This window comes from Xenia sp. Carnegie-2017, unplaced genomic scaffold, assembly GCF_021976095.1.
Source record: "Xenia sp. Carnegie-2017 unplaced genomic scaffold, XeniaSp_v1 HiC_scaffold_4, whole genome shotgun sequence".
In the NCBI taxonomy this organism is placed as follows: Eukaryota; Metazoa; Cnidaria; class Anthozoa; order Malacalcyonacea; family Xeniidae; genus Xenia; species Xenia sp. Carnegie-2017.
Genome location: NW_025813504.1, coordinates 6,017,119 through 6,088,757, shown reverse-complemented (window position 1 = coordinate 6,088,757; position 71,639 = coordinate 6,017,119). Strand labels below are relative to the sequence as shown.

The 71,639-nt window shown below is 35.0% G+C and overlaps 9 protein-coding genes across 10 annotated transcripts; 1 reads left to right on the top strand and 8 right to left on the bottom strand.

Moving 5' to 3' along the window:
- Positions 1-246: 246 nt before the first annotated feature.
- LOC124455461 (nephrocystin-3-like) lies at positions 247-4,309 on the bottom strand. Its single transcript, XM_047006094.1, has 2 exons — positions 4,048-4,309; positions 247-3,755 (listed from the first exon to the last, which is right to left on the bottom strand). The coding sequence occupies exon 2, from the start codon at positions 3,751-3,753 to the stop codon at positions 247-249; it is 3,507 nt and encodes a 1,168-aa protein (XP_046862050.1). The 5' UTR covers positions 3,754-3,755; positions 4,048-4,309.
- A 14,144-nt stretch (positions 4,310-18,453) lies between these two features.
- LOC124455460 (acetylserotonin O-methyltransferase-like) lies at positions 18,454-22,341 on the bottom strand. The gene is made up of 4 exons (XM_047006093.1): positions 21,930-22,341; positions 21,769-21,864; positions 21,435-21,560; positions 18,454-18,677 (listed from the first exon to the last, which is right to left on the bottom strand). The coding sequence occupies exons 1-4, from the start codon at positions 22,339-22,341 to the stop codon at positions 18,454-18,456; spliced, it is 858 nt and encodes a 285-aa protein (XP_046862049.1).
- Positions 22,316-23,636, bottom strand: LOC124455641. Its single transcript, XM_047006290.1, is given in 2 exon segments — positions 22,316-22,845; positions 22,848-23,636. Coding segments are annotated over 2 exon segments (660 nt in total). The 5' UTR covers positions 23,380-23,636; the 3' UTR covers positions 22,316-22,717.
- On the bottom strand, positions 23,631-24,921 carry LOC124455639. The gene is given in 2 exon segments (XM_047006287.1): positions 23,631-24,693; positions 24,696-24,921. Coding segments are annotated over 2 exon segments (1,152 nt in total). The 5' UTR covers positions 24,913-24,921; the 3' UTR covers positions 23,631-23,758.
- An 11,511-nt stretch (positions 24,922-36,432) lies between these two features.
- On the bottom strand, positions 36,433-38,936 carry LOC124455638 (acetylserotonin O-methyltransferase-like). Its single transcript, XM_047006286.1, has 3 exons — positions 38,233-38,936; positions 37,894-38,169; positions 36,433-36,879 (listed from the first exon to the last, which is right to left on the bottom strand). Exons 1-3 carry the CDS (start codon positions 38,891-38,893, stop codon positions 36,656-36,658), a joined length of 1,161 nt encoding a protein of 386 aa, XP_046862242.1. The 5' UTR covers positions 38,894-38,936; the 3' UTR covers positions 36,433-36,655.
- LOC124455640 (acetylserotonin O-methyltransferase-like) lies at positions 36,433-62,368 on the bottom strand. Of its 2 annotated transcripts, XM_047006289.1 has the most exons (4): positions 61,657-62,368; positions 61,317-61,592; positions 60,035-60,293; positions 36,433-36,620 (listed from the first exon to the last, which is right to left on the bottom strand). In XM_047006289.1, the coding sequence occupies exons 1-3, from the start codon at positions 62,228-62,230 to the stop codon at positions 60,070-60,072; spliced, it is 1,074 nt and encodes a 357-aa protein (XP_046862245.1). In that variant the 5' UTR covers positions 62,231-62,368; the 3' UTR covers positions 36,433-36,620; positions 60,035-60,069. The 2 variants fall into 2 exon arrangements, with proteins under 2 accessions (XP_046862245.1, XP_046862244.1); XM_047006288.1 differs by lacking the exon at positions 36,433-36,620 and having other exon boundaries at positions 59,796-60,293.
- LOC124455637 (acetylserotonin O-methyltransferase-like) lies at positions 51,431-53,888 on the bottom strand. The gene is made up of 3 exons (XM_047006285.1): positions 53,225-53,888; positions 52,885-53,160; positions 51,431-51,877 (listed from the first exon to the last, which is right to left on the bottom strand). The coding sequence occupies exons 1-3, from the start codon at positions 53,883-53,885 to the stop codon at positions 51,654-51,656; spliced, it is 1,161 nt and encodes a 386-aa protein (XP_046862241.1). The 5' UTR covers positions 53,886-53,888; the 3' UTR covers positions 51,431-51,653.
- Positions 62,369-67,572: 5,204 nt separating the features above from the next.
- Positions 67,573-69,993, bottom strand: LOC124455459 (acetylserotonin O-methyltransferase-like). The gene is made up of 3 exons (XM_047006092.1): positions 69,381-69,993; positions 69,043-69,318; positions 67,573-68,019 (listed from the first exon to the last, which is right to left on the bottom strand). The coding sequence occupies exons 1-3, from the start codon at positions 69,952-69,954 to the stop codon at positions 67,796-67,798; spliced, it is 1,074 nt and encodes a 357-aa protein (XP_046862048.1). The 5' UTR covers positions 69,955-69,993; the 3' UTR covers positions 67,573-67,795.
- Positions 69,994-70,045: 52 nt separating this feature from the next.
- Positions 70,046-70,780, top strand: LOC124455458 (the record flags this gene model as incomplete). Its single annotated transcript, XM_047006091.1, has 3 exons — positions 70,046-70,324; positions 70,369-70,457; positions 70,539-70,780. Coding segments are annotated over exons 1-3 (519 nt in total), but the record flags the coding sequence as incomplete, so codon positions are not given.
- Positions 70,781-71,639: the final 859 nt, after the last annotated feature.

Below are 71,639 nucleotides of genomic sequence, written 5' to 3'. Positions count from 1 at the left end.
TAGTTCTACTTTAAAAATCTATTTAAAATGTCAAAGTAGCAAATAAAGTTTCAGTATACCAAACTGTCCATTATGCACAATAACTACAATCAAAACATAAAAAAACTTATATTATATGTTGAAATATCTAAGCTTTGTTCAGCATTTAAAAGGTACGTCTGTTTTGCCATATTTATCAATTGATTTGAGGGACGTTTCAACTATTAAACCTTTCCCAAAACAATTATGAGCGCTTTGCCAAAACAATTATAATGGAGTGAATTGGCATAGCTTATCCATAATTTCCATAGCTTTTTTGTGTTCACCAATAGTACCAAATTGAATCATCAGATAGCTGTACGTCTGGCAAACGTCAGGATGACTTTCACCCAAAGACTTTATCTGAATATCTAAAGCTTTTTGATAATGAATTACAGCTTTGCTGTGTTCACCCATAGCATCAAAAACAGAAGCCATATTGCTGTAAATTGTGCCAACATCAATATGGTCTGGACCAAATGATTTCATTTGAATTTCCAAAGCTTTTTTATAACATTTTAATGCTTTGTCACATCTCCCAATCTTATAAAAAACAAAGGCGATACTGCTGTAAATCTCTCCAACTTCAACGTCGTCAAAACCAAGTGAATTCATTTTAATTCTTAGAGCCTCTTTATAACAGCCTAGAGCTTTGTGAAGTTCATCATCCGCTTGGTAAACAAGAGCAAGATTTATGTACGTTGAGCTAACTTGAAATTGGTCTGTAACAGATAAATTCTTTTGAATTTCCAATATTTGTTGAAAACAATCCGCAGCTTTTCCATATTCGCCCATTTCCTTGTACACTAAACCTAAATTATTGCAGGTTGTGCTAACTGCAGCATGGCGAGGACCAAGGCATTTCTTTTGAATCGTTAAAGCCTGCTCATACCAATGTTTCGCTTCATCATATTGGCACAATGCTTTGTACACATTTCCTAAATTTTTGTAAGTATCTCCAAAATCGACATGGCCAGGAACAAGTGATTTCTTTTGAATTTGCAAAGCTTGTTCTAAAAGATCTTTAGCTATTTTGTAGTCATCAATTTTATAATACAGTGCTGCCAAATTGTTGTACATTTTTGCAACAGTAACGTGTTCAGGACCTAAAGACTTCATCATGATTTCTAAAGCTTTTTCACAATTACTCTTAGTTTCGTCAAAGTTTCCGAGATCATGGTACACTGACGCGAGATTATTATAAATCCTTCCAATATCGTCGTGCTCCGGACCGAGTGAACTAGTTTGAATTTCTAGAGATGTATTATAAAGATCGATTGCTTTCTCATATTCTCCGAGTGCGTGGAGAACGTCTGCAAGGTTAATACACGTCTTGCCAACATCTGGATGGTCGGGCCCAAGTAACTTCTTGTCAATTTCTAACGCACGTTCATAGAAGTATTTGGCTTGTTCATATTTACTGAAAATGAGATGAATGGAGCCAACGCTACAGTAGCTCTCGACCATAGAAACATGATCAACACCAAATAATTTTTCTCGAAGTTCCATAGCTTTTCTATAAAAGTCGTTTGCTGTTTGATAATCACCAATGCCATGATAATATGCGCCAAATTTGCTATAAGTCATGCAAAGTTCAGAATCATCAGAGACAAGAGGTCCTTCCACAATTTTTAAAGCTTGGTCAAAACAATCTTTAGCCTTCTCATAATTACCTTTTGCAATGTAAACTGTGCCTAGATTGTTATAGCGTCTGCAAGCATTGTAACTATCAAGTTTGTGAGAGTTATTTCTATATTCCAAAGCCAGGAGAAGAGATTCTTCGGCATTGTCATAATCTCCCGTGTTATAATAAATCGTTCCAAGTATACCATAACAGCTGCCCAGTATATCAACTGGTGAATAACCATTTATCATTTTTCTTATTTCTTCTGCCAGTTGGAGCGCAAGCTTGTACTTTCCAAAAAAGTTTAGCGTCCCAACAAAAAAAAAGAATATTTCAAATATTCTAACGTCTATCTCGTTCTTCGTATTGACCTCTTTCTCGATAATGCTCACATTTAAAGACTTCAGTAAAACTTCGAGATGAGGGATTACTTTGATGACATCATTTCTTCCCTTGAATAAATAAAGAGTTTCTGCAACAAGCCAAACTTTTTCATCGGTGGATGACTTTTTCGCGCCGTTTGTCTCTTCCAGCTGAGTTTGAGAGTAAAATGTAACTATGACTTCGTGAACTATGCGATGTAAATGGACATCATTGTCGTTCGACATAAGAAACAACGAGCAGTGCTTTAAATCAAGGCAGATTTCTTCAATATCAGTCTGTGGATCAATCTTCTGGATATATTTTATGACAAAATCATGCGGTAATGGATGAAAAGATAAAATGGAAAAAAGCATAAACGCTTTTGCCAATATTGCTGAATTTGCAGCATTTTGCTCCACTGCTAATAGAACAGCTTCAAACATTGTATTAGGATAGGCTGAACTCGATTTTCGGAGATGAGAGTCGACAAAATTTCGTTTCCCCTTTTTAAGTTTCTCTAGATATTCCTGCCACGTAAAGACGCTGCCAGTTTCTCTCAATTTTTTGAAATAAACAGCAGCAGCTGCTAACGAAAGTGGTTGATAGTCTACAGCTTTGAACACATCATTAATTAATGAATCTGCGTCATCAGCATGGGTTAAAGAAAGCAGTTGACGGCATTCTTCTTCATTCATACCCTCACTAATTGAAATATGTTTAGTCGCTTCTCCATTTGTCGGTACTGAGTCAGTATTCTGGAGAGTTACGATAACTTGACCATTCTCGAAACAAGGGTCATGAACCTGAGGCAGCAGCAGTGAAATTTCATGAAGTTGCACCACATTATCCACAATCAGCCACCATTTTTGCCAAAATTGTAACTTATCTTTTATAAATGATTGCAGTATCTTTATTTTGTCTTGACTTGATCGGTTGCTTTTCAAAATACTGCCAAGGACGTTTTCATCATGGTTGAAATGACGATAAATCGCGACAAAGCACCCCAAAATGGATTCAACATTTCTTCCATCAAAAGTCATCACAAATGTCGTTTCTTTTTCTCTGTCTACAGACTCGAACAGTTTTTCGCATACTTGTCTTGCTAATTGCGACTTTCCACTTCCAGGATTACCAGAAATATAAAAGTAAGTTAGTTTGTTAGTATTATCTCTCTTCAACTTCTCAAGGTCTGCTATGATTTCATCTCGAAGTTTACTACGTTCAACAACATCGTGATTGGGTTTTGGAGGCAATATTTTAAATGAATTTAATTTTTGGCACAGAGCTTTAATTTGAAGAATTTCATGTATTGAAAACTTTAAAACTGCAAACGAATTTTCGATTTTATTGACCATTTTGCGAAATTCATCATTTGTTAATCTTCCTTTTTTATCATGTATAAGTTCGTTCCTGACAACACGAAGCTCATTTATAGGCGATTTTATCGACAATGGAAGACGCTTTCCAATAGAAAAGGAATTAAGTATGGCAGCAAAAAGTGTAGTACAATCCCATTTTCTTGTGTCTCCGTGTTTGAAATTGGATTGAATAGTTATGTTATGTCGTCTAGATTTCTTTTCGATGTTCAGTAACCGCTGGCCACTAGTGGTGGTGTTATCCCAAACTCCCAACTTCCGTCCATGATGTGAGTTCCATTCTTGAACAAAAAACTCAGCAAGTTTCTTTTCAACAACATCAGTGAGTATTTTTAGCAGGTGAAAAAAGTTCCTTTCTTCTATACAATGCATATCTAAATAAAATAAAAAAACTACTTTCAAATTACTAAAATTTGGTGTTGCTCTGCATATTTCTCATCATTAGCATATTCATTTCTTTAGAAATCTATTGTTTTTACAGTGAGTAAATATCAAAAAATTGAACATTGGCAAACTTGCAGGCTGGCTACTCCATTACTATGGTACAGTCGAATGACGTTTTTTATTGGCAGTGTTTCAACCTAATCCCAACTCCGTGCATGCTACGTCACATAAACTTGTGACGTCATAAATGTAACATAACAGTATTTTCCAAATCCTCCTCACTAGAGAGTTCTTACGGCAAGCTCACAAAAATATGTCCCTAAATCGCCGCATATTGTTTCCTTCTATTAGCTGCTGTTTGGATTATTGTCCTCGCTTTCTTTGTGTAAAGGTTTCTCTTCTTCACAGGTATTTGTTTCAGCAATCTTGAAATTGATGAGTTTTTGAAGTGGTCTGTGGATGATGTTTTCCGTCCTTTGAAAAAACCATGACAAATTTTGCACCTCTGATTAATGCATGGACAAGATTGAAGACTTTTCCCATCCTCCACCGTGCTCGTGGAACTGGTTCATCTTCTTTTATTATTATAACATCTAAAACGTTGAGACCATAACTTTGGGTTTACGGTACTTGTTCATTTGCTGTAATTCATTCAAATATTTTTACTGAAATTGAGTCAAACAATCCTTTAACACCTTTCGCAGATGAAGAAGACAACGCTTACAATCTTTTAACAAGAATTCTGGTACTGCATCTTCCGTGTGCTTCGTGGAGGCCCGTTTGGTATACGCACGACGCTGCATTAAGTGGAAAGGACTCAAAAGGATGATCTAGATCATTTTGGCTTGTGTAGGCTAACGGCCGATTGTTGATGGCAATATTAGCATCACACAAATCGTTTTGTAGTTCTTCGAACGATGTAAATGCTCTTTCCCAGGTTTTCTTTAAACACGTTTTTACTGTTCTTACTAGCCGCTCATAGAGACCACCTCACCAAAGAGAAGCTGGTCGTATAAATTGTTGTCTTATACCATGAGGCACCATGAAACGCTTTACTTCTTTGGACGTCTTGAAGTTGTCAGTAATTAAAACCCTGGGGACTTAACGTCGAGCGATAAGCCGCTTAAATCGTTGTACAAATCCATCAACTGACATTTCCGTAGTAACCTCCAAGTGAATGGTGCGACTTGAAGCGCAGGTCAATAATAATATATTTGTCAGATCCTTCGTTGGTCATCACGTATAGTGGTCCCGCATACTCTAGTCCTGTTGCTTCAAAAGCAAACCCAAATGATTTGCTTTATATTCTGGTAAATCAGGAGTCTCTGAATTACGTAACGGTTTTTCTTCGTATCTCTCGCACACAACGCACTTTGGTATAATCTCTTTTAAGGCGGTTTTCCACAAGGCGAAAATTTTCGATCAAACAGAAAATTTTCGGGAAATGACTAGATTTGCGCATGCTCATTGCTCAAAATATTTTCGAAAGTTTTTCGTTTGGGGAAATGAGGAACTCCAAGTGTAGTTGAAGAGTTCGCTTATCTCAAAAATGTACATTGTATGAAAAAAACATAGCGAAATGCAGAGACGGAAATATACCATGACGATCATTTGCCCATCCAAAATACTGTACTCGCTGAAGAATTAACTCAAATTGTGAAAGTTTTGACATTGAAGTCATTATTGAAGAGCTGAAGAAGTATAAATGTCTTTGGAATACCTGTCTGACTTCATAGAAAAAAACTGTAAATAAATGCTTGGCATAATCTTGGCAAGATTTTTAACAAAGATGGTATCAATGCTAACAGACTTTGCTGATCAGATTTTAATTTTTATTTGTCCAGTTTTTACTTCCTTGGCTGTTTGTTTATTTATAAAGCGTTGCATTAAAAAAGAGCTAAAATTTTGTGAAAGTACATTATCTGCCTTAGAATTGTAAATGTGGTAAAAGTATGACATACATTTATTCATTTTACTACAAGATATTTTTACATAGTAGAATTTTTGAAACAAGAATTCAAGAAGCTGAAGGAAAACTTACGAAAAAGCTTTGACAGACAGAAGAAAGCGACAAGGTCAAGTGCACTGCCACATATAACTGCCTTTTTTTGACTGACAAAACTTTAAACAAACCAACAAAAGTAATGTCCCTATTGCCTGCAATTGGGATTCAAATTTTGAAGAAAGTTCGCGTGTTGAGGAGTCTAACTTCGCTACTCCTACAAGAAAAACTCAGTCGTGCATTCATCAGAAAGGTTGTTTCTCGCCGGCTGTAAGAAACATTGAAATTAAATCTTTCAAAACATAGAAAAAGTGAAAGCATCACAGTAAGGCAATCATAAAATTAGCAGATTTAAAAGAAATCAATCAGTGCTAGCTAATGCTGCTGACACAATGTTGTTCCCAACCCTTAACGAAGTGCAAAGAAAGAGGGGATAAAGGTTTACAAAAGATGCTGATGAAGACTGTTTTCCTTTGTAGAAGCTTCATAACAATATTGCAAAAGAAGAAAAGACTAGCTAAGTCAAAAACCATGACCAGCCGACAATTTAAAGAAGTTTAATATAAAACAAATTCCGAAGAAGCAAGACATCTTGAGATTGCAAAATATGAATCAAAACAAGACGAGAAGTAAACTGTAAATTTTCGACTTTATTTCAAAGTCATCCTCAGACAGAAAGGATGACTTTCTCAGACAGAAAGGATGACATCTTATTCTGTCTGAGGATGACTTTGAAATAAAGTCGAAAATTTACAGTTTACTTCTCGTCTTGTTTTGATTCATATTTTGCAATCTCAAGTTGTCTTGCTTCTTCGGAATTTGTTTTATATTATAGCTAAGTCAAGAATTGATGAAATACTTTATAGAAATTTTCTCTAACAGTTTTTGCATCTAGTGAGTAATTTTTTGATGAGATACTTCCAATACCAACCATTTAAGCGCATATCTCTAGTCTCAATTCTCTTTGAACAAACCCATTCAAACTTTCACGATCAACTAAGTTAGGTGGGCAATAGCTGCAAAGATCTGTGGGGGATTTATTTGAAATTAGAAAGTTGTGCAGAGCAACAGCCGCTTTTGTTATTTTTATGAACTGTGCAATTTGACAATTTATTGGCCGTCTGAAAACACGAAAACGTGAGGCCAAAATGCCAAAAGTGTTTTCAATTGTCCGCCGTGCTCTTGACAATCAATAGTTGAAGACCCTCTGAGCAATATCATGTGTTGAACCAGGGTATCGCTTCACCATGAATGCTTCTAATCCGAATGCATCATCTCCCACGAATACATACGGCAAACTAGGAGAGTACTTGTGACTTTTTCAGTGCTAGGTAATTTCGATACGTCATTTTCAATAGCATAGCCAAGACAGCTATTCCTTATACACTACCATTGGATTGTTGTCCACAATCACCAACATCCACCAACGTAAACCGGTAAAGTGCACCACAAACATCCATTAAAACGATGCTGTGTGTCTTTTATAATTAAAAAATTCCGAGCCTGATCTTGGTGGGACTTGAATAACAATGTGTTTCCCTTGAATTGCTTCAAAGGCGTGTGGGAAATTCCAACAACTGTTAAAATCTTCTGATACCTTCTTTCACTCCTGTTCAGTTGATAGGAAATTTAGATAACTCCTGGTTTTCAGAGCATTCCATATTACTTCAAAAGCTTCACGAATGATTCTTCTTGTAGCAGTTGGACTTATGCAGTAGCTTGATCCAATAGTAACTTGAGCATCCTCAGTAGTTAGATATGTCAATGATAATGCTAAGCGTTCATCAGGAGGTATAGCAGTGCGCATTGGAGTGTTTGTTTTGCAAGATTTGGTGCCATCCATGCCAGGATCCTCTTAAACGTGGAAGGAGTCATTCTGAAACGCTTGATGAAATACTCATGGTCTTAAAGCATCATTTTCCGAGCTAATAGGTGGTGTAGCAAATTTCTCCTTTGCACGTTAGCACAAAGCAGTTATGCGTCCGCCGGGACTGTATACTATCTAAAGCTAGCGAGCAGTCAAACACAATTCTCAAATGTCATCTATTTAATTTTCTGGTCAAAGTTATACATCCATTCCAATTCACGCTCCTTATTCGTTCACAGGCATCAACAGAAGACAATGCCGTCTTAATTTCACCCTTCTAAAATACTCAATAATCATAAGTTCCTTTTTCCGCCTTAACGATAAGTTCCTAGTCTCAAATAACAATCATAATTTATTTACATAATTTCCGACAGGTGGAATTCTCCCCTTCTCATTTCTTTCTTGGTAGATTTTCCTAACGCAGAATCTCTTTTCGCATTTATTGTTATGTAATCGTAAGCATAATCTCATAAGCATTAATAGTTTTAGTGTCAAAAAGTGTCGCTTGTTTACAGCGGCCATATTAATTTTCGCGCTCTTGAATCTCATGTGGAAATTATAAGTTTAGTATGCACAAGAAATTTTGCGAGAAAATTTTCCGTTCGATCAAAATTTTCGATACGTGAAAACCACCTTTACACTTCTCCTCCCTTTTACTAACCGGTATCTTGCGCGCAACATTCCCAATGTAGACCCAACACCGTGATGCATTACCGCCTAATGTGCGTACCAAACTATAAATTTAGTAAAATAACTGTCCGTACGTCGGAGGATAATGGGAGGCATCTCTTCCTGTTTAAGAGTAGGGTTTGCAAACCGTCCCTTTAATCTCCACATGTCGTCCTTGCCTTCGAACAGCTTTAACGAGGCGTGGAAATTGTTGAATTTTCACCTTTTCCGTAATAGAATTTGCTCATGCTTTACCCATACTGTCAATGCAGACTTGTATTCGTCGACTGTCAAAATCTCATTCAAAATTACGTCATTTCTTCTTCTTGATCGTTTTTCCTCATCCTTTTTTTGTCATCTCCATGGACATTGAGACTACCCTCGCCAAAATGCAGCTAAGGTGGGCTGGTCATGTTGCTCGCATGGCAAACAATCGATTACCCAAACAGCTACTCTTTGGAGAGCTCGCTGAAGGAAAGAGACGTACTGGTCGTCCGCTCCTGCGTTGTAAAGACTCTCACAAATACACTTTGAAAACATGTCAAATTTCAATAGATAATTGGCAGCTCGAAGCGGCGGATCGATGCGACTGGAGAGACAAGTCACGCAATGGTCTCAACAAGATGGATGATTTGAGGCGGCGGAGCAACGCTGTTAAACGATCAAGACGTCACGCTACCAGGAACGCCTCCACTGTCGCAGACTCGGGAGAATTTCGTTGCCAACATTGCACCAGGACCTGCGCAAGCCGCATTGGCATGTTAAGTCACGAGCGCGCTTGTGGAAGTCAGTGAATTAGTTGGACAGTTGCAGACAGCCATCGTCGATTCGACGGGCAGCATCTCTTCTTCTTTTTCTTCTATTTCAAAATGGACACGTACAAGCATTTGATGCGTAACTTCCTTACCACGCATGTGACCGATGTCACGTGGATCTATGAAGGATATTATTTCTTCATGCCAGGCGTCGTATTGTTCAAGAATTTTTAAAGAGGTACTTTTTAACCCCATAAGCTTTGACTGCTTGCAATCTCTAGCCGTAACATATTCATGTAAAACGCTTGTTAAATTTTTCAAATAGGTTTGAAGACCGATTATCTTACCCTTGGCTCTAGCTAGTTTTTAAGATATTCCGAGACAGCACACGTGTCTACAATATCTTAAATATCGTATGTATTCCTTTACCAAAACCTCAATACAACTTTAAATTAAGCACAGAATGATCGATAAGCTATCAGAAGAAGCTAAAATAAAACTACACGAATAGTAAGCTTCTACATCTAACCAAAAGAAATGTCACAATATGCTCACCAACATTGTTCACCAACATATGCTCCGAATACCCATACCCTACGACTATCATTTACTATTTTTGTTCACCATTTACAATTATGACTCCTTGCAGACGACCAAAGATTTTTTCGTCGTAAATATAAGAACTTCTATTTGGCTCAATTTAAAAGTCGTGACCGTATGCTTTTTATATAGATATTTAAAAAATTAAAGATGTTTACTGTGTTAGCACGGGCTTATGCAAACCGAGGAGACCTTTGGAAGAAATCGAGAGCAGATCAGTGCAAACCCGAGACCGAAGGTCGAGAGTTGCACATGCTCGAGAGTTCTCACAAACGTGTCCATTCCCACGAAAAACATCTTTTATTTCTTTTATAAAGTAAAATAATGCGAAAAAGACAAACATTTTAATTTTTCCTCTGAAATGTAATCATGATCTATTTGCAAAGTCTTTGACTGACTGACTGTTTGATTGATTTGATTGGTTGAGCTCAGATGTGTTTTGCACAGGCTAATGCAAACACAGCTCTAGACTATTAAGCACAGGCGTTTCATTGTGTTTATTTTATAAATATTTATAACATCCTTACATGTTGCCCATGAAACAACCTAATCCCAGCTCCGTCCTATACCCCATGATGGCTACGTCACGTAAACTTGTAACGTCACTCAATGTAACATAACATTATTTTCCCCAGTTGTGTTTCAAGACATTTTTGTGTGCAAAGATGCTATAATGCACAAATTGACTTTGATCATTGTGCTTGATATGATTGCTTAATTTGTTTGGTTGAATGAAAACCATAAGAAACATGGATATGTGACATAGTTTGAATCAATAGGGTTACGAGTTACACTTGGAATTGACAGTACATATATTGACAGAAACTGAATTAGTAATTATACGTCATAAAGTTGCTTAAAGTAACTTAGTAAATGCCATAAGACATATGGTGTCTTGAGTTTGCCGGCAAACACAGCTTGAAAAATTTATGACGAAAAACCAAAAAAAAATCAACAAGGTCCAAGAAATCAAACACATACTCGGACTTTGATTAGTGGGTACTACGACAAATTTCAACTCCTGGCTTTCTCAAAAAAAAGGTAGTTACTTAGATGAATAAATACAGTTACATTTCCAACTGTTGCAACATATGTACAATTGCAGTTCCTTTGCTTCCATTACATGTTTAGGACATTATTCTCTCAGTTACGCACAATAATGCTTGTCAAAAGGTTAAAGTGAATTGTCAATTTTTATTACTTTTGCATTTACACAATGCAGTTACCAGTTGTGTAAATTGCAAATTAATAAGTTTAAATAATATTCTCATAAGACTGGAGACTGGATGACATAGTAGAAATGTAATATATACCAAATAAGAAAAATATATATGTGTATTCATCTGGTGTAGCCAGATAGCCAGAACTTAGTGTGATCTTTGTTTGTCAATTCTCATATTGTGAACTGTAGTTTCTTCCATTCTCTATACTGCCATCCATGATTAAACTACCCAAACACCCTAACATCAAGACCCTTAGTTTTCTAAACTTAATTTTTAGCACTAGCACAGTAAAAAAACATGAAAATCCATCAAAGATTTTAGGTAAAATTTATTTGAGTTCCTACATTTCTCAAACAAAACCTGTGACATATATAACAGAAAAATGCAGACCATTAAGTGGTAATTCAAGCAAGCGTGTACAATTCTTGTTCTACTTTATAAATCAGTTGCCTTTACGATTTACAAACATTGAAGATAAATTTCCTAATATTAAGCAAAGGTGATAAAACAGATTGTAATCCAAAACATCATCTATTTTCAAAACACATTTTAATGATATAATTTAGTTCAATTTGTACTAAATTTAAGTTTAATTTGAAGGTTAACATATGGCCGAAAGAACTTAATAAAACATTTTTGGTATAAATGACAGAAAGAACTTATTTTGATTCATCTTATTTCACTGTACCTCATGATTCTTTGGCCTGAATATGAATAAATTGTAAACAAACATTTCATATCTAGCAGGCCCTGGCTGGATTCTTAATTTTGAAGGTGATATTTTCCAGTCACACAACATAATTCTTACACCAGTGCTATGCTAACTTTTCTATATTCATTCGATCACATAGAGAACAATAGACTTCCAAAGAAATAATGTGTCTGAAATTTTTATAGCCAGGAATTTAACTAAGGTGCAACATTAAGAAATGTTCATCATTAATCCAACTAACCTTTTGCTTTCGTGTTCACCACTAAAAAATGTCGGATTGCGCTAAGAAATTTATTAATTTTCAAAACGTGAATGACAGTATTCTTGCTTCTGACTTTAACGTCTTTGAATTTTATTGAAGTTTCTGCGCATGTGCAAAGCAAATTGTTGAAAATTTGTAATTTTGAATGATATATTTATTTTATGGAATGTCGACTTTGTAAGAAAAGGCTGAAACATCCAAGAAGTCTGCCATGTTTTCGTAATTTTTGAAGCATTGCTTGAAGATATCGGTCGTAGATCTTCTTGAAGAAATGTTCCCATGTCCTTTCCAATAAATATGTCGAGGTAATTTTTCTCTTGAAGTAAACGAGACTGTTGAAGCATGCCTGGTAGTTTTTTCTTCAAAAGTATGATGGAGCCTAGAGATTGCAAAATTGCGGAGCTGTATCAAAGCTAGTTGAAGATTAGACAAAGAGGTACATCAAGCAATGTACATTACATACTTTTTTTGTGATGTGGGAAGGGGGCAGAAATATCTTTAACAATACCGGTTTCATATCTCATATTGCTCTAAACATAGACAGAATTGACCACTAGACAAAACTCATTTTCAGTGATTACTCTTAGTTGTTATGATTCTGTAACAAACTAAACATTTTAATTATGATTTTTCTAAAAAATGCTAAACAGGAGCATGCTGGCCTAGCAATGAAAAGGCAACCAGAGTTTGTTGTTGGCTCCAGGCATGATGGGCCTCTTGAAAAATAATTAAAAGTCAAAAAATGTTTAGATACAGAACAATTTATTGTAGCATCTGCAGAAGAATTGTATCCTAGCTACATATGTCAATATGTCATAGGCCTCCTATGTATATTATTAGTATAAACTGTTTTTGCAATTAAAGCACACCTTGGCACATGAAATGCTGCTCATTTTTTCTTTTTAAAACTCTAGAACACTCATAATGCTTCGTTGAAATTGCATAAAGCTTTTGTTGAACCCATTGATATCAATACTTATGAATGCTTATGTAAGTGAAAATTGTCAATTTGTTATTAATATGGTGATGATCTGTATGGCAGTTATGTTGATTAAATTGATTTGTATGTTTTTATTATTGTTGTTTTTATTATCGTTAATTTAGTAAGATCTCTCTAGAACCGGCTTTTCAGTTTTATCTACAAAGTTTTATGAGTGCAATTGTTTTATGTGTTCATTGAGGGATTTGATTGCAACCCTGTGTAAACTCCTGATATCCGTCCTTGCTTTGAATGGACAATATTCTTGTGTAAAAACTTGCTGGAGAACTTCCCTGCAAAAAGCAAACATTGTGATGTGTTCATGAAGTTTATACCCCTGAAGGTCAACTTAAGGTCAAACAAAAACTTGACTGTGGAAAATATTCTGGACTGGAGAAATTGTTAAATTGTACTGTAAAATCTGCAAGGTAAATTTACTAAAACATGCGATTGCTTATTTTCACAATACGGGTTATTGCTTTTCTACAGTGCCGTATTACACTTTTTTGCTGTGCAATTACAGATAAACTGCACTGCAATCAACTAATCACAGTTGAGAAATATGTATCTCACAAGTATATTATTAGTAATGATAAAGTGTAGTGTAATGGAAAAGTTTGTAATCCTCCATAATATTTTATATCAACTTTTGAGACATTTTGAACACATTAACACAGGTACAATTCAAACTACTAGGTACTACAATAGCTACTCTCATTTATAATAGTTACTACCCACCATGCCCCCTTACCCCATAGACTCACGTCTTCGGCATTTTAATGCATGGATATATTATGACGTAAAGCTTCTAAAATAAAAACTCTCCAGAAATTTTAGAGACCATTCTGGCCAGTTTCAATTTTAAAAGCTATAAAAACTGCAAAATTCGTTATTTACAAATATTTTAATTGTTCTTTCACGCCGTAATACAGTATAATAGACATCAATGGAGGTTTAGCATTGAATTATCCACTATGATACATCACAACGACTTTTTGTCAAGTTATTATTTCATTGACTCTGTAGCCATTCCAGTAAAGATCAATTAACATACCAGAAATTTAACTAATGCGTCGCAATTTTGTATGTAGTCGATTATTTTTATGCGTTTGCAATAGCCACTCCTTCCAAATTATTCATGTTCTTCATTGTTATCTTCATTAGAAGACAATATTTTTACACTTCAAACACCCTACAAGCCCAATTGGTATGGTACTTAGTGTTTTTTAAAGTCACATTTTCTTCGCATTGCCATGTTTAGAGTGCCATGTTTGCTTGTACAAAGTTAAAGTGCACATTTCAGCGAAAATTCTTATTTGCGATATAACGCATCAATAAAATTGATTTAGTTAAATCGTTCCATAGTTTTACAATCACAAAAAGAAGTTGGCGGATAGGGTCTCTTTAAAAACAAACTTCTAACGAACCACTCCTAACTTGCCTTTATTCCTTTAATGGTTCCATATTACTAGGTGCATAACATAACTTAACTTAGCTAGGACGCACGAAGATTGTGAATTGAAGGAGTGGGGAGTGATAGCAAAATTTTATAGTTTTGTGAACAAAGCTCTTAAAAAAGTTAATGTCGAAAGAAAGTAATCAGGCAAAAGTAATCATCGATGTTCCGGTTTCACTGTAACTAAGCGTAGAATAATAGATGGATTGAAGATAAATACAAGCTTAAAACTTTAAAAGGGATTATGTTGTCAATATACTTGGCTAAGACGCAATCATTACTTGTTATGTTTTTGTTTCTGTCGTGTTGAAGGTGGTCTAAGTTGAGAAGTGTGTATTTTACATTCTTATATTTATCAAGCTTTCTTTGCATGAAAGTTGCTGAACTGTTTTGATTGCGAGAATTTGCATGGTTATTTCATGAACTCTCTTACAGATATATGCCAATAACGTAAATATTGATTTAAACAACCCTTAATGATTTTATATTTAGCGCCATGGAGCACGCACTGAAGGTCAAGCACCGTAGATGTAAAGCTAGGTTTTGTGAAGGAAAAACATTGATACAGAAACTAAACCTCCTTCTGTAGATCTCGTAAAAATGATTCAGCATCATGTTGTGTAGCATTTATGACGTGACAGAGTTTGAATGGCAGCATCAATTGTATGATATTTATTTTATTCAAAAATAACTATTAAAATTAACTACTCGTCTTATATTTTGAAAGAGCAATGAATATATCTACTGACAATTTTCAAAATTGATTAGTGAACAAATCAAGGAATAAGATTTAAAAGTAGCTTATAAAATATACAATTATATTAGTTACAGTGGAAATTTAAAGCTTTGTTTCCAAATTTACTAGTTAATTGGTTAAATTTCCAGAAATGTGACATACACCAAGTTCAACAATATTATGATTAGAACCAAGAAGTTTAATTCAACTTAAATTGCTTTTTGATAAAGTCCATCAATCCATTGCACTTGCATGTTTTCCCATCGCATGAACTAGAAAGAAGAATTGCTGTCGTTTTTGCAGACTTCGACTTTGTCAGCAACTATCATTATGTTTGAATATTGAAAGCTTATTATTATAATATTGCTTCTCGTTTGCCAATAGCATACAGAAGTGACGCAAGATCGCAGCAAATTTTTCCAACCTGAACGCGGCCAGGACCAAGTGATTCTTTTGAATTGGCAAACCTTTTTCAGAAAATTCTATAGCTTTGTCATATCTATAGATTGTATGAAAAAGAAGCACAATGTTGCTGTAAATCCTTCAGGATGACTACCATGAGTCATTGTGGCTGTATTTGAAACCCTGTTAAACTTCCCCGTGGCATTTCTTGCCTTATTGTATGTGTGATTTACTATCAACTGACAAACAAGAACAATATCATGATAGAGTATTTATCTTCTAAATTGGATTTTGCACTTGCTAGATACCCTAATGCCGGAATTTTAATCTTAACCAGCTTGTAAAGAATCTACAAGAGGTGATGACGTTCTCGACCTAGTTATTATAAATTTAAAAAAATTCTATAATACACCAAAAGTCATATCACCTATTGGACTTAGTGACCATAAATCTATACTTTTTACACCACTGGAACTTTGCATTAGAAATGAAACGTATAAAGTAAGGATCAGACAATATAAAATATAATCTAAAAATGCCCTTGGAAACTGGTTATCGAAGACTAATTGCAGTAGCTTATACCACACTTCATCTTGTGACGAAAAACTTAAAATTCTGTGTGTAACGTTAGAATATGGCCTTACTACTTACATGCCTTGTAAATCGGTCTTACGCCATAAGAATGATAAATCATGGATAACAGACAATTTGAAAAGAACCATTCAAGAAAGACAAAAGGCTTTTCATCTGAAAATTATACCATTGTATAACCGATTACGCAATCAAGTTAACAAGCAAAGTAAAACGTTAAAATTGTTATTTTAAACGTAAACTGGAACAGCTTAAGCCGAATCCAAATCCTTGAAAGTGATGGGATTCTATTAAAGCCTTAACTGGACACACAAAAAAATCCCAAATTTCTACCTGCCTTATCAACAACGAAATTTACTCTGGAAAACCTTTAAGGGATAACATAAATGATATTTTCTCGACTTTAACACAGCATATTGCCCCTTGCAACCTACTCCAGTGAATGAAGAGCATGAGCTGGACTCAAAATATATCATTAGTAAGAGGATGTTTATAAAAAACTTGTACGTTTAAACCCCCGCAAATCTTGTGGCCCCGAAGATTTACCAAACTGGATTTTTAAAGTATAAGCCACCTGCCTCGCTGCCCCAATTGCTTCAATATTCAACGAGTCTATTCAAACAACAAACGTACCAAGTAAGTGGAAGCAAGCTGACATAGTTCCGCTCCTTAAAACTCCAAAACTAAATGATTTAACAAAAGAACTCCGTCCAATCTCTTTAAATTCAACTTCATCTAAAGTTTGTGAACGTTTTGTTACGGAATGAATTTTTGAGTCCATATGGGATGTCATTTATCTAAAACAATTTGTATCAATTCCTAATTCTTCTCCTTCTCATGCTCTTATCAGTTTTATTCACCACATGCTTTGTGAAACTGACAAAACCGGTAATTCAGTGCGAGTTTTGTTACTAGATTTTTCTAAAACTTTCGATCTTATCGACCACAAAATTTTACTAAACACAAATTTTAGAAAACATGAGAGTCTCAGATAAAATAAAGAACTGGATAAGAAACTTCCTAACTGAAAGAATTCAACGCGTGAAACTAAACGATTGCGTCTCTGAATGGCTAGCCATCAACCGTAGTAAACACCAAGTAACAGTATTGGGTCCGGTACTACGATTTTTAAGAATGTTGGCCGGATCAACGGAAATTTGTTGATGACTGTACTGATAGCGAAAGCATCCCACATAGTTACTGTAGCAATGTACAAAACGTATTGAAGGAAATAAATGCCTGGATAATCCAAAACAAAATGAAATTTAATGTATCTAAAGACAAAGAACTAGTGGTAGATTTTTTTAAACATGAAAGAACTTTTCCACCTTTACATGTTGCAGCATTTGAGATCAAATCTTTGCCATTGTTTTCAGTATTTTCATACAATTGTTCAACCATATTTGATGGCCCATGGATGTCATATTTTGTTACGGCAAACAGACTGGTTCTTGCTTTGTTTTGACCTCATGCGGAGGGTCGGCGTTTTCTGATAGTTTTTTTGCGGCGGTAGACCAAGCGTTATCAAATTAGACGAATGATTTTCATTGAGCTTTATGGTGGTCATATGCTTCACAAGTAAAACAGGGCATGACAAACTTGCAAGACTGATGACTTAGATATCAACTTCATTTTGAGGTGTATTATTTGATAGCTGTGTCACGGTTTTGGGTAAATTCAGTTGACGGTTTTAAAAATCTTTAATCTATTAATCTATGAATCGTTATGACAGATTCTGAGAACTAGGCTATCAAGTTGATTAATCCCCCTCCACAATCTTATTGAAAATTCAAGATGGCGACCCCCTCTCGGGAAAAAATCTTAAAAATAGAAAGGTGAAATATCATGCAGAATATCTTCTCAGTTGCTTTTCTGCATTGTTTCAACCGAAATCGTCTGCTGCTGAGAGTTTTTTCACGGGAAGAGTCTTGATGAACAGTACCATCAAATCGTTATTAAAAATAAATTGTCACAATGAGCCATAAGAATATAAGTTGTGTTAAATTGGAAGATAAGAATTATATGTTTGTTGGAATAATATAAATTTTTCTTCAACAAAAGTCGTCTATTTTTAACTTCTCATCGTGTTTTTCACTAGCATAATTTTAAAAAACTGACTAGCATAAAATTTGAAAACCGGCATAATTCAAGCAGCTATAATTTAATTTAAGAACAAGAATGCAAGTAGCATATTATGCTAATTTCATTGTCACATAGAACATTCCATTTCTCTTCCCTGAAGTCTTCTTCACAGTTGCATAATATGAGAAGCCGTTTTTGGTGTCTTTCCTCTTTACTTCTCAAATCAAAAAAGGTCTTGGAAAGACATGAAACGTTTTTAGCTAGATTGTTTTAAGGTGAAAAGAAAACCTTATATGAAACTTTGTGAGATTTAGCTCATTTTTTGAAGATATTTCTCCGAAATGTAGTAAGTTTACGGTTTCCTTGCAAAGACAACTCCAACAAGAAAGGGCACTTCATTTTGACGATATTGAATTTGTACAAAGCCATGCTTTTGAAGTAGTTGCTCAAATTCTTTTCCAGACCTCATGCGCGATTTCGTGCAAGCTGTAAACATGGACATACTGAATGACAGACTCTGCGCCGGTCCACGTTTGTCGTCATCAAGAATAACTTCCCCGAGCAAAATACCTCCACCTTGAATTAAAAACATTACGTTCGTTAGTTTTGAAATTTTCATGTTTAGGTAAATTTGAGCCATTCACTCTTTTGGAAAAACCTGAGTATTTCGCTACGTGTAATAACTTACATTAAATTGTTCTGGTTTTTTGTATATCATCTATGTCATTGACGTATCATAAAGGGAATCAACCAATTATTTCTAGAATCGCTAAAATAGAATGACGACAGCAACATTGTTTTCACAGAATTTTAGCAGGCATTTTTGTTTTGAGTTTTTTGCAAGTTGTTTTGATTATAAAGAGCTCTCTGTTTACCCTGATTATAAATAGGTCCCTTTCCCAGTCCATGAAATGTCACCGATAAACTTTTAAATTTTCTAATTTTTGGGGGGGGGGACGGGGGGAAGGTTTGTTGCAAATTTTAAGAGATTTTTAGTTGTTGTGAATAGGTGCAGCACATGCATGAATAAGCACTAAACTGTTGAAAAAGTGTTTGACTGACTCAGGTTCTGTCGTCCGCAATCCTTGGTGATAGTCGGACGTACGAACGAAAGCAAAGAGTATTGTTTTGAGCTTTCTTACTCGCATGTATATTTGCTAATGTTTTCTCCTTTTATTTCCTTGATTGAATCTTAACGGTCAGATTGTGTTTTGATTTTGAGTTTTAATAATTATCAATAATTTCGTTTTAACAGCATACATCATTACTGTTATTATTAACTTTGTCGTTTTTGCTAAAGGAACGGGTCTTTCACTAAAACTTCTTTATGAAGTTTTGTAAAAAGGCGTCAAATTTTTATGGTACGCTAAATAAGCAGCTATTATATTGTTCATCTTTAGTTAAGTCATGGCCACTAACATTTACTTTTGACTACACTAACATTTTTTACTGTTCACATAACTTGTTTCAGTGTTAGTTCCCTGAAGATAAAGATATATGAACTATTATTTATACCTGATGCAACTACACAGTATTTGTCTATATGAATATACAATAATTACTGCATCTAATCTTACAGATCCGTTCAAGAGCTCATTTCGCGAAAAGCCATTAGTGACGATATTGAATTTAGGTGTGATTTCTAATGTATCAGTCTAAAAAGCTTTAAGTTAGTCAAATCATTGCACTTTTATGGCTGGTTAAAGTTCGCAAAAGTGCTCCTTTTAATGCACCTTATCCTTTGCCGAGAAAGACTTACTTTTGTGACATCATGCAAGGGATTTCTCAATAGCTACAAGATATATATACCATCTACCGTGAATGATTTCTTTATTTGGCTTGGTCCGGACTTCATGCCACGACGGACAATTAAAGTCCACTGAAAGGTAACTTAAAATTACTACAACGAGAATACAATTTGACCAAATTGAAAATTTTTTCTATCATACTTTAGGTATTGCACCTAGTTTTAATGCTAAAAATAAATATTTTAGCTGTTTGAGTCACTCTTAATATGTAAGATATAGATTTATAATGTCAAGGGAATGGGTTTCGTTAAGAATTCGAAAATCAGTGTATACAAGAATAATAAATAGTAATATTTTAAACTTTTCTGCAGAGAGTTCTCTGCAATTTTGGACATTGTTCACGAGAAAGATCCATGTATAAAAAATATTTCCGCATAAATTTATTTTTACTTTTACCAGATGAGGTTTAGAATTGTTACTTCTAAGTGGATTCTCATTGCAATAAATTCTTAACAGATCTGACATATATTCTTAAAGATCATGTTTTAATGCGTTGAATTATGTCGTGTTTATTTAGAATTTGCTTAATATGTTCCTACTTTAATATTGTTAACAAGTCCTTTGATACAATTTTATAGCTTTATCCAGAAACGTAATTACTCCATAATGTCTCCTTTGTAATTTGAATATCTTTTCAATGTTCATGCGATTGCCATCACACCGCATAATTGAACAAAAAACCCATTGTCTATTTCACTTAACACGTCTCCTGTCACAAACTATCACAAGCTCATCTCATTACTATGAAATCTTTTTGCACAGATCGTTACTATTGTCTCATTTTACATATTTACCCACAGTTATAACAAGTACTTCAGTCTTGTTTTTCTCCTTCTTATTGAGGAGTTAATTTGCTAATACCTAACAGTAATAAACTATATACTTATAAATGATATACTTAATGCGTTTAATTTTTCATGCACTTTAATAAGATTTGAAAATAATAATTAAATAATTATTATACGAAGGGGGTCTACTCTAACTTTCTCAGCCTAAAAAACCGGTTACAAAACTGTTTCAGCACACTCAAACTGTGTAATAAAAAGCTAAGAAAATATCTACCAACAATATAAATAGCTGCACCTACCATACTGAATCTCCACTACTAGGCCGCAATGCGCAGAACTTTAGCTGGTGAAGCAGCAAAGATATGAATGGATCTTATACAGCCAGCTATGTTTACAAACTGTTTACTTGAACAGTGATTACTTACACGTAGATAATAAATATGAATTAACTTTGTTTTATTCATTTATTGTTATACACCAATTGAGGAGTCACTTTTATGGATTTGTGATTATTATTAAACTTTATATTCTGCTCGCCCCAGCTGAATTTTTTAAAAATTGAAATTGCTTTCAAAAGAATTTATTATAGCATATATTGAATTAGCAATATATATGTTTTGCCTTTGATTGGGATAGCACTGGCTATACAAAAAAACTTTAAATGCCGATCACCTTTCTTACTAAAAATTTGCGATGACTCACGCAGAACCTGTAGCATAAAAATGGCTAGAAATTACCTGACTGGAGACTATGAAATGTTTTGCTTAAAAGAAGATCAATTTTTTCCTCATCCCAGTCTTGAAGTGTACTGGTCATACTATAGAGATCTGCATGAGGGAAATCATCTTCAAAAAAGTCTCCAGCTACGAAAGAAACATTATCCCGGTAAGGACATTCTTCAAAAGAAGGTCTGAAATGATTAGCAACATCAACAACAGGTTTTAAGTCAAAATGGTTGACTTCATTCCAGGGAATTCTGTCACGGCTGCATATGATAACGCACCACTAGCACCTTTAAATAAACAAGATATATTCATTAACTAAACGAGGAAGCGTGAAACAAATTCAAACCCTCACCACCAAGATCGCAAAGATGAGAGAATCCAGAGAGATCGAAAGTTCCAAGCAACAAGCTTGTGCACATTTGTATACGATTTTTCATTGCTTCTACAAATTCAACCACACTTTCCCTTTTTTAAATATATTGTTGAAGGCTTCTTCCGATTTCATACCAAATGTACGCTGCCATTGACTTTTACCATCTTTCAATGCATGTCCAAAATTCGCCGACAATTTGCTCATTACTCGCGATTGAAATATGGCGAAATGATAAAGTGATTCAGGACTTTGAGGTAAAAGATGTCGCTTGGTTTCCTTGGCGTTCCGGTAAATAGCCTTTTCCATTTTTCCGTCAGGTATTTCTTTTACCAAAAGATTAAAACTTGTACAGCTATCAAGCAAGATAGTCGCTGCGACTTCATCAAGACAAAGGTCATAGGCTGTCTGCTGAGCTGTTTTTCCGTTATCGTTTTTCTCTAAGTAATCAAATATTCCGTGATTCAAGGCAGCAAATAGACCAAAGGATTTGCCATAACTACAAACAAGGTCTAAAACGTGATAAGACTTGGTGGCTTTAGAGGCCATATTTATTGGACAATGATAAATGATCTTTTGGCTACAAAGACAAAGAACTATTGTTGTTCATCAGGAAAGCAGAGATCGCTTATAGTTAACAAGAAATCCAAGAATAATGTACCGTTTCATAAACGTTATTTAGCATGGCAAATGAAAAGCTTTTAAGTTTGGCAGTCTGCCTATCTTGACCTGTTTTAAACAATAGCTAAACAGTAAGTCTAAGAAACGAACGCTTGCAACAACGCAATTTTATTATTGAAGACAAAGTCATTGACGCGAGATAACCATATCAAATTACATTACTAAATACTACTATTGCGACAAATCAAATAATGAATCTAGACATTATTTTGGACAACCTACGAAGGATGTTAGTCTTAAAATGTTACTTTGCAACGTACTGTGCAATTGCGTCGTGAACTCTCCGGGAAAAAACAACGTCATCTTTTTTTCCAAGATGGCTCTTGTGAGCTGCAAATTCAAAGAGATTTGGTACAAATGTAATGGCAATTCCTGTGCTGCAGTGAAGATGGAAGACACGTCTTTTTCCTTGTGGAAAACATTTTTGATCCACATTGCAATACCAATGTAGAAAGCTGTCAGCAGCAATTTGACAATAACCATTAAAACTTGCCTCCGAAGTGGGTCACATTTTTCAATGCAAAAATCAAGTAAACCTCGTAACAAGTATGTCCCAAAATAATCATGATAGAGAATAAGTGTCGAAGGCTCATGCTTGATCTTTAATAGAATACTAAATCTGCCGTTTTCACCGTCTTCATGATCGAAAGTGCAGTCTTCGCCATACGACCTGCATAGAATATTTAATTGAGAGCGACCTTTAGCATTATTTAGTATTTTAACTATCTCATCACGTAACTTTTCATAACCATCCTGCAAATCTTTGACAAGCCTATATAACAGAAGTGCAATGGCGCTGGTCAGTGTGAGATACTTAAATGCCATGGATGGCTCCAAGACTGCGCCGATGTATGTAAACATGGTGACCTCGGCAACAAAATAACAAATAAACATCATTACTGCCATGAAATAAGAAATGATGATGAAACTAAAAAATAAACTTTCAGCTTTCGGAAGATTTTGCTTCGTTGCTTTGAAAATGACTACAAAAAGCTGCTTGTAAAAATATAACGCCGGTGTCAAATGGTAAAACAATGCAGCAAAATGATAAATATGGTTGTAGTAAGGGAATGCACCAGTTTTAAAGAACACAAAGGAAACTCTGTTTGATTGCTATACCAGAAGATTGTATTGTGAAAGAACCTAAAGCAACGATTATATAACATTTTCCAAAACCGAATATCGCAGAACAAGTAAATACGTTCGCTCATGCAGTGAGCCAGGAACTGGTACTCCTTTTTTTGCGTATTTCGGCGAAAAACTCCTTCTGGGTATTCCCATAGGTCTAGAAAATGAGTCGGATGCTCGTTACTGAGGTGAACGCTCCAAAATCTGGAGAAATTGCCCCAAAGAAAATAATGAGAACTCCGAAAAAAGCAGATACGTTCCAATATGCTGTGTAGACAAAGCGAATCGAAAGTCCTAATAAACAACCGACAAACAAAAAACGACGAATGCGGGATTTGATAGCCTTGTTTTCCTTCATGTAGAAACACAACATACAACGCAGTAAACTCGTGAAGTGCACTGGGCTTTTGTGAGTGGAATGGAACATCGCGTGGTTTAAATTCGCGGGATAATTTTTCACAGTAATTTCGGAACTTGGAAAGTAATGAATTAGAAGGGGAGTATATAACCACAAGATTACTGCTGTAACAAATATCACAAAGTAATTCATATGTAGTTCTTTTATTTCCAAACCTCCATCCTTCTCAAAACAGTTATAGTTGATAAAATCATCTTTCGTCATACCTTTGCCGAAATAAGGCCTCCTTGAAAAAAGCTTTCTTAGAAATATAAAGTAGTACAGTAAATCAGGTACAGCCGAGTTTGGATCGCTTACCACGTCTGCACCTAGGTAATCAAGTTGTAAGCAAACATAATTCCACTCTTTCTTGTCATCAATTACCTCAGACATAAAATTTATAAGATCCTTTTTTGTTAATGAACAACGCGAAGTTGAATTCGTAGATATTTGTTCTTTTGTGATGCAGTCGTTATTGCATGAACCAAGGATGTTTCCTTCTCCTCCTGGTTTCCCAAAGTTCTTAGTGATAATTCCCATGGTTCCAAGCGAAAGAACGTTAAAATTGTGCGGAAAGTAGAGCATGTACTCGTGTGAGGCCGGGACCCATACCCAGGTTTCAACAACATTGCTTGTGTTCTGCCATGTCAAGTTTGAATTAAGGTAAAAAACGGGCACCTTAAAGCGCAGGAATAGTTTGTTTCGGTTTTCATTCGGTCACGAACTTTCATGACCATTTCGTTGCGGTTTGTCCAGTTAAACTGGCAGCCAGTTTCAATAATTGACAAGCGGTTGCGATTCCTTTTACCTTTTGTTTCATTAGGCTCAGTGTTAAAGCCAGAATCAAGGTAAATCGCACTGCTTAGTCTGCTGACAGCTTGACTTGACCAGACAAGTAGTAAGTACAGCCACATACTGCTGACAAAGTCTGCAAGAGAATAAAAGTCCATTATTGCTTCTTTTATTGGCATTTTGTTTAAGAGATTGCGAGTAAAAGTGGAAACATGAAACTCCTGCTGGGATCTAGGGAATTCCCAAATATATTTTTGATGGTGTGTTTTATTAAACGTAAATATTTAGTAAAGCACGTAGCAAGTATACCTTAGTGTGTTATATGAGCCAGCAATATATTAGCTCGTTAAATAATATCTCACCAGTCATGAGATCGAATGACAAAGCAGTAAATATCCTCAATTTACAAAGCAACATTATTACTATGTTATTTAACTTATTTTATGTTGGATTCCTGGATATATCGACAAAATATAAAAGTTGTAACGTTCAAACAGAAATGCTGTTTTTAATTGGATTCATCCGAGTTCCATTATACTACAAAGATGATGATGTTGCATTCTCACAAATACAATCAATCGTAAACGTTGGGCAATAGCATGCTTGATTTCACACCGAAAAATATCATAGACCTATAAAATCTACACTTTGTTTCTAATCACATGCATTTCAAAAACCTGTGGCAAATATTCAATCGGCTAATTTATTACATATTTTGCTAAAGTTTAAACGTACTTTACTTGCGTATCTAGCACATTTTAATATACTACAAAGTATAAATTTTCAATATGCTATCCTTATCATTACAGTTCGTGCTATCCTAATAACTACGGGTAAAACAATACTAGAACCATATGGCAAAACCTTACCGTTTAATGAGACGTTGTATAGTTTTGATCGTCGCTAACTTCACTCCAAAAATACAACTTATGGCTTCCTTATTATTATTGAGTTCTGTGACACCGGAAGCGGCTGAGTGGAGTTGGGCGATGACCACTGATCTGGAATATCACCGTAACTGCGTAACAGCACAATTGATAATTCGCATTTAATAAATACGACAAGTTCTTATAAAATAAACATGTTTCAACATCTGATGATGCCATCTTCAGTATAATAATGAGCATTGTGTATGGGATAAATATATATAAGAGTAATATGATACAGTGATACAATTTGTACGATTATGCGTTGATAAATATTACAATGAAATAGTGGTTACAATTAACGATGAGTGTATTGAACGTTAAGATTAGGGTTGATTTTGTTAATGTGAAGATAGGGTTAGTTTTATTAATGAGATGTAAAAACATGTTTATTTTAAAAAAACTTGTCGTATTTATTAATTGCGCATGATCAGAAATAGATTGGGTAACACACCTAAAACAAAATTTCATGAAGCCGGGAGGAAATCAGGCCATGACGAAGTTTGAGATACACATTTATTTAGATTTGTATTACAGAGTAACAGTTTTGGCAAAACTTTGCCTTTTGCGCTTTTCTAAACGATTTTCTTATTATTACTTTAGAGGAATGCGAAGAATACTTAGGATCAAAACTTTCGGTTTTTGACTTACAACACTGTGAAATTAGAGTAGGATATTCAGAGAAGTGAACAAACCTATATAATACACAAGCTTGTCCTAAATAAGAAAAAGGTCTTTTACTCTCAAAATTAATTCAAAATGTAGAATTGATGATCCTAGACAATATTAGTGTGGCGTAGCCAGACTGCAAATTTAGTCCTGACATGTTAATTTTTTTGTGTTCACTCAATGTAAAAACAAAAGATTTCTAAAGAAATGAATAATGTTAGTTACCTAAAGATTACATAGCAGTATCAAAATTTACGGGCTGGCTACGCCATTGGTAAAACTTACGTTTATTCAACTATCCACATTCTTATCAGAAGCAAAAACGACGATTTCAAATGGGCAAGTCTTTAAAATCATAAGATACAAGATAGCTTGGTTTGTTTGGGGCCTTGTGAGTTCTATACGTTAGTGAGTTATGATTGTTAATAAGTTTATCTGATCTAGATCATAGTGTCAATTACATCTGTGGAAAATGTGGTCATTGTTGGAACAAATTTTGGCTACATGATGTGTGACATTCGTCAAAACCACAATTGAAAAAAACAGCTTCCACAATTGTCACAATGTCGCATCATGACATGCTCTGCAAAGTAAGGTTGTATTTCACGGGCAAAGAGGTCACCAAGAATGTCTGTGAGACTGGTACTACATAAAAAAACAAAATGCACAAACTTATTCTCTTCGACAAATAGCTTTAAAATTAGCTATTAAACATTGGGATTTTGGAAGAATAAATATGAAAATTTCAAGTATTTTTAAAATCACCCACCCAAAAAATGTATACATGATACTATAGAAAAACATACTTGTAGAAATTAATTAATTAATTTAAATAGTTTGCAATAATTACGTTAAATGATTGGCTAATGATCATGTGGGTGTAATCCATAAATAAGGTAGAAGCTAAGTACTAGAGAACATGGTCTTGGTCACAGTTGGTTACTGTTTATACTAAAGTGTCCTTTGATTCTGTGTATGTGGACCCTAGAGTTATAATAAAACATTCATGAAAAGCAAGTCTAGTACTGTTTTTTGTATGCAGTCCAGTAGGGGAAACTGAATACTGGAGCTATTGTCTTGGAAACGCGAGCAAGCTTACGTATGGGCAGACGTCCGTATAGGAACATTAGCTTTTTCATTGCGTATTGACGTGAGGTGGTTGCTTTTCATTTGGTAGGATAAATCCATTAATTGGTAGCAATATAGTCTGATTACTGTTCTTTTTTGTGTATTTTTTTTAAATACTTTATAGAAGTATTTTAGTATGAGTACGTGTTCACAATCACTGTTTGTGACTTGGATATAAATTTATGGATGCTTTTGGTAGAGTCAGAGGTAAATATACGGGTCTGAAAGTCTATTTAAGTGCGCTTTTGAATGATTTGAGGAATTATGTTTCTTTAAAAGATTGCAAGAAATTAAATTATTGGGTTGAAAGAATTCGGTGATCGCGATTATAGAACATTACTTAAATGTCCCTAATTAAATTCTTTTAATTATTAAACCTGAACAAATTGAAGCTGCAGTTGTAGAGCATATAAAAAGCCTAGAACCCTGTATATTAATACAGGGTTTTAGCTGAAGTTGACTTAAGACTGAAAAATTTGCTGAACATACGACACCTTGCAGATCGGTAACCTTTCGGAGGGATTATGTTGAGTATCACTTACAATTATAGGCAACTTGCTCAATGCAAATTGCCAAAATACCGATGCGAGATTTTAATAGAGATCATCTAGCAATGCAAAGAGGGTCTCCATTAAAATGCAATATCGAGATCAAACCTCCATTCACAACAATAGTTTCATTAGCAAGATTGTTGAATTCCATTATCTTAAGGGATGCGTTAGAGGGACTTACACTGCAATATCCGGAGTAACTGCATGAGACTGATATTGAGGGCTGAAAAGTATAATGAAGCTATTGAGATATTGAATGATAGGTTTGGCAATGAACAGCTTTTGATTTCCGCTCAAATGGAATCCTTATCAAAAAAGGCAAGGCAATTTTAACCGACGACTCAAAGTTTGTGCGCTTAAATCAAGACCCCGTCAAATTGACCCTACAACGTAAAAACCAAGTAAAGACTCTCCTGAAAACCTTAAAGCATCTAAATCAAGTGATCAAAGAACATACGACAAACTCTACCCAATAAGTTCACGTATAGGTAATCTCTATGGACTACCCATAGTACATAAAACCAACATACCACTAATGCCTATCCTATCATGTATAAATCATTACTCGTATAAGATAGCTAAATTTTTTATCCCCATTCTCACCCCAATCTCATCCAATTCTTTCATGATCAAAGATTCCTTTTCTTTTATCCAGGAAATTTTATCCTTGAACATCAACACTGACACTGTTGTAATGGCCAATTTTGAAATCTATACACTCTTTAATAACATCCCCGTTGATGAAAACATTGAAATAATTACTAACCATTTGCTTGCCCAATATAATTCTTTTCAAAGTTTCAGTCCCTCCAACTTCACTAATCTCCTAAACCTCGCAGTTAAGAAATGTCATTTTTTATTTAACGGTCATCTATACCACAAAGTTGATAGCGTTGCTATGGGCAGCCCCTTAGGACCCTTTTTCGCTAACATATTCCTGTCATTCCATGAAGAAACATTGCTCAAAAATTGTCCCTCTCGCTTTAGACACTTGCTTTATAGAAGATACGTGAATGACTGTTTTCTTCTTTTTCGTACTTCTGACCATGTGCAACCCTTTCTCACCTATTTAAACCACAAACACCCCAATATTAAGTTTAGGAGTGAAATCAAACATAATGGAAAATTTCCATTTCTTGACATCACTATTCATCGCTCTAATGGAAAGATATTCACGTCGATATACAGAAAACCTACGTTCACTGGTCTTTCTACTACTTTCCACAGCTTCATCCCACTAACATGTAAACGTAGTATAATATTATGTTTAGTTCATCGCTTTTTTAATATTTGCTCCACTCGTGAAAACTTCCACACTGAAATCGAAAAAGCACTCGGATTATTTATTTCCAATTCATTTCCCTGTCACGTATTTGATAACTGTGCAAAAATGTTTCAACCCAAACCCAAACTACCTGTTCATACTGCACCCAAAAAATACTGCATTTCGGCCTTCCATTTACTGGTTTACACTCATCCCAAATCCGCACTCAAATCGATCGTCTTTGTCGTTGCTAATGCGACTAAGCTCAATGACTTGAGGCAGCGGGCTCAATCGATGATGTTTCAGGGGATTTCCCAAGCCACTCGGTGCAGCTACCATTCAGTTCAACGTCGCTTCCTAAAGTTTTGCTATTGGTCGCAACGTGGGAATCCCAACAGCTCCGCATTACCAGCAGAGGAGGAAACGCTCATGCTCTACGTGACTCATTTATCTCGATCAACTAAAGCATCGTCCATCGAAGTCTATCTTGCAGCTGTGAGTTCATTATACATTGAAAATGGATTGTGCACTCCATTGAAGGACTGTCTCTCACTTGAGAGGACCCTCCGCGGAATCAAACGCAGTCAGGGATTTTCCAAACGCCAAAGTCTATCTGTAACCCTAAATGTCTTGCCTAAGATCTGGGGCTTCCTAAACGTGGACAATTATGATGACTGCTTGTTTTGAGCAGCTTGTTGCGTTGGTTTGTTTGGTTTCCTACGCGCTGACGAATTCACCACACCATCAAATATTTTTGACGACCGACGCCATCTAGCTCCCACTGATATTCGCGTTGATAAGCGGCTTAACCCGAACGTGCTATACGTACAGGTGAAATGTTGGAATAGAGACCCATTTTGGGTTGGGTTCATGGTCTTCTTGGGAGCATCGGGGCAGCCAATATCTGCTGTTTGCGCATTAATGCACTTCCTGCTGATTCGTGGTGGGAAGAATGGACAACTCTTTTGCAGGCAAGATGGCAAACCATTGACTAGATCCACTTTAGTTACCACGCAGTGCCGTAGAGCGAGCTGGTTTGCTCGGGAACTATTTGGGCCTCAGCTTTCGTATTAGGGCGTCCACGTCGGCAGCAGCGGCTGGTATACCAGATCATTTAATAAAACCATTGTACGTTGGTTTAGCAATACCTACCAATTGTATATTCGCACACTGACATCTGTCATAGAGATGTGCCAAAGCGCATCGTAACGCAATTTCCACTGCTAACGAGTTAAAATAGTAACGATTTCCCTTCAACTATTTGGATTTGCAGACACTCTTGCTATTTCATATACCTTATCTTATTTGTAAAGTTAATGCATTATAACAAAAAATGTTCAGGCGATTAACTTTTCGTGCTTGTCATATGTTTTTCTTGATACAGTCGGTAGATTAGTCAAAAGCCAACGCTAGTCGTCATTCAAAGGCTGTTTATACGCACTACGCTACACTACTAGAATAATTCGCAAATGTCGTCGCACACCCAGTGATTGCATTTATTACTCTATTGTAACAACGCAAGCAAACGCTAGTCTTCATTCAAGGACTATTTGTACGCACTACGCTACAGCACCAGCATAATCTTGCAAGGTCATCTTTCACTCATGATCGCACTCATTACAATACTGTAACAACCGAACCCAAAGCTAATACGGCGCCAATGTTTGATTTGTGTACGTCCTGCTGCTTTATCTTCGCAAATATTAACCAATGCATTGCATATTATCAAATACAAGCATTACCCTATTGTAACGGCACAGTAACGCCCCAAAAATCCAATTAATCATTCCGTTATACGCATACCACACACAGGACAACGCCAGCGTTGCATGGTAAAGCCAGTGATAAGTGAAATTATCTCATTGAAGCAACACAATTCAATGCCATCCCCTTTACTACAACTGCTCACAATTGTCAGATAACTCGCTGAGGGCAGAGAGGAGATATTTTTTGAATTGGAGTGGTGAAATTCATAAACCTGAACTCCAAGTTGGTCAAATACAAACTGGCTGCAATACCCGTCTGCACCTCACCTTTCACACACGTAAGTACATTTAGAGGCAACTGATATTAAAGGAGGTTATGCAGTAACCAAGGATAATATCATAGGAACGGCATGCGCAGCCTGGAAACAAGTATGGCATATTACATGATATATTCACGGACATAGCATTAGGTCATCATTATCGATACGTCGTGGTGAAGTACAGAACAACTTTTTTTCATTTTCTTTTACATCGAACTTGATTCGGTGTGATAAGGTGGTCAGGCTCTCAATGATTGGGATTAATTACGAACCGGAACTCCAAGTTAATCAAATACAAAATGGCTGCGACCCCTCGGTCCGATATTTCTCGGTAAAGACCTTGTGCTCGGTTAGTAAGGGCTTAATAACACAAATTTACGACAGCTTCAAATAGGAGTCTAGGTAAAGATCGAGTATCAAGTGTCGCTGGAGAAAGCTTAGTGTCACGCTTTTGACTTGCTTTTATTAACATTAATAAAGTTTTGCTTTGTTAACATCAAGTAATTTACTACTTTTCTTTCATCACGGAGCCTTACTTATTTTTTTCTTTTAACATTGTTCAGTCTGACATGTTCTGCTGGTAATGTTTTTGTGTACATTATTAATTTTGTATTATTCTCACTCTTGTAAACCGTGTATTATATTTAAATACCGTCGTTGAAGATGTATTAAGAAGTTATATTGAAGTTTGCCTTTTTATAATTCTCTCTAAAAAATAACTATCAGTCTATCACATATTAAACTATAACGTGAAACTACTATCGAAATAGTCATTTTTGCCATTAGCTATCGGTTTAAAATTGAAGCATTAACCATGAGTTTACGCTAGGCCTTAATTGAGACTACCCGCATGTATGCAATGCATACCTATTTTTCCAAATGTTGTTAAATGCGTAGTTGTAGAATAACTTTCCTGTTTTTTTATTATCCTTTGATCTAAGTGTTTAACGACTACGTTACATATGGTAGAATTTTTACCTGCAGAATTTTTACCACAGCCTTAACATATATTTTATGGGAGCTACTTGAAAGGAGTTCATATGGGTGGGGCCACTTATCATGTAATTTTGATTTTCTAACGATGTTATTATTTCCCACGAGACATATTGCCATGATAAAAGTTGGCTTATAAACTGGCTTTCGATCACAGAATAATATAATTATAAAAACAACTTGCCAGGTATCACTACATTGCGAACTTTTAAAAAATAGAATGGTTCACAGAGTATGTAGAGCTTATAGGTACACAACAAATAACAAAATTTCAATATAGCAGTTACCAAAGCTAGTTGTGATTAAATAAAGCGACATATTATTATTGAAGGGGAACTGTTATCTGAACCCTTATTATATTAAAGACAGTATCTGTTGTAAAGTTGCAAAGAGGTATTCGCCTGCATAGAAGAGTATTGACTAGGTATAGCTATAATTGTACAGCTTATTCGAGAGAAAGAAAGTGACCATATTTGTTTTATCAGAGGACGCATGAAAATCAGCGGTGAGCGATGTTTGACGTCCCTGAGTGCTATTTTGCGTATATTACAAAAACAATACACATTTACACAATGATATTTATAGATACGCTAATTATTTTGGTAATGAAAGCCTTAAAATGCCTCATTGTATGGTGCCTGGATGCACCAATGGGTGGCGAAAAACGAAAGGAGCAAATATTTCCTTTCATCGGCTGCCGAATAAAAGATTTAAGACTAGTGTGGCTTCAAAAATGGGAGGGAAAATCCTAAAGATAGAAAGACGTCCTTTGTTTGCCATGTACATTATACATCAGACTGCTTTGCTGACTCGATTATTTAAATACATTGCAACCTAAAAGAAAATAAAAAGCAGACGCTGTTCCCACTTTATTGCAAAATACACAACAAGCGTTGAATTATAAAAGAGCTAAGGCTGCAAATGATTGCAAGGAACGTCGTTGTCGTTTACAAAGAAAGAAGGTGGGTACCATTAAACTTAGTATATAACACAAAGTAATATTGTCATTAATAAAACTTAAATTAAAAATATAACTAGAATACATTAATTTATTCATGTTTCGTCTTATAAACAATACACTTTTTGTAGACCATGAATAAATCCTCACATCTGTTCCAGACTCTTGTTCGGGTGATGACGTCAATCTAGACGATGTGAATAATGGTATATATAATAAAGCAGAAAGTCTCACAGACTGTCTAAACAGTAATGCAACAAGAAAAACAAAGTTTGCAGACGTTGGAATACAATAAAATCTTGTTTTAAAGGCTTTAAAAAATGTGGAAGTTCAAACAACATATGCATACTGTCAAAATGAGTAAATGCCTTTGCAAGAAAGTGTTTTTCTTCAATAAGAAGACCATTGCTAGCAACTCATGATGATCACAGTCATTCAAAGAAAATTAAACATAATATAACACCTGAAAAAAACGATGTAGGTTGAAATATCGTACGAAAGATTAATAATTGCATTTATACCAGTGAGACATCATCATTGACCAATAGTGTTCACGACAAAGAAATAATTGATGACAGTGAGAGTGACTTTAGTTGTCCAATTTCAATACAATCATCTGACAGTGAATGCGTGGGAAATAAATCAAGAGGAAAGAAAATGAACAGTTATTTCGTTAATGAGTGAAAATACATAGTTTGCCAAAGTCAACTGGACATTTTATTTTCATTGCTCCACTTGTGGCTTTCTTGTCAGAGAGCATAAAAAAATTATAAAGGCACAATGACAACAGTAAAGACAGTTTGTTTAAATGGGCATAATAACACATGCAATCTCAGACTGTAATGAGCAATGATCCATTTTGAAATCTATTGATACCTGCAGCCATTTTATTCTCAGGAAACACGTATACTCATTTACACTGTCTTGCTAATATTCTCGACCTTAGGTTTCTAAGAGAAAAACAGTTTTATCATACCAAAGGGAGGAACCTATTTCAAGTTTTCAATAAGTCATGGAAAGAGCACCAAAGAAGTACTTTGAATAAACTCTAAATAAAGGCAGCAGTTGACATTTGTGGGAATTGCAGATGTGACTGTCCGGGACATTCTGCGAAATATGGTACTTACAGTAAAATGCATGGAGGAGTAATCTAAACATTTTATTGATTTCAGTCTTGTTCATGTAACAGAAGCAAGTTCCTCTAACGCTATAAAATATGAGGGATACAGACGTTCCTTGGAGAAACTATTGGGGTAAATATACCAATTCGTTGCCTAACAACTGACAGACACACAAAATCACCGCCAAAATGAAATCTGAATATCCTGCAATTATTCATCAATATGAGATCATTATTGCAATCAATAAATTATATCAACCTGTTTCTATATGCCTGTTAATTATTGCACAATATGATGTATGGGACGCATATCGTGTTGACTGTGGAAAGGAGTTTTATCTCACTTTGTTTGCACATAGAAGAAACTCGCATACAAACAGAAACCATCCACCAAGATAAATATTCACTGTTCTATTATGAACTAGGATTGTGTTGCTCTTTCCTTATCAGAGTCTTACACGCTTTTGGCAGTACGTAAGTGAATTAATAATTTTGTAATGTTTATTTTTATAACTAAACACCTCATATTTAAGCGTCATTGGGTTAAAGTCAACAGCAGGATAAATTACTCAATCAAAATCCAATTGAACAGGATGACTTAAGATGATATACTCGATATAGTCAACGTTGTTCATAGTCATACTTCAGAGGTTCTACCTTCTGTCATTAGCGATTTCATTCTTCTGTCATAAAGACAGGTGTAAAATACTAAACAGACTAAGTAGATATGATATTCAGCATTGGAATCTTCATAGACCTTGAGATTTATTTGCAAGATCGTCTTCCATGTTAGTTTGTCCGATGTATGTGTATATATGAAGACATTTAAATCAACGGACGAAGAATGACAGTAGAAATGCCCAACAATTTGTAAAAAATATACTTTTAATGTGAATTGTGCTTTTTTGCACATATTCCACATTTTATTCAATTCATTTTTCTCCTTTTCCTTAATTTTCCAGCAATTCTGTTCCGCATTCTATACCTACTGAACGATGGAATAGCAGAATGGTGGAAACTCCGAAAAGGGATATTTGCGGAAAATGAAAAAATGCATCATATAGGTAGAGTGTAGAAACGATTGGCTAGAATCACAAAGAACATCGTTCTTTGAATGCATCAAGGATAGCCTGTTCTTAATTTTTTAAGGTAGGATTTTGACATTTTGTAGCTATTGGATTTCCTTATTATCAAAGAATCTCGGGTTAACAGGTTTTGAGTCCAATAATTTTATTTGTTTGAATTCTTTATGGCTTTGTAAAATTTCAACAACATTTTTAATCATTGGTGAAAATGCCCATTATTCTATTGCAACCAAAATCACGTAGTGAGATTTGAATAACATATTAACATATTGTGAAAACCCATTTCGTTTCTAACAAAAACATGTGCCTTTTCAACAAATCTTTGTTCAAACTGTGTGCAAACATCAACTCATGAAACGTTAATTCAGATGAATTGATGCAACCAGCCAGGCTTAACAGTCTGCAAATAATGGCCAATAGCTAAATAGAGGTAGGTTGAAAAATTTAGCATCTTTTAATCTGGGGCAAAGTTTCCGTGTTTTGCAAATAAAGACGTTGTAACTTTGCTTCTTTGTAAAATTATCGTCTCAACCAGTTTTGTGGCGCATATTTACATGCATTGTGAACCAGCCACTTGTTCCTTTTCTAATTTTGACTTGAAAAAATCGATATAAAAATTTCCCTTGCCAACAATACTTCCAAACTTTCACCTTCTTCATGGAAATTAAACTGAAACTTTATTGCTAGAAACAATACCAGGAGTTGCGTTTTCTTCTTTCACTTTTTTTGCTTTAACTACTATAACAATGGTGTAACATCACCAGTAAATACTTCGATCCTTTTATCGCACTTCATCCATTTTGTGTACACTGAGATGCTACAGCAACTACATGGATTTTGGCATATGCAAATATTGTTAACTCATCACAAAAAGATCATCAACAGTAGCAGGGTAAATAGGAAATTAAACCGGGCACAGACGTAATGTTTCAAAGTATAATTGATGATAATACTATAGGATTACACAACTGGACGACAGCAAAACTAATTATCATTATATGAATGACTTATATATGCTTTGTTCGTTTTTTCGTATTAATTTATTTAAATTTAGTAAACTGTAAAAATGTTTCTTTTGCCTGATTGTGAAAATGAGTAAATATGTAAAATGTTTGAATTTGCACTAGCAAAAGAATGCAATAAATCTATGGCTTTTTTGCAAAAACTACTCCAAGACGAAAGGGCAATTGACTCTGTTTATACTTTATTTGAACATAGCCATGCTTTCGGAGAAGTTGCTCATATTCTTTTCCAGATCTCTCGCGTCCTCTTGCGCAAATTGTTAACATAAACATGCTAAATGATAGACCATGCCATGGTCCGCGTTTGTCATCATCAAGAATTATTTCACCAATTAAAATACCTCCACCTTAAAATCAAACATCACTGCATTAATTTTATTAACATCAACAAAGAATCTACTTATTTTATCTCTTATGAATTTTTCGTCTGGTCAAGGATAAATACTGCAGATTTTTCGAATACCGTTGATAATGGTAGTCATTTTTTATCCCAAGCCTCCTCGCGTTTGGCAATTTATGGATCTGATCGTTAAATCTATGCTGCAAATCTAAACTGTTATAGAAGAATATAACTGGTCAAACGTCAGGTCCTCTTAAAGCAACTTTCATCCATTGCAGCTAAAAGAGAACATTGTCGCTTCTAAAGTCATTTGTCAATGGCATAGTAGATTACTTGCAAGGTAGTATAATGTTGCAGTAGAACAAAAATAAACATTAAAATTAGCTTTTATGTCTAACAATATATAAAAGCCATATTTAAGGAGTCCCCTCGCTGTATTTGCAGCCATTGGCTTGTCTTCGTTATAAATCAACACGAGATTTGTTTTTGTTGACTTCTTCCTCATGCAAAACATGGACAAGAAATTGCAGTGGATTTGTACGTAAAACAATGTCTTGCAGTTTACACATATGCTTTCTGCCAAATAATCATTTCAGGAAAACGGTTGGCATAAATTTAAGTCGAGGATTAAAATTGACAATGCTTGATTATGCAAGGCAAAATACGATTGATAATTGAGGGGAAAGGGCTCATACTCATAAATTTATATTTAATGTTTCAATAACACAGTTGATTTTAATTGAAACAATCAAAATAAAATATCAGAAAATCAGGTCCATAATTCCCCCAATTATTAATCTTCTGCTGTCCTGTTAATACGGATTTGAATCGATTTTGAATCAATTTAAAAAGTTTGTGTGAAAAGCCAAAGGTTAAACAATGAAGCAGTTCTTAATGTCTTTAAAATGTTTTTAGCTATATTTCATCAAATGATCATCCCAAATATAAACTGCCTTTTAACGGAGTATTTTAGCATTAATGAGATCAATTTCCAGGAATTATTTTGCTGTCTAAGACTTACCTGACGGAAGACTTTGAAAGGTTTTGCTTAAAAGTAGATCAACTTTTTCTTCTTCCCAATCATGGAGAATAGTTGTCATACTGTAAAGGTCTGCTGGAGGGAAATCATCTTTAAAGAAGTCTCCAGCTACGAAAGAAACATTATCCCGGTTTGGACATTCTTCAAACGAAGGTCTGAAATGATCAGCAACATCAATAACAGGCTTTAAGTCAAACACAGTCGACTTCATTCCTGGATATGCTTTCACGGCGGCATATGATAACGCACCACCAGCACCTTAAAATAAATCAGTAAATGATTATCGAACGCATGGAAATTGAGCTGATTTAAGATTATCACCTCCAAGATCGCAAAGATGTGAGAATCTCGAGAGATCAAACGCTTCAAGCACCGAGCTCTTGCATATTTCAATGCGACTTTTCATAGCTTCTTCAAACTCAATTAAACTTTCCCTGTTTTTGTATAAATTGTTAAAGGCTTCTTCCGATGTCATACCAAATGTACGCTGCCATTGACTTGTACCTTCTTTCAAAGCATGCTCAAAATTCACCGACAATTTGCTCATTACACGAGCCTCAAAGATGACGTATTTGTAGAGTGACTCAGGACTTTGAGGTAAAAGATGTCGCTTCGTTTTATCTGAATTTCGGTAAATAGATTCCTCCATATTTTCCTTAGGTATTTCTTTAACCAAGAGATTAGAGCTTGTACAATTATCAAGCAAAATAGTTGTAGCGACTTCCTCTAGACAAAGGTCGTTCGCTGTCTGCTGAGCTGTTCTTCCCCCCTCATTCTTCTCTAAGTATTCAAATACTCCATTATTTAAAGCAGCAAACAATGCAAATGATTTGCTATAGCTCCAGAAAATGTCTAATATGTGATGGCCTGACGATTTAGCGCCTTCTGAAGCCATTTTATTTACGTTTAGGCATATGATCACACTGTTGTTAAAATCGTTTAAAGTCCAGTGTATGGCCTTGAAATATAAGAACTCTATCATCTAAGTCATTAATACCAAAGCCATCATCAGAGATTACATATAATAAATTAATCTAACACGGTTTTAATATGTACATGAAAAACATGCGACTTGGACGTGAATTGAACTCGCACCTTCGGGATACTAGTCCGCCGCTCTACCTGTTGAGTTACCAAGCCCACAGGGATTGGAGACGAGTCAAATCTCTTATAACTACGTATGGACGAAAGATTCTCGCCACTATAGCTGTTTACTGGATGGCACCGTGTTTCGAATTTATTCCACAGCCATCATCAGAGAATACATATAATATATTAATCTAACAGGTTTTAATATGCACATGAAAAACATGTGACTTGGACGTGATTTGAACTCGTGCAAGTTCGAGTGCGTCATTAATACAACAGCAATCGTTGCTAAGTGCTTCTGGAGGTCGACCAATGCAGCATTGCCATTAGCTATGTATTAAATACTATGGGCTGAATTGTGAATGTTAAGCGATGGTCGCTCAATGTTAAGCGGTGCCATACGATAGAAATTGCTGGATTTGTAAATACAGTACCATACTATTTATTTATGCCAGATTTATCAAGTGGCTTTTAATCTTATGAACAGGAATAATCTGTTCATCATACCAAACGATTGTATCATAATATTTAAATCAACTACGATAAATTTGTATTAATTATACTACAACAGTAAAGTCTGGTTTTCACTATGTAAAATTGCTGTGCTAACTCTTATGCTTGTGTCAGTTGCTTGATTGCCTTCTTGTATATATTATTTGTCTTTACTTGTCCTTATGCTTATAGTACAAGTGAAAACCAGGCTGAAAAGGATATATTAATGCCACAAACATACATGCCAACGCTCACGCACTATTCCTGGACAGGGCATTTCAGAAATTTTTAGATAATTTCCAAGGGAGTAAGCCGAGGGCAACTAATGCATGAGCACCGTATCAGCAACTAACACATGAGCAAGTTTAAACCTTGGCATCTATGGACCTGTGCCATTCTTAAGTAAAATTCAGCATACAGACGTAATCTTAAAGAAAACATTTAATAATTCTACTCCTTAACTTCATTCATCACTCTGTAAATTCCACGAATATAACTAGAGAAATTCAACATGTCCATCCACAAATGCAAACCTAAAAAATTTAGAAAACATTCATTGAAAGTTTTTGAATTTACAATTAAGGCTTGGTTAGGATTATATTTTGGATTAATAATTTAGTTTGGTTTAGGGTAAGTTCAAGATTAGGATTTAGATTACGGTTAGAGGGTGAGGACTGGGGTAGGTTAGGTTTATGGTATATGGTTAGGGTATCGATAAGAAATATGACTTTAATTAATGTTTCTTTTGGGTTTAGGATAAGGGTTAGGAATGAAGACTTGTCTCCTTATATTTATTGTTAGTAAAATGTTGGTCAAATTCAATAATTACTAATTTTTTCTTACATTTATCTAAATTAAAATCAATGCATTTCCTCATAACATGGTGCCATGCTTAAAACTTACTGCGTGGCAACATATTCGCATATTAATGTATTAAAGCATGTACATAATCAATATGTCATTTTACTTAAAGCTCGCTCCATAGATAATTTACGTGGAATCAAGCGCGGATCGAGACCATGGCGAAAGTGACTCGAACCACGGTCAGAATTTTCAAACATTTGAGATTACATTTTAGGAATAAGATTAGAAATTTTGTGTATTTCTTTGAAAATTGACCAAAAATATGTCTTTAATCAAATAATTAGATTTATATTTTTCATAATTTACTGTCTTTTTGATATGGTTTTTGAAAAAAGCATAAAACTTCAAAATAAACATCTTGCTTATAAGTAAAATCATCCAGTTTAACGCTGAGCTGTTAAACTGCCGAAAGCATGCCGAATTTTATCTAATTTCCCCCAAAACGTTCGTAAATTCGAAGCTGCGATCACAGCTTCAATTTGACACGGTCAGCTTGCAAAAAATTGCACAATTGTTGCTAAATATAGTAATCTTCAGCAATGGTGCAGGATTGCAAACCAATCACAAAGCGATGTGTAATCATGTGAGCTACCGTGAGCCGCGGGGATGGATTGCACAATACAAGTGATCAACTATAAACTTCAATACATATCGAATTCACTGGATTATAAAATCACAACCCAAAAGCTATTGCTTCTTTTGTTCATTGTTTGATAGAAGAATGTAAAAAGATTGGCGTTATTGGAAAGTCATGGGAAACTTTCTAATTTCACCTAGAAATTTTAAGCGAAAATATTTCAGTGTCTGTTATATCAGCAATGTAATTGGGAGGAAATAATCAGCGAATTATGATCCTGTTGTGATCCAATTATTGATCCTATTATTATTTTTTATTAGTCAAATAGTAGTTATTTGGTTAAGCATAAAGATTATAAATACATGCAAATAAAGAAAAGAGCATTTTGGAAAGGAAATATCTTTAGGTAGTTAGTTTGTTAATTCTCACTCAATAAAAATACATTCATAATCATAGTGTAATTTGAGTGTGTTTTTTTTTAAGACAGGCACAAAATTGCTATGCGGCACAAGAAACTGTCATTTTAGTCAAACATTTACTTACAACTAATGAATACATAGTCACAAAAAAGTCATTCAGGATTATAAACTAAATGCCTTTTTTACTTTAACCATTGGGAATGGCCAATTCAGGGCAGGGCTCTGTTGCACTTGCTTGGAAAGAGAGTCTGTCTGCTTACTTCAGATACCTCACCAGTCTTGAACTGTTTAAGATAACAAAATGTAATTAGAGTGTTCAGTTTTACAAAAAGTGGAGAAAGTGGCTAAGAATTACAAGTTGTCAGCTATGTCCAAATATATGCATACTTGCTCCGTCTACAATAATTAATTGTGCTGTTCAGACATATTACCTACTTAATCTTGTTATATGATACGGTAGGAAAATCTGGATTACTTTTCTAGATACACTTTGCATTATATGCAAGAAAATCTCTTAATGGCAGTCCGTATGTTTAGTTGTGCTGTGACGCGTTCTTCTAAGTTGTGTATCGAAAATTCCCATTCATTGAAAATCATTTTATTACATTGTGCAAACATGTTAAAGTACCTGGAGACGGTTATTTCAAAACACACTTTCCAAACTTATTGAGGTTTACACAGGTAACAATGTTTCCGAGATTCCAACAAAAACTTTTTGGGAAGAAATCCTTACTGTACCACCCACCCCCCGAACATCCTTAATGTTAAAATGCACCATGGTCAGGATTTCAACTTGATCCACGCCTGGGAAGGTCCCGCGTGTTAATTTAGATTTTGACTGCTTTTCGAACTTTACTCAAATTTTTATGACTTCAATGAAAGTACGACAGAACTGCACACAGCTTCACCTAGTCCAATTGTTTCATTGTAGTGTGGCCACAATTTCTAACATTGCTATAACATTTACTCATATTTTGCATGAAATTTTGTTTGACGACCTAATGACGTCGATTCCATCCAGGGGAAAAATACAAGATCTCTGCACCCTCCTCTTTCAGGCAATTTGAATCCTGTCGGATTGTTATAGACTGCAAAGATATAGAGGTTGCTGCACCGGGATTCATGAGTCAGTAAAATGCGACCTATTTATCATACAGAGGAATGAATTCCTTTAAGGTAATAGTTGGTGTTGCACAAAATGGAGTCATTATTATGTCAGTCGGCTGTATCCAGGTTGTATTTCAGACAGGCCATTTTACCACAGACTGGACTTCTTAATCACTTGACAGCTGAAAATGAACAGTTATTACGTTAATGAGTGGAAATACATATTTTCTAAAGTCAACTGGACATTTTATTTTTCATTGCTCCACTTGTGGCTTTCTTGTCAGAGAGCATAAAAAAATTATAAAGCCACAATGGCAACAGTAAAGACAGTTTGTTTAAATGGGCATAATAACACATGGAAATCACAGCCTCTAATGAGCAATGTTTCATTTTGAAGTCTATTGATATCTGCAGCCATTTTATTCTCAGGAAACACGTATACTCATTTACACTGTCAAGTGAAAAACAATTTTATCATACCAAAGGGGAGGAACCTATTTCAATTTGTCAATAAGTCATGGAAAGAGCACCAAAGAAGTATTTTGAATAAACTCTAAATAAAGGCAGCAGTTGACATTTGTGGGAATGGCAGATGTGACTGTCCGGGACATTCTGCGAAATATGGTACTTACAGTAAAATGCATGGAGGAGTAATCTAAACATTTTATTGATTTCAGTCTTGTTCATGTAACAGAAGCAAGTTTCTCTAACGCTATAAAATATGAGGGATACAGACGTTCCTTGGAGAAACTATTGGGGTAAATATACCAATTCGTTGCCTAACAACTGACAGAAACACAAAATCACTGCCAAAATGAAATCTGAATATCTTGCAATTATTCATCAATATGAGATCATTATTGTAATCAATATGTTAAATCAACCTGTTTCTATATGCCTGTTAATTATTGCACAATATGGTTTATAGGACCCAGTTCGTCGTGACTGTGGAAAGGAGTTTTATCTCACTTTGTTTGCACATAGAAAAAACACGCATACAAACAGAAACCATCCACCAAGGTAAATAGCCACTGTTCTATTATGAATTAGTATTGTGTTGCTCTTTCCTTATCAGAGTCCTACACGCTTTTGGCAGTACGTATGTGAATTAATAATTTAATAATGTTTATTTTTATAATTAAAAACCTCATATTTAATCGACATTGGGTTAAAGTCAACAGCAGGATAATATGGATTAATTTATCCATATTCATCCGCCAAAGGATCTGGCTGCCCAAATCCTCAAGGAATTAGATCAAGAAGCAAGTAATTCAAGTAAGGCTAAGAAGTTGAGGCGGAGAAAATATACATCATCTGGTCCAAATTATTGTTAGCATGTCGATGGTTTGTATGCTTTATAATTCATAAATCATAATTAAAATTAGACAACAACCAAAATATTGTGAACCACTGTGTTAACATGTTGATAATACATTAAATATAGTTTGAATTCTAGGGTACGACAAATTAAACCCTTTTTGTTTTCCTATACATGCTGCAGTATATGGATATAGCAGGCGAGTTATGTGGCTAGAAGTTGTGAGATCTAACAATGCACCTGAAATTCCAGCAAGATTTTTTCTCAACACGGTTCAAGAAATTGGGTGGTGCTCTTTTTTATTGAGAACTGACTGCGGAACGGAAAATAGTATGATGGCAATGACCAATATGCATGTGAACAACCAATTGTTAAGGAACTTCCACTGGATAACAGCGCATTGAAAACTGGTGGTCTCATTTTCGTAAAATGCGGGCACATCGGTGGATTAACTTTTTTAAGGATATCTCAAGCTCTGGCATATTTAACACAAATGACATACTCCTTAAAAAATGCCTCTGATTTTGCTTTTATTAGTTATTATATCAAGATTTACAAAAAACACGTGATTTGTGGAATTAACACCACATTAGAGCATCCAGGCATGATTGCATTGCTGGTTCTGCAGATGTTCTCTTCTCCTTACCTAAAAGATCCGGTGATGTAGATCATTTGCAAACTGTCTCAGATGCCAAATTTAGAGAGACGTGTAGGAAGCATGATGCGTTTGTGGAGTTATTGAATGCTAAGGGATTTTTACTACGTAATGGGCAATGAACAACTGAAATATCCAATAAAGTAAATGGTTTCAACCCGGGAGTATCGTTACATGTTTGTAAATGATGATCGTCCAAGATAACAAAGTCCTGAGAAGGACTGTTTTTGTTGTTGTTGACTGACGTTTCGACAACCTTATCGGTAGTCATCTTCAGAGTCAAATGAGGAGTAAACGTCAGGTTTGCTATATTTGTTATCTGGTCTTACGTCATTGTATTGTGTGTATGTGTACATTGTGGATTAGTGTGAAGTGAAATATTTTATTAGTTGTGATGTGTAGTTGTGATGTTTTAGTTGTAATGTGTGTCAATTGTGAATTGTCATTGTGCATTAGTGTGAAGTGTAATAGTTGATCGTTTGTTTGTATTGTGAATAAGTCGTTTGTAAGGTGCCGGTAATTGCTGTGATCTGTTCAGGGGGGTTTGTTCCAAGTTAGTATACCAACTTTCTAATGTAGGCCGTTGTCTATAGTCAGTACTGTAAGTAATGCATTTTGCCGAGTCCCAGTCAATGTTGTGCTTTGTGATTCGGTGATGTTCGGCAATGTGATTAGTTTTGTCTTGTTTCTTAGTAGCTCGTTTGTGCTCAGTAAGTCTTATGTTTAAGTTCCTGCCAGTTTCCCCGATATAGGAGGCGTGGCAGTCGGAGCAGTTTATTTTGTAAACTGCACCTTGTCTTTCGTTGGGTTGTTCTTTGTCCTTTATGTTCGTTAGTACTTGTCGTAACGTTGTGATTGGCTTATGGGCGACACTTATGTTGTATGGTCGTAAGATACGCGAGATAGTCTCAGACGTAATGCAATCTATAGAGGAACGGGCGGTCATGACTTACAATTATGCACTACCTTTTTAGTTTCGCTACGTAGATGACACAATCATGGCACTACATGCAGACGAGATTGATGACTTCCATACTCACATCAACAAACAGAACAGCCACATACAATTTACCAAAGATGTCGAAGAAAACGGAACTCTTCCTTTTCTCGACTGTTTGGTAAAACATGACAATCAAAAACTACGAAACACAGTTTATCGCAAGCCAACACATACTGACCGATACTAGACCAATCATCTTACAGCCCTACATCACACAAAGCCACCACAATCAGAACGTTAACAAGACGTGCACAAATCATATGTGATTCACCGGACGCTCTACAAAACGAAAACAACTATCTCAAACGTGTTTTTGACAAAAACAACTATAACTCTGACTTTATCAAACGCAACACTTACAAACCCAATGAACCCAACGAAACGAACAACTCAGTGACAACAGCAACGATACCTTACATCAAAGGTACGTCTGAGACTATCTCGCGTATCTTACGACCATACAACATACGTGTCGCCCATAAACCAATCACAACGTTACGACAAGTACTAACAAACATAAAGGAAAAAGAACAACCCAAAGAACGACAAGGTGCAGTTTACAAAATAAACTGCTCCGACTGCCACGCCTCCTATATCGGCGGAACTGGCAGGAACTTAAACATAAGACTTACTGAGCACAAACGAGCTACTAAGAAACAAGACAAAACTAATCACATTGCCGAACATCACCGAATCACAAAGCACAACATTGACTGGGACTCGGCAAAATGCATTACTTACAGTACTGACTATAGAAAACGGCTTACATTAGAAAGTTGGTATACCAACTTGGAACAAACCCCCCTGAACAGATCACAGCAATTACCGGCACCTTACAAACGACTTATTCACAATACAAACAAACGATCAACTAAAAACATTACACTTCACATTAATGCACAATGACAATACACAATTGACACACACAATACAACTAAAAACATCACACCTAAATCACACATCACAACTAAAAATAAAATATTTCACTTCACACTAATCCACAATGACAATACACATTTCCTGTACACACAATACAATGACGTAAGAACCAGATGACAAATACGGCTAACCTGACGTTTACTTCTCACTTGACTCTAAAGATGACTACCGCTAAGGTTGTGAAAACGTCAGTCAACAACAACAAAAACAGTCCTTCTCAGGACTTTATTAACCTGGACGATCATCATTTAGAAACATGAAATATCGAAGTTGTCCCAAAAATGCTTTCAATTTATTTCAATATTTGACAAAAATTGCAACATAACTATGGCTATGATTGTAATCATTTCCACGTAACTATTTTGATACACGTATCAGGACAAAAGCCGATACGAAAAGCTACTTGGCGAGACGATACGCGTACAAAAATAGTCAGTTGTTTACCATTCTACCTTTATAGAGTTGAATAAACGAACAAAATTCCTCTTGCTGATAAAAATAAGACATGATCAACGTTGTAAGAAGCGATTTGGCGAAGATAACAGACAACTCCCTTTCTTCACTAATACCATTGGTTGGCTGGGTGCAAACATTGATTGCGTTTGAACAGTTTGATTGAAAACAATGATCCAGCGTATTTGGACTTGGACCACAAACATTGTTTATAATTTTTCGAGTGTAGAAACATATATGGCGTTTGTTACAAATCTCAAATCTTCTTCCGAAAAAAGTTAATTCCTTGTCACCATTTTACAAAATATTGCTTGAAAAATTCTTGACGATGCAAATTTTCGGTAAATCGTATTTTTTTTCGTTGCAAGTATCTAAAAAAAGTTGAATTCAAATTCAAATTGATTTTCAATTTGAAATAATAAGTTACGTGCATGCGGATACGCGTTTCAAAATAGTGAAGTGGAAATCCACAATGATTGCATCTAAATTGTTGATGACCAGTGAAAATCATCATCATCGAAACAAAACATAGTTAAGAACCAACAAGAGAAGCATTAATTAATCATAAAATATTCTTACTAATCTACAAATTTCCAAATCCAGCTCCTTCAACCACAGCAGAAGTCATCAGAATGTTGAAATCAGCCAGCCCGTGACAATGGACAGGAAGGTAATGCTCAAGTCACACGTTGAAGAAGTGGACAATTACTTGGACAACCATGCTTAAATTTTGCTGATATTACCACAGGAAAACCAAGAGGTGGAAATGTACTGGTCCCAGTAATGAGCTGCAACAACTCGGGAAGAGATCCAACAGGGGTTTTTAAATAAAACACCACACCTAGGTTGAGCACCCTTAAATTTGCTTTATTGAAAATGAAATATGTGGTTTTCAACAATGAACTGCTTACCTGGATCTTCACAATCCTCAATATAATCAATAAAGTATTTGAAAACATTACTTTCAAGTTCTTTGTTATTACTTCCAGTCTCACTGATCTCTCCAACAATATTTTCAAGAAATTCAGCAGTGATAGAAAATGTCTCAGCACATGTGAGCACTGGCTTCAAAGTTTCAGCATTATCTTCAATTATGGCAATCACATTAAATTGTCGCAACCCGTCAATAAGCTGATCTAACATGAGCATTTTACAACAAAATTCAAACATGACAATTGACCTATAAAAAATAATGAATGAGATTTCTTAAAATACACAAAGCATAAAATTCAATTTAATCTCGCTAGGTTTGGTTTGAAGTGTATCAACTAGCCTGTCAGTGGCGTAGAAGCTTCCAGCACCAGAATCAATCAACGCCCTACACTTAACATTGTTCACTTAAGCTACAACAGCAGGAAATATGCCGTCGACATGCACGCCATCTGTCATTAATGCTTTACTATCCCGTGCGTGTTTATCGTCCTGTTTTTCAATATTGCGTGACTGTAATCCCACAAAAGAAAGTAAAAAAAACAGGAAAGGTTAAAGGGTCATCCAAGGGATCAACTTTTCTTTAAGAAGTGTAAAGGACGCGGGTCAAACGGGCAAAATGGTTTACTGTTTTGCTCCTACATGTGGCCATTCGTCGGAAGGCAACACTTGCAAGTTCTTCGCTTTTCCAAGCGCTACAAAGCACAACGACGAGTACAAGAGATGGATTCGACTCATAAGATATGAACTGATATTCAAAAAGAATTCCTTAATCGGTGAGAATTTGATGAATTACGTGATTTTAAGTGAGATTTACGGACTCTATTCAGGTGAAGAGTTGACATCAGGACATGAGGGAGAATCATCGAATATTGAATTACAGAAGCTTCAGCTAGTTGTCTTTTTAAATGTTGCTTTGTATTTTCCGTAGCCAAAACCTTAAATCTGAGTACTTCATCGTGTTTTGAAAGGTAGAATCCATCAATTTTGAGGATCAAATTTTTATGACTTCAATGAAAGTACGACAGAACTGCACACAGCTTCACCTAGTCCAATTGTTTCATTGTAGTGTGGCCACAATTTCTAACATTGTTATAACATTTACTCATATTTTGCATGAAATTTTGTTTGACGACCTAATGACGTCGATTCCATCCAGGGGAAAAATACAAGATCTCTGCACCCTCCTCTTTCAGGCAATTTGAATCCTGTCGGATTGTTATAGACTGCAAAGATATAGAGTGTTGATTCATAAGTCAAATGCGAAGTCAGCAAAAGAATTCAGAATTTTTAAGGTAATAGTTGGTGTTGCATTGGTCATTGTCATGTCAGTCGGCTGTATCCAGGTTGTATTTGAGAGGGCCATTTTACCACAGACTGGACTTCTTAATCACTTGACAGCTGAAAATGAACAGTTATTACGTTAATGAGTGGAAATACATATTTTCTAAAGTCAACTGGACATTTTATTTTCATTGCTCCACTTGTGGCTTTTTGTCAGAGAGCAAAAAATTATAAAGCCACAATGGCAACAGTAAAGACAGTTTGTTTAAATGGGCATAATAACACATGGAAATCACAGCCTCTAATGAGCAATGTTTCATTTTGAAGTCTATTGATATCTGCAGCCATTTTATTCTCAGGAAACACGTATACTCATTTACACTGTCTTGCTAATATTCTCGACCTTATGTTTCTAAGTGAAAAACAATTTTATCATACCAAAGGGGAGGAACCTATTTCAAGTTGTCAATAAGTCATGGAAAGAGCACCAAAGAAGTATTTTGAATAAACTCTAAATAAAGGCAGCAGTTGACATTTGTGGGAATGGCAGATGTGACTGTCTGGGACATTCTGCGAAATATGGTACTTACAGTAAAATGCATGGAGGAGTCATCTAAACATTTTATTGATTTCAGTCTTGTTCAAGTAACAGAAGCAAGTTCCTCAAACGCTATAAAATATGAGGGATACAGACGTTCCTTGGAGAAACTATTGAGGTAAATATATCAATTCATTGCCTAACAACTGACAGAAACACAAAATCACTGCCAAAATGAAATCTGAATATCTTGCAATTATTCATCAATATGAGATCATTATTGTAATCAATATGTTTAATCAACCTGTTTCTATATGCCTGTTAATTATTGCACAATATGGTTTATAGGACCCAGTTCGTCGTGACTGTGGAAAGGAGTTTTATCTCACTTTGTTTGCACATAGAAAAAACACGCATACAAACAGAAACCATCCACCAAGGTAAATAGCCACTGTTCTATTATGAACTAGTATTGTGTTGCTCTTTCCTTATCAGAGTCCTACACGCCTTTGGCAGTACGTATGTGAATTAATAATTTAGTAATGTTTATTTTTATAATTAAAAACCTCATATTTAATCGACATTGGGTTAAAGTCAACAGCAGGATGAATTACCCAATCAAAACCCAATTGAACAGGATGACTTAAGATGATATAATCGATATAGTCAACGTTGTTCATAGTCACACTTCAGAGGTCCTAACTTCTGTCATTAGTGATTTCATTCTTCTGTCATAAAGACAGGTGTAAAATACCAAACAGACTAACTAGATATGATGTTCAGCATTGGAATCTTCATAGACCATGAGATTTATTTGCAAGATCGTCTTCCATGTTAGTTTGTCCGATGTATGTGTATATATGAAGACAATTAAATCAATTGACGAAGAATGAGAATAAAAATGCCCAACAATTTGAGAAAAGCATACTTTTAATGTGAATTGTGCTTTTTTTGCACATATTCCACATTTTATTCAATTCATTTTTCTCCTTTTCCTTAAATTTCCGGCAATTCTGTTCGGCATTCTATAATTACTGAACGATGGAATAGCAGAATGGTGGAAAATCCAAAAAAGGGATAGTTGCAGAAAATGAAAAAATGCATCATATAAGCAGACTATAAATACGATTGGTTAGAATCACAAAGAAAATGGTTCTTTGAATGCATCAAGGACAGCCAGTTCTAATTTTTTTTAAGGTAGGATTTTGACACTTAGTAGATATTGGATTTTGCTTATGATCAAAGAATCTCGGATGAACGGGTTTTGAGTGTAATAATTTTACGCGTTCATAACCTTTATGGCTTTGTAAAATTTTACCAACGTTTTTAATCATTGCTGAAAATGACCATTAATCTATTGCAACCAAAATAACGTGATGGAATTTAAACAACACATTGACATATTGTGAAACCCAATTTCGTTTCTAACAAAAACATGTGCCTTTTCAGCAAATCTTTGCTCAAACTGTGTGCAAACATAAATTCATGAAACGTTAAATCAGATGAATTCTTGTAACCAGCCAGGTTCAAACAATCTGAAATTATGGCACTTGCCAACTATACTTCCAAACTTTCATCTCTTGATGGAAATTAAATTGAAATTTTATTGCTAGAAAGAATACCAGGAGTTGTGCTTTCTTCTTTCACTTTTTTTCCTTTAACTAGTATAACAATGGCGTAACATCACCAGTCTATACTTCGATCTTTTTATCTCACTTCATCCATTTAATGTACACTGAGAAGGAGATGCTACAGTAACTACATGGATTTTGGCATATGCAAATATTGTTAACTCATCACAAAAATATCATAAACATTAGCACGGTAAATAGGAAAATAAACTGGGCACAGACGTAATGTTTCAAAATTATAATTTCTGATTATACTATAGAGTTACACAACTGGATGAGAGCAAAATTAATTATCATTGTATGAATGACTTATTTATGCTTTGTTCTTTTTTCTTATTAATTTTTTTAAACTTAGTAAACTGTAAAAACGTTTCTTTTGCCTGATTGTGAAAATGAGCAAATACGTCAAACGTTTAAATTCGCACTAGCAAAAGAATGCAATAAATCTATGGCTTTTTTGCAAAAACTGCTCCAAGAAGAAACGGCAATGTACTCTGTTTATATTGTATTTGAACATAGCCATGCTTTCGGAGAAGTTGCTCATATTCTTTTCCAGATCTCTCGCGTCCTCTTGCGCAAATTGTTAACATAAACATGCTAAATGATAGACCATGCCATGGTCCGCGTTTGTCATCATCAAGAATTATTTCTCCAATTAAAATACCTCCACCTTAAAATCAAACATCACTGCATTAATTTTATTAACATCAACAAAGAATCTACTTATTTTATCTCTTATGAAATTTTCGTCTGGTCAAGGATAAATACTGCGGATTTCTCGAATACCGTTGATAATGGTAATCATTTTTTATCCCAAGCCTCCTCGAGTTTGGCAATTTATGGATCTGACCGTTAAATCTACGCTGCATATCTAAACTGTTATAGAAGAATATAACTGGTTAAACGTCAAATCCTCTTAAAGCAACTTTCAGCCATTGCAGCTAAAAGAGAATATTGTCGCGTCTAAAGTCATTTGTCCATGGCATAGTAGATTACTTGCAAGGTAGTATAATGTTGCAGTACAACAAAAATAAACATTAAAATTTAGCTTTTATGTTTAACAATATGTAAAAACTATTTTTGAGGAGTTATGCTTGTTGTATTTGCGGCTATAAATCAATACGAGATTTGTTTTTGTTGACTTCTATCTCATACAACACATGGACAAGAAATTGCAGTGGATTTGTACGTAAAAAAAGGTCTTGCAGTTTACACATATGCTTTTCTACCACATAATCATTTCAGAAAAACGGCTGGCATAAATTTAAGTCTAGGATTAAAATTGAAAATGCTTGATTATGCAAGGCAACATACGATTGATAATTGAGGGGAAAGTGCCTCATATTCATAAATTTATATTCAATGTTACGTTAACACAGTTGATTTTAATTAAAACTATCAAAGTTAAACATCAGAAAATCAGCTCCTTAATTCCCCCAATTATTATTCTCCTGCTGTCCCCGTTAATACGGATTTGAATCGATTTTAAATCAATTTGAAAAGCTTGTGTGAAAAGCCAAAGGTTAAACAATGAAGCAGTTCTTAATGTATTCAAAATGTTTTTAGGTATATTTCACCAAATGATCATCCTAAATATAAACTGCTTTTCAACGGAGTATTTTAGCATTAATAAGCTAAATTTCCAAGAACTATTTTGCATGGCTGTCTAAGACCTACCCGACGGAAGACTTTGAAAGGTTTTGCTTAAAAGAAGATCAACTTTTTCTTCTTCCCAATCATGGAGAATAGTTGTCATACTGTAAAGGTCTGCTGGAGGGAAATCATCTTTAAAGAAATCTCCAGCTACGAAAGAAACATTATCTCGGTTTGGACATTCTTCAAACGAAGGTCTGAAATGATCAGCAACATCAATAACAGGTTTTAAGTCAAACACAGTCGACTTCATTCCTGGATATGCTTTCACGGCGGCATATGATAACGCACCACCAGCACCTTGAAATAAATCAGTAAATAAGTACCCAACGCATGGAAGATTGAGCTGATTTAAGATTATCACCTCCAAGATCGCAAAGATGTGAGAATCCCGAGAGATCAAACGCTTCAAGCAACGAGCTTTTGCATATTTCGATGCGATTTTTCATAGCTTCTTCAAACTCAATTAAACTTTCCCTGTTTTTGTATAAATTGTTAAAGGCTTCTTCCGATGTCATACCAAATGTACGCTGCCATTGACTTGTACCTTCTTTCAAAGCATGCTCAAAATTCACCGACAATTTGCTCAGTACACGAGCCTCAAAGATGGCGTATTTGTAGAGTGACTCAGGACTTTGAGGTAAAAGATGTCGCTTCGTTTCATCTGAATTTCGGTAAATAGCTTCCTCCATATTTTCTTTAGGTATTTCTTTCACCAAGAGATTAGAACTGGTACAATTATCAAGCAAAATAGTCGTAGCGACTTCGTCTAGACAAAGGTCGTTCGCTGTATGCTGAGCTGTTCTTCCCCCCTCATTCTTTTCTAAGTATTCAAATACTCCATTATTTAAAGCAGCGAACAATGCAAATGATTTGCTATAGCTCCAGAGAATGTCTAATATGTGATGGCCTGACGATTTAGCGCCTTCTGAAGCCATTTTATTTACGTTTAGGCATATGATCACACTGTTGTTAAAATCGTTTGAAGTCCAGTGTATGGCCTTGAAATATAAGAACTCTGTCATCTAAGTCATTAATACCAAAGCCATCATCAGAGATTACATATAATAAATTAATCCAACACGGTTTTAATATGCACATGAAAAGCATGTGACTTGGACGTGATTTGAACTCGCACCTTTGGCATAGAATAGAGAATATATAGAAGGGCAACTCGCGTCGGTAACATTTGATGTAAGCGTGGCGCGCAGTTTGTTTCGCGCATACCGGAAATGTGACGGCCGCCATTACTCTGGCCAGTAAAGTGTACAACATTTACTATGAAAATATATGGAGTGGAAGCCGTAAAGAAGGTTAAAATGTAGATTTTTTGAGCTGTTGGCTGTTTTTGGCATCTTTTTGAAAGAAATTGAAATAAAAAGGCAAGTATTTTGTATATATCATGTAACAAATGCATTTATTTAATATATTTATAGCGAAATTCAGTCGGAAAGCTTGAACAGGTTCTGAGGTTCACAAGTCCTGAGGACTTAAATGAACTTGGATGTATTACATGTTAAATATATTATTGTGATATAAAAAGCTTTTGTTTTCAATTTAGTTTTATAAAAGACAAAAAATTATATGCACAAAGCCCTCAAAGGTTTGTGACTTTGATGTACTTTCTGTCTTTCTTTTTAGTTGTTGCGAATATGCGGTTCGCAAATTTTATGGCGTAATAAATGCGCATTCTTACAAAAAGTTTCTGCAAGAACTCAAATGGGAATTCCGTACAGCAATCAAATTCCTTTGGTATGGACTTAACAGTGTCTAATATACTTCGACCAACACCTTCGCTCTTTGTGTAGACAGAAAACGTCTTAATAGATGTGTCTTCAAGTTTAATGATGTATTCCAGATAAGGAGAAGATGGTGATTGTAGTCCTCCTAAATCAGATTTCTATTCATTGAATGCTTTAAAGTGGCAGAATAACTTTCTGCTATCATCCAGTTCTGTAGATGAAAGAGCATTGGTGCATTTCAGACAAGAGTGGAGTTTGAAACTCTTCATTAGAAGAAAACCAGACACATAAGCAATGGCATTTTCCCTCATTATGTTAGTAACAACATTTGGCTCCTTGTAGTTAGTAGGACCAATTGCTAAAATTTGTGGTTGCAGAGGTGGAAAGACTTGAACCGTTTTCTTCTGGCTGACTTTATTCTTTTCAACATTTTTGGAATACTCAACCAGCATAGAATCAAGGTCGTTGTTACAATTTCCAGATGAACAGGTTAGAAGGGAACTGAAGAAAAGCTTTCTAAATGCTTGCATAAATTGGGTTGGAGTGGGGTTATCACTATTGCCTCCCTGGCGACGAATAGTACCAAAAATGGAAAATGTACAACTTTATAATCTCGAATCAAAAAGTTGCAGTAGAGACGCACACGTGAGAAAGATCCACAGCAAACCCAATATACAATGTTTTGGGCGATTTGAGAATTGAATAACATTGGAAACTTATTTTGATAAAGACATTTCTGAGTGAAAAATATGTACAAAATAACAGCAATATAATAAATATCATATTTTCTTAATGGTTACAAGGCTAAAAACATGTCTTTGTCATTAAAGATTTACATGGTGCACAAAAATCTTTAACACAAAACAATTTAAATTTAGAACTTGTGCATTTCATGCAATAGAATATACAGAATAAAATACAGCAATTCAGTACACATATTTGAATTTAAAAAATTTAATGACAACTTTATTCAGAGATGGATATAAGAGAGGGGTGTGCAGCTCTCCTAGCTTAAGCTAGATGGGGGTGCAGAAGAAATGCTAATTTCTCTATAAATATTGGTATACTAAACAATTAAGCTGAAGAAATTGTGATCAATGTTTAATAGAGCACCCTTACAAAAACCACCCAATCATAATAAAAACGTAATAGAATTTAACGAACAAAGTTTAACATGCTACTGCAACAAGTAGCCACTAAAATCTAATCGAACATACTAAAACTACATAACACAAGACACTTGCAACATAATCCTCACTTGAGAACTGAATGCCAAAATAACAACTAGAAAAAAATATTAGAAAATCAATCATAACTATTGGTAATAAATTTAATAGAGCACAAATCACAGCAAGGCAAAATTTATAAATAAGGCAAACAGAGTGTACACCTCACTAAAACTACATTTGGTATTAAAAATGCCCAACTATTAACATATTAACATTTCACTCCTGCTTAAAATGATAAACAAACCCTCCATGGTTTGAAACTGAATGTTGCAAATTATTATCAGTTATAATTCACACACAAGAATCATGAATCATTATTGGATTACTTGGTTAGCTGGTTGATTAACTTGATTTATAGTTTAGCAAGTTGGCAAGTTGCAACCTGAAATATTACAGCGTTGGTACAAGTAAAACTCTGACAAGTTTGTGTTTTAAATAATACATTTATAATAACACCTCAAAAGTTTGAAATTTATAATTCAGAATGGACGAAAACGCAAGAGATTTTACTTCTGGACTTCTATTCACCTAACATACTGACAACTCTACAGCAGTAAAATAAACACCCTACATTGAAACATGTAATTTTTACCAATAAAAAACCTTTACGGGCTTGCCAGCAATTAAAATAATGGTCTCTCACCTTATTTCTTTCACGTTTTGTCACAAAATTCAATGATCTTCCAAAATATTTTGCGTTTTAGGCGATTATTATCCCAAAATCGCACTTTTCCAATATTATTTTATAGTACGCCAGCGTCAAGTTACTGGCCAGAGTAATGGCGGACCTAACGCATGCGCACAGAAAATATGCCACGCGTTTCACCTGCGAGTTGCCCTTCTATATATTCTCTATTCTATGCCTTTGGGATACTAGTCCGCCGCTCTACCTGTTGAGCTACCAATCCCACAGGGATTGGACACGAGTCAAATCTCATAAAACTGCGTATGGACGAGAGATTCTCGCCACTATAGCAGTTTTCTGGATGGCACCGTGTTTCGAATTTATTCCACAGCCATCATCAGAGAATACATATAATATATTAATCTAACAGGCTTTAATATGCACATGAAAAACATGTGACTTGGACGTGATTTGAACTCGTGCGAGTTCGAGTGCATTATTAATACCACAGCAATCGTTGCTAAGTGCATCTGGAGGTCAACCAATGCAACATTGCTATTTGCTATGTATTAAATACTATGGGCTGAATTGTAGAATACCCGTCCACACGTAGTAATTGACTGCGCATCCGCATGCCATTTTAGTCAAAACGCAGTTACGCAGTGGATGTATATTAAATCATTACAGGATGATTTTAACTTTAAAGAAAACAAAAATCAATGTTAAGCGAGGCTATACGCTAAAAATTGCTGGATTTGTAAAGACAGTACCATACTATTTATTTATGCCAGATTTATCACGTGGCTTTTAATCTTATGAACAGGAATGATCTGTTTATCAGACCAAACGATTATATCATAATATTTAAATCAACTACGAAGGATTTGTATTATTTATACTACCACAGTAAAGTCCGGTTTTCACTATGTACTATTGCTGTGCTAACTCTTATGCTTGTGTCAGTTGCTTGATTGCCTTATTATTTATTTTATTTTGTCTTTACTTGTCCTTATGCTTATAGCGGAAGTGAAAACCAGGCTGAAAAGGATATATTACTGCCACCAACATACATACCAACTCTCACGCATTATGCCTGGAAAGGGCACTTCAGAAACCAAATTTTAGATAATTTCCAAGGGAGTAAGCCGAGGGCAACTAACGCATGAGCACCGTATCAGCAACTAACACATGAGCAAGTTTAAACCTTGGCATCTATGGACCTGTGCTATTTTTAAGTAAAATTCAGCATACAGACGTTATCTTAAAGAAAACATTTAATAATTCTACTCCTTAACTTCATTCATCAATCTGTAAATTCCACGAATATAACTAGAGAAATTCAACATGTGCATCCACAAATGCAAGCCTTAAAAATTTAGAAAACGTTCTTTTAAAGTTTTTGAATTTACAATTAAGGCTTGGTTAGGATTATAATTTGGATTAATAATTTAGTTTGGTTTAGGGTAAGTTCAAGATTAGGATTTAGATTACGGTTAGAGGGTTAGGACTGGGGTAGGTTAGGTTTATGGTTTATGGTTAGGGTATCGATAAGGAATATGACTTTAATTAATGTTTCGTTTCGGTTTAGGATAAAGGTTAGGAATGAAGACTTGTCTCCTTATATTTATTGTTAGTAAAATATTGGTCAAATTCAATAATTACTAATTTTTTCTTACATTTATCTAAATTAAAATCAATGTATTTCCTCATAACATGGTGCCATGCTTAAAACTCACTGCGTAGCAACATATTCGCATAATATTGTATTAAAGCACGTACATAATCAATATGTCATTTTACTTAAAGCTCGCTCCATAGATAATTTACGTAGAATCAGGCGCGGATCGAGACCATGGCGAAAGTGACTCGAACCACGATCAGAATTTTCAAACATTTATTGATCCTATTATTATTTTTTATTAGTGAAATATTAGTTATTTGGTAAAGCATAAAGATTTTAAATACATGCAAATAAAGAAAAGGACATTTTGGAAAGGAAATACTTTCATAGACATGGTGTAATTTGAGTGTGTTTTTTTTAAAGACAGGCACAAAATTGCTATGCGGTACAAGAAACTGACATTCTAGTCAAACATTTATTTACAACTAATGAAAACATATTCAAAAAAAGTCATTTAGGATTATATACTAAATGTCTTTACCTTAACCATTGGGAATGGTCTATTCAGTGCAGGGCTCTGTTACACTTGCTTGGAAAGAGAGTCTGTCTGCTTACTTCAGATACCTCACCAGTCTTGAACTGTCTAACATTACAAATGCAATTAGAGTGTTCAGTTAATTTAAAATTTCTTTTGCCTGAAACATAAATGATGTAGCTAACTCCTAACTTTATTGAAAATTCAGATAAAATTCGATAAAAATTATTGCAGTTTTACAAAAAGTGGAGAAAGTGGCTACGAATTACACGTTGTCAGCTATGTCCTTGATATGCATACCTGCTCCGTCTACAATAATTAATTGTGCTGTTCAAACATATTACCTACTTAATCTTGTTATATGATACGGTAGGAAAATCTGGATTACTTCTCTAGATACACTTTGTATTATATACAAGAGAATATCTTAAAGGCAGTCCGAATGTTTAGTTTTGCTGTGACGCGTTCTCTCAAGTTGTGTATCAAAAATTCCCATTCAATAAAAATCATTTTATTACATTGTGCCAACATTTCAAAGTGCCTGGAGACGGTTATTTCAAAATACACTTTCCAAATTTATTGAGGTTTATACAGGTAACAATGCTTCCGAGGTTCCAACTTAAAACTTTTTGTGAAGAAATCTTTACCGTACCACACCCCTGAGCATCCTAAATTTTAAAGTGCGCCGTGGTCAAGATTTCAGCTTGATCCGCGCTTGGGAAGGTCCCGCGTGTTAATTTAGATTTTGACTGCTTTTCAAACTTTGATATGGTTATCGCACGTATTCCTTAAGGCAACAAAACTTGGTCCCTTGCCGCTTCTGTTAAAGATTAATGATTTGTCTATTACTGATTCACGTTCATGTTTATGGAAACTTAAGTGAAGATATGATCATATCTTCATTTAATTTCAAACACCGCACTGCATAAAACATTCTTTATGGAAATTTGTTGACGAGAGAAGAATTTCTGAGATTTTTCTAAAAACTGCCACTAGCAATTTACAAGAGCAAATTGATCAAACATGTTTGATGACAAATGAGAACTTGTTCAATTGAATTTGTCCAAATGTAAGGAACTACTTAAGTAATTAGCAACGTATACAGGACGTCATTCTGTAATCAATAATTCAGCTGAAGATGTTAGTCACCCGAAATATTTAGTGAAGACTTGACGTCAGGCTTTAAATGGAATTATCATGGTAATCATTGTTGACTGCGCTACATGTAAAGCTTAAAGCAATTGTATCTTTAAAGGATACATTACATTTTACTTGAATGTAAATAAGATGGCTTATGTTTCACTTAGCCATGGCTTTTATTACGCGGCCATATTTTACAAGTATAAGCATTGTTAAACGCTTTTTAAAGCAATATAACTTTTATATAACAGATGATTGTGAAAATGAGTAAATACGTCAAATGTTTGAATTTGCACTAGCAAAAGAATGCAATAAATCTATGGCTTTTTTGCAAAAACTGCTCCAAGACGAAACGGCATTTGACTCTGTTTATACTGTATTTGAACATAGCCATGCTTTCGGAGAAGTTGCTCATATTCTTTTCCAGACCTCTCGCGTCCTCTTGAGCAAATTGTCAACATAGACATGCTAAATGATAGACCATGCCATGGTCTGCGTTTGTCATCATCAAGAATTATTTCTCCAATTAAAATACATCCACCTTAAAATCAAACATCACTGCATTAATTTTATTAACATCAACAAAGAATCTGCTTATTTTATCTCTTATGAATTTTTCGTCTGGTCAAGGATAAATACCGCGGATTTTTCGAATACCGTTGATAATGGTAGTCATTTTTTATCCCAAGCCTCCTCGAGTTTGGCAATTCATGGATCTGACCGTTAAATCTACGCTGCAAATCTAAACTGTTATAGAAGAATATAACTGGTCAAACGTCAGGTCCTGTTAAAGCAACTTTCATCCATTGCAGCTGAAAGAGAACAATGTCTCTTCTAAAGTCATTTGTCCATGGCATAGTGGATTACTTGCAAGGTAGTATAATGTTGCAGTAGAACAAAAATAAACATTAAAATTTAGCTTTTATGTGTAACAATATATAAAAGTCATTTTTAAGGAGTTCCGCTTGTTGTATTTGCAGCCATAGGCTTGTCTTCGTTATAAATCAACACGAGATTTGTTTTTGTTGACTTCTATCTCATGCAACACATGGACAAGAAATTGCAGTGGATTTGTACGGAAAAAATGTCTTGCAGTGTACACATATGCTTTTCTGCCACATAATAATTTCAGGAAAACGGCTGGCATAGATTTAAGTCAAGGATTAAAATTGACAATGCTTGATTATGCAAGGCAACATACGATTGTTAATTGAGGGGAGAGAGTCTCATATTAATAAATTTATATTTAATGCTTCGTTAACACAGTTGATTTTAAATAAAACTATCGAAATTAAACGTCAGAAAATCAGCTCCTTAATTCCCCCAATTATTAATCTCCTGCTGTCCCCGTTAATACGGATTTGAATCGATTTTGAATCAATTTGAAAAGCTTGTGTGAAAAGCCAAAGGTTAAATAATGAAGCAGTTCTTAATGTCTTCAAAATGTTTTTAGCTATATTTCATCAAATGATCATCCCAAATATAAACTGCCTTTTAACGGAGTATTTTAGCATTAATGAGATCAATTTCCAGGAATTATTTTGCATGGCTGTCTAAGACTTACCCGACGGAAGACTTTGAAAGGTTTTGCTTAAAAGTAGATCAACTTTTTCTTCTTCCCAATCATGGAGAATACATGTCATACTGTAAAGGTCTGCTGGAGGGAAATCATCTTTAAAGAAGTCTCCAGCTACGAAAGAAACATTATCTCGGTTTGGACATTCTTCAAACGAAGGTCTGAAATGATCAGCAACATCAATAACAGGTTTTAAGTCAAACACAGTCGACTTCATTCCTGGATATGCTTTCACGGCGGCATATGATAACGCACCACCAGCACCTTAAAATAAATCAGTAAATAAGTATCGAGCGCATGGAAGATTAAGCTGATTTAAGATTATCACCTCCAAGATCGCAAAGATGTGAGAATCCCGAGAGATCAAACGCTTCAAGCAACGAGCTTTTGCATATTTCGATGCGATTTTTCATAGCTTCTTCAAACTCAATTAAACTTTCCCTGTTTTTGTATAAATTGTTAAAGGCTTCTTCCGATGTCATACCAAATGTACGCTGCCATTGACTTGTACCTTCTTTCAAAGCATGCTCAAAATTCACCGACAATTTGCTCAGTACACGAGCCTCAAAGATGGCGTATTTGTAGAGTGACTCAGGACTTTGAGGTAAAAGATGTCGCTTCGTTTCATCTGAATTTCGGTAAATAGCTTCCTCCATATTTTCTTTAGGTATTTCTTTCACCAAGAGATTAGAACTGGTACAATTATCAAGCAAAATAGTCGTAGCGACTCCGTCAAGACAAAGGTCGTTCGCTGTCTGCTGAGCTGTTCTTCCCCCATCATTCTTCTCTAAGTATTCAAATACTCCATTATTTAAAGCAGCAAACAATGCAAATGATTTGCTATAGCTCCAGAGAATGTCTATTACGTGATGGCCTGACGATTTAGCGTCTTCTGAAGCCATATTATTTAGGTTTAGGCATATGATCACACTGGTGTTAAATGGCACAGAAAGCCTTGTTGTTTAAAGTCCAGTGTATGGCCTTGAAATATAAGAACTCTATCATCTAAGTCTTTAATATCATAGCAATCTTTGCTAAGTGCATCTGGAGGTCAACCAATGCAGCATTGCCATTAGCTATGTATTAAATACTACAGGCGGGAATTGTAGAATACCCGTCCACACGTAGTAATTGACTGCGCATCCGCATGCCATTTTAGTCAAAACGCAGTTACGCAGTGGATGTATATTACATCATTACAGGATGATTTCAACTTTTAACAAAACAAAATCAATGTTAAGCGATACTATACGCTGAAAATTCCTGAATTTTTAAAAACAATACCATACTATTTATTTATGCCAGATTTATCAAGTGACGTTTAATCTTATAAACAGGAATGATCTGTTTATCAGACTTAACAATTGTATCATAATATTTAAATCAACTACGAATGATTTGCTTTAATTATACTACAACAGTAAAGTCTAGTTTACACTATGTAAAACTGCTGTGCTAATGCTTATGCTTGTGTTGTTAGTTTTTGTTATGTAGCCATCTACCTTCTTTAGTATATATTGACTTACACCAACAAATAGAGATATCACAGATAACTTTTATGATCACATTTAATGTTCAACGTCAATGTCTATGGTCTACGATCTATCGTACAATTGTTAAACCACTTCTATTTATTCAAGATATTACGTATGGATATATTTGTCTCTTTACTAAATATGGTTAATTTAAAATCAACGGAAAGCTATTTGGAACTATAAAAAATATTGTTATTCTTGCACATAAGTATCCCTTAAAATAATCATTTAGTTAGTTACACTTGACTTAATTATTTACTAATTAGAATATGAGAGCATATCTTAACATGTGTCAGTTGCTTGATTGCCTTCTTATATATTTTATTTTGTCTTTACTTGTCCTTATGCTTATAGCGCAAGTGAAAACCAGGCTGAAAAGGATATATTACTGCCACAAACATACATACCAACTCTCACGCATTAGGCCTGGAAAGGGCATTTCAGAAATTTTTAGATAATTTCCAAGGGAGTAAGCCTAGGGCAACTAACACATGAGCACCGTATTAGCAACTAATACATGAGCAAGTTTAAACCTTGGCCTCTATGGACCCGCGCCATTCTTAAGTAAAATTCAGCATACAGACGTTATCTTAAAGAAAACATTTAATAATTCTACTCCTTAACTTCATTCATCACTCTGTAAATTCCACGAATATAACTAGAGAAATTCAACATGTCCATCCACAAATACAAACCTAAAATATTCAGAAAACATTCATTTAAAGTTTTGAATTTACTATTAAGGCATGGTTAGGTTTATAATTCGGGTTAATAATTTTGTTTGGTTTAGGGTAAGTTTAAGATTAGACTTGATTACTGTTAGAGGGTTGGGACTGGGGTAGGGTTGGGTTTCTGGTTTCTGGTTAGGGTATCGATAAGGAATATGACTTTAATTAATGTTTCGTTTGGGTTTAGGATAAGGGTTAGGAATGAAGACTTGTCTCCTTATATTTATTGTTAGTAAAATATTGGTCAAATTCAATAATTACTAATTTTTTCTTACATTTATCTAAATTAAAATCAATGCAATTCCTCATAACATGGTGCCATGCTTAAAACTCACTGCGTATGTATTAAAGCATGTACATAATCATTATGTCATTTTACTTAAAGCTCGCTCCATAGATAATTTACGTGTAATCAGGCGCGGATCGAGACAATGGCCAAATTGACTCGAACCACGGTCAGAATTTTCAAACATTTGAGATTACATTTTAAGAATAAGATTAGAAATTTTGTTGTATTTCTTTGAAAATTGACCATAAATATGTCGTTAATGAAATGATTAGATTTATATTTTTCATAATTTACTGTTTTTTTGGTATGGTTTTTGGAAAAAGCATAAAACTTCAAAATAAACATCTTGCTTATTAGTAAAATCCATCCAGTTTAACGCTGAGCTGTTAATTTGCCGAAGGCATGCCGAATTTTATCTAATTTGCCCAAAAACGTTCGTAAATTCGAAGTTGCGATCACAGCTTAAATTTGACACGGTCAGCTTGCAAAAAATTTCACAATGTTGCTAAACATAGTAATCTTCAGCAATGCTGCAGGATTCCAAACCAATCACAAAGCGAGCTGTAGTCACGTGAGCTACCGTGAGCCACGGCGGATGGATTGCACAATACAAGTGATCAACTATAAACTTCAATACATATCGAATTCACTGGATTAAATAATCACAACCCAAAAGCTATAGCTTCTTTTGTTCATTGTTTGATAGAAGAATGTAAAAAGATTGGCGTAATTGGAAAGTCATGGAAAACTTTCTAATTTCAGCTAGAAATTTTAAGCGAAAATATTTCAGTGTCTGTTATATCAGCAATGTTATTGGGAGGAAATATTCAGCGAATCATGATCTTGTTGTGATCCAATTATTGATCCTATTATTATTTTTTATTAGTCATATAGTAGTTATTTGGTAAAGCATAAAGATTTTAAGTACATGCAAATAAAGAAAAGAGCATTTTGGAAAGGAAATATCTTTGAGTAGTTATTTTGTTCATTCTCACTCAATGAAAATACTTTCATAGACATAGTGTAATTGGAGTGTGTTTTTTTTAAAGACAGGCACAAAATTGCTATGCGGCACAAGAAATTGACATTCTAGTCAAACATTTATTTACAACTAATGAAAACATATTCACAAAAAAGTCATTTAGGATTATATACTAAATGCCTTTTTTACCTTAACCATTGGGAATGGTCTATTCAGGGCAGGGTTCTGTTACACTTGCTTGGAAAGAGAGTCTGTCTGCTAACTTCATATACCTCACCAGTCTTGAAATGTCTAAGATTACAAAATGCAATTAGAGTGTTTAGTTAATTTAAAATTTCCAAGATTTCTCGCTCTCTTCATATTCATTATTTACAAAATTTTCTAGTTAAGTTGTTGTTCCTCAAAAACATCTTCACTTGCCGTTGTTTTCTGAGCTATTTCTTGATCCAGTAAAGAAGAAGATACTTCAGATCGGGTAAATATTTTGCTCCCATAATAACTGTCGAGAAAATTACTTCTCCGAAGACCATGCTGAAAACTAAATAGTCTTGTATTTGTACCTCATCTTGCCAATTTATCTCCCAGCATTGCTTCAGCCACTATTGAGTTTTTTGTCGTCATGTTTGATAAAGTAAGATTAGTCTTCTACTCAAACTTATGCCCGCTGTTTCACTGAAAATATGATATGGCGTAAAACTAAAGCGTATTGGTAAGTCGCCAGATCTTTTTCTGTACAAACCCACTGCAATTTTTATCCGTGTGTTGTATAAGGTAGGGTACTGTCAAGGTCTTCCAAATGATTTTGCAAAATAACGTAACTTAATTAACTTTTGAAATATGATATAATGGATTTAATGTTTTGCATGCAATTAACATCCAAAGAATTTATGAAGTGATTTTCATATGATACTGAGAAAACAAGTTCTCCAGGAAACTAGAATTTTCTTTTTTCATGATTCACGTGAAGCTGAATGATGGAAAGAATGTTATAATTACATCGAAGAGTTAACGAAAACTTTAAAAATGTGATTGGTGTCAGATTTTATAGAGATGACACTACTTCAATCAATAAACTACATCTATCTTCGTATGAGAATAATACTTAAATGTATTATGTGCTTTTTTGCCTTTGGAGGGACAATTAAATTCGAAGTAGTTGTTTTGATGCATTAAAACGACCTTATTTTTACTAATTGTAACACTTGACTGGCGTAGCTAGAGGTCGTGCTGCTCATGCTGAGCAAGACGAAACATTTTTCAAACTGAGGTGTTTTCAACCCACTCAAATTTCAAATTTTTTTTTAGTGTTAACAGTTATTAGCGAAAACAAAATTTATTTATAATCCTTCATTTGCATTTTGAAATAATTCATATTACTTACACTATACTTCCGTCATAAAGACAGGTGTAAAATACTAAACCGACTAACTAGATATGATGTTCAGCATTAGAATCTTCATAGACCGTGAGATTTATTTGCGACATCGTCCTCCATGTTAGTTTGTCCGATGTATGTGTATATATGAAGACAATTAAATCAATGGACGAAGAATGAGAATAAAAATGCCCAACAATTTGAGAAAAGTATACTTTTAATGTGAATTGTGCTTTTTTTGCACATATTCCACATTTTATTCAATTCATTTTTCTCCTTTTCCTTAATTTTCCGGCAATTCTGTTCCGCATTCTATATCTACTGAACGATGGAATAGCAGAATGGTGGAAAATCCAAAAAAGGTATAGTTGCAGAAAATGAAAAATGCATCATATAGGCAGACTGTAAAACGATTGGTTAGAATCACAAAGAAAATGGTTCTTTAAATGCATCAAGGACAGCAAGTTCTTAATTTTTTAAGGTAGGATTTTGACACTTTGAAGCTATTGGATTGCGCTTATTATTAAAGAATCTAGGGTGAACGGGTTTTGAGTCGAATAATTTTATTTGTTTGAATCCTTTATGGCTTTGTAAAGTTTTACCAACGTTTTTAATCAATGGTGAAAATGCCCATTAATCTATTGCAAGCAAAATCACGTGGTAAAATTTGAACAACACATTAACATATTGTGAAACCCAATTTTGTTTCTAACAAAAACATGTGCCTTTTCAACAAATCTTTGCTCAAACTTTGTGCAAATATAAATTCATGAAACGTTAATTCAGATGAATTTATGCAACAGGCCAGGTTCAAACAATCTGCAAATTATGGCCAAAGCTAAATAGAGGTAGGTTGAAAAATTGAGTATCTTTTAATCTGGGGTAAAGTTTCAGTGTTTTGCAAAAAAAGACGATGTAAGTTTGCTTCTTTGTAAAATTATCGTCTCAACCAGTTTGTGGCGCATATTTACATACATTGTGAACCAGCCACTTGTTCCTTTTCTAATTCTGACTTTAAATCGACGTGAAAATTTCATTTGCCAACAACACTTTTAAATTTTCACCTTCTTGATGGAAATTAAATTGAAATTTTATTGCTGGAAAGAATACCAGGAGTCGTGTTTTATTCTTTCACTTTTTCCTTTAACTACTATAACAATGGCGTAAACATCACCAGTCAATACTTCGATCTTTTTATCTCACATCATCCATTTAGTGTACACTGAGATGCTGCAGCAACTACATGGATTTTGGCATATGCAAATATTGTTAACTCACCACAAAAAGATCATAAACATTAGCAGGGTAAATGGGAAATTAAACCGGGCACAGACGTAATGTTTCAAAAGTATAATCGATGATAATACTCTAGGATTACACAACTGGATGACAGCAAAATTAATTATCATTGTATGAATGACTTATATATACTTTGTTCTTTTTTCGTATTAATTTTTTTAAATTTAGGAAACTGCTTTAACATTTCTTTTGCCTGATTGTGAAAATGAGTAGCTACGTTAAATGTTTGAATTTGCACTAGCAAAAGAATGCAATAAATCTAAGGCTTTTTTGCAAAAACTGCTCCAAGACGAAACGGCAATTGACCCTGTTTATACTTTATTTGAACATAGCCATGCTTTCGGAGAAGTTGCTCATATTCTTTTCCAGACCTCTCGCGTCCTCTTGCGCAAATTGTTAACATAGACATGCTAAATGATAGACCATGCCATGGTCCGCGTTTGTCATCATCAAGAATTATTTCGCCAATTAAAATACCTCCACCTTAAAATCAAACATCACTGCATTAATTTTATTAACATCAACAAATAATCTGCTTATTTTATCTCTTATGAATTTTTCGTCTGGTCAAGGATAAATACTGCGGATTTTTCGAATACCGTTGATAATGGTAGTCATTTTTTATCCCAAGCCTCCTCGAGTTTGGCAATTCATGGATCTGACCGTTAAATCTACGCTGCAAATCTAAACTGTTATAGAAGAATATAACTGGTCAAACGTCAGGTCCTGTTAAAGCAACTTTCATCCATTGCAGCTTAAAGAGAATAATGTCTCTTCTAAAGTCATTTGTCCATGGCATAGTGGATTACTTGCAAGGTAGTATAATGTTGCAGTAGAACAAAAATAAACATTAAAATTTAGCTTTTATGTGTAACAATATATAAAAGTCATTTTTAAGGAGTTCCGCTTGTTGTATTTGCAGCCATAGGCTTGTCTTCGTTATAAATCAACACGAGATTTGTTTTTGTTGACTTCTATCTCATGCAACACATGGACAAGAAATTCCAGTGGATTTGTACGGAAAAAATGTCTTGCAGTGTACACATATGCTTTTCTGCCACATAATCATTTCAGGAAAACGGCTGGCATAAATTTAAGTCGAGAATTAAAATTGACAATGCTTGATTATGAAAGGCATCATACGATTGATAATTGGGGGGAGAGGGTCTCATATTCATATATTTATATCTAATGTTTCGTAAACCCAGTTGATTTTAATTAAAACTATCAAAATAAAACATCAGAAAATCAGCTCCTTAATTCCCCCAATTATTAATCTTCTGCTGTCCCTGTTAATACGGATTTGAATCGATTTTGAATCAATTTGAAAAGTTTGTGTGAAAAGCCAAAGGTTAAACAATGAAGCAGTTCTTAATGTCTTCAAAATGTTTTTAGCTATATTTCATCAAATGATCATCCCAAATATAAACTGCCTTTTAACGGAGTATTTTAGCATTAATGAGATCAATTTCCAGGAATTATTTTGCATGGCTGTCTAAGACTTACCCGACGGAATACTTTGAAAGGTTTTGCTTAAAAGTAGATCAACTTTTTCTTCTTCCCAATCATGGAGAATACATGTCATACTGTAAAGGTCTGCTGGAGGGAAATCATCTTTAAAGAAGTCTCCAGCTACGAAAGAAACATTATCTCGGTTTGGACATTCTTCAAACGAAGGTCTGAAATGATCAGCAACATCAATAACAGGTTTTAAGTCAAACACAGTCGACTTCATTCCTGGATATGCTTTCAAGGCAGCATATGATAACGCACCACCAGCACCTTGAATTAATCAGTAAATGATTATCGAACGCATGGAAATTGAACTGATTTAAGGTTATCACCTCCAAGATCACAAAGATGTGAGAATCCCGAGAGATCAAACGTTTCAAGCATCGAGCTTATGCCTATTTCGATGTGACTTTTCATAGCTTCTTCAAACTCAATTAAACTTTCCCTGTTTTTGTATAAATTGTTGAAGGCTTCTTCTGATGTCATACCAAATGTACGCTGCCATTGACTTGTACCTTCTCTTAAAGCATGCTCAAAATTCACGAACAATTTGCTCCCTACACGAGCCTCAAATATGGCGTATTTGTAGAGTGACTCAGGACTTTGAGGTAAAAGATGTCGCTTTGTTTCATCTGAATTTTGGTAAATAGCTTCCTCCATATTTTCGTTAGGTATTTCTTTCACCAAGAGATTAGAACTGGTACAATTATCAAGCAAAATAGTCGTAGCGACTTCGTCAAGACAAAGGTCGTTCGCTGTCTGCTGAGCTGTTCTTCCCCCCTCATTCTTCTCTAAGTATTCAAATACTCCATTATTTAAAGCAGTAAACAATGCAAATGATTTGCTATAGCTCCAGAGAATGTCTATTACGTGATGGCCTGACGATTTAGCGTCTTCTGAAGCCATATTATTTAAGTTTAGGCTTATGATCACACTGGTGTTAAGTGGAACAGAAAGCCTTGTTGTTTATAGTCCAGTGTATGGCCTTGAAATAGACCCATTGCATGTGACGTCACAACCCGGTGACGTTACATCTGGAGGACAAGCAAACGCCACATATAAATAACAAAGCAATATTATTGTTAAGGATGGTTAACTTTTGCGCAATTTATGGCTGTTCAAAGCGTGCTGATAGGGATAAGGAATTAAGTTTTTATCGCATACCAGCTGTGAAAACCAATGCGAGCAAAATATTGCAAGATTTACAAAAGGAACGTCGTTCTTTGTGGCTTCGAAGAATTCGTCATACATACAATATTTTATTTCAGAACAACATGTAAATACATCATTATTAAGAAAAAGGAAAACCAGAGGTTAGCCCTATATCAAGGGTCTCCTATATCGTCGGGCAGACATTGACGGTTCTAAATGCACGTATTTACGAGTGTGCAGCCTTCATTTTGTTACTGGTAAGCCAATGAGTTAAAAAAAGCTTTGTTGTGTTCGTTTGTGTCATTTTATACCATTTGTTGTTTTGTTTACAACGACAGGGAAACCATCGGCTTTAACGGACCAAACTAATCCAGACTGGGCTCCATCTCAAAACCTTGGACATACATATGTGGAAAAAGTTGATGTCGATCGCTATGCTCGTATTTCGGAGAGAAATGAAAAACGAAAAAGAAGTGAATCCATTGAAACAGTACTGTCAGCAGTGACTCAATCGACCTTGACAAACCATCTTGTAGACGAAGAACACGGAGCCACTCTGCTTCATTGTCAGAGTCAGAATCGAACAACAAATATTCACAAACAGAACTGAGTTTGGATAAAATAACTGCAATGAAGAGCGAGATCAATCGCTTGACCTAAGAAAATCGTGAGTTAAAGAACAAGATAAGTGACATGACGCTTGACGAGAAATCCTTCTTAAATGATGACGAAAAAGTCCTCTTTTACACTGGTCTGCCAAATTGGAAGATCTTGTCAGCAACACTGGAACTGGTACGCCCCTACCTTATGCATTCTCCCAAATGCTCTTTGTCACCATTTAGACAGTTGCTTTTAACAGTTATGAAACTGCGACTTAATTTAACTGGTGTAGATTTGGCTTATCGATTTGGAAACATCAACAAGGGAACTGTATCAAGAATTTTCTTACAAGTAATTAATGTTCTTTATAATCGATTACGAAAGTGCTGAAATTCGTAGAACGTTGCATATGAATGTTGATGGAGTCCGCAAACGAGGTAGACCGAGAAAGAGATGGATGGATGCTGTGAACAGTGATATGAAGGCGATGGGTATAACGAGAGATATGGCGAGAGATAGAGATGTTTGGCGTAGAAAAGTTCATGGACCGGTCAACTCCCCTGGCGGGGATTAATACTGGCCGGAATACAAATGTTGTTTGTTTGTTTGTATAATCGATTAAGCCCTCTTATTTTATGGCCTGACAGGGAAGCCTTAAGAAGGACGTTGCCCATTAGTCCAGTAGATTTATGGTTGAACCTTGAACTAATTCCCACAAAAGCTCACTCTTCAAAAATATCTTTCCTTTCATGTACAGAACAACATATTAAAAGTCCCACATGATCTGAGGCCGGCAACTTCGTAAAATAATGTTTTCTGTGAAATTATGACATGAAAAC

Excerpts from the sequence above, each read along its gene's own strand:
- LOC124455461 (XM_047006094.1), bottom strand. The coding sequence starts at position 3,753 with ATGCATTGTATAGAAGAAAGGAACTTTTTTCACCTGCTAAAAATACTC.
- LOC124455638 (XM_047006286.1), bottom strand. The coding sequence starts at position 38,893 with ATGATAGAGTTCTTATATTTCAAGGCCATACACTGGACTTTAAACGAT. Across the intron at positions 38,170-38,232 it reads ACATCTTTGCGATCTTGGAG|GTGCTGGTGGTGCGTTATCA; the intron begins GTGATAATCTTA and ends ATTTATTTTAAG. Across the intron at positions 36,880-37,893 it reads CTTTCAAAGTCTTCCGTCAG|GTGGAGGTATTTTAATTGGT; the intron begins GTAAGTCTTAGA and ends TTTGATTTTAAG.
- LOC124455459 (XM_047006092.1), bottom strand. The coding sequence starts at position 69,954 with ATGGCTTCAGAAGACGCTAAATCGTCAGGCCATCACGTAATAGACATT. Across the intron at positions 69,319-69,380 it reads ACATCTTTGTGATCTTGGAG|GTGCTGGTGGTGCGTTATCA; the intron begins GTGATAACCTTA and ends GATTAATTCAAG. Across the intron at positions 68,020-69,042 it reads CTTTCAAAGTATTCCGTCGG|GTGGAGGTATTTTAATTGGC; the intron begins GTAAGTCTTAGA and ends TTTGATTTTAAG.
- LOC124455460 (XM_047006093.1), bottom strand. The coding sequence starts at position 22,341 with ATGGCCTCTAAAGCCACCAAGTCTTATCACGTTTTAGACCTTGTTTGT. Across the intron at positions 21,865-21,929 it reads TCAATGGCAGCGTACATTTG|AAGCAATGAAAAATCGTATA; the intron begins GTATGAAATCGG and ends TTGAATTTGTAG. Across the intron at positions 21,561-21,768 it reads TTGCGATCTTGGTGGTGAGG|CTGGAGACTTTTTTGAAGAT; the intron begins GTTTGAATTTGT and ends TTTCTTTCGTAG.
- LOC124455637 (XM_047006285.1), bottom strand. The coding sequence starts at position 53,885 with ATGACAGAGTTCTTATATTTCAAGGCCATACACTGGACTTCAAACGAT. Across the intron at positions 53,161-53,224 it reads ACATCTTTGCGATCTTGGAG|GTGCTGGTGGTGCGTTATCA; the intron begins GTGATAATCTTA and ends ATTTATTTCAAG. Across the intron at positions 51,878-52,884 it reads CTTTCAAAGTCTTCCGTCGG|GTGGAGGTATTTTAATTGGA; the intron begins GTAGGTCTTAGA and ends TTTGATTTTAAG.
- LOC124455640 (XM_047006289.1), bottom strand. The coding sequence starts at position 62,230 with ATGGCTTCAGAAGACGCTAAATCGTCAGGCCATCACGTAATAGACATT. Across the intron at positions 61,593-61,656 it reads ACATCTTTGCGATCTTGGAG|GTGCTGGTGGTGCGTTATCA; the intron begins GTGATAATCTTA and ends ATTTATTTTAAG. Across the intron at positions 60,294-61,316 it reads CTTTCAAAGTCTTCCGTCGG|GTGGATGTATTTTAATTGGA; the intron begins GTAAGTCTTAGA and ends TTTGATTTTAAG.